The 58,841-nt window shown below is 37.9% G+C and overlaps 1 protein-coding gene across 1 annotated transcript; it reads left to right on the forward strand.

Annotated features, from left to right (window-relative positions):
• The first annotated feature begins 6,377 nt into the window (after positions 1-6,377).
• On the forward strand, positions 6,378-44,091 carry lonrf2.L (LON peptidase N-terminal domain and ring finger 2 L homeolog). Its single transcript, XM_018247095.2, has 12 exons — positions 6,378-8,352; positions 25,084-25,202; positions 26,328-26,450; positions 27,973-28,125; positions 31,554-31,770; positions 32,248-32,350; positions 33,123-33,237; positions 34,699-34,820; positions 36,233-36,391; positions 37,321-37,483; positions 38,170-38,319; positions 41,195-44,091. The coding sequence occupies exons 1-12, from the start codon at positions 7,584-7,586 to the stop codon at positions 41,351-41,353; spliced, it is 2,352 nt and encodes a 783-aa protein (XP_018102584.1). The 5' UTR covers positions 6,378-7,583; the 3' UTR covers positions 41,354-44,091.
• Positions 44,092-58,841: the final 14,750 nt, after the last annotated feature.

Raw genomic sequence — 58,841 nt, forward strand, 5'->3', positions numbered from 1 at the left:
ACATGACATAATTTCTAGTTCTTTGCTGCAATGGGCCGTGTGCCCCTCACCCCCCCCCCCAGCTGGAAGTAGGGTTGCCAACTTTCCCCACTGTGAGCTCTTGGCGGGGGACGGGCCAATGCATCGCAGGGGTAGGACGATGACATTGTGGGCGGGACAGTGGCGGCGCATGGGTAGGTCGGTGGTCGGAGCTATGACATGGCGGTTGGCGACAATGAAAACACTAGCCCACTCATTAATAATGCCCTGCTTAGACTAATGTAAATTCTTCCTTATTGACCTACCACTTATCCTCTTTGGAATCCATCTGGAAGACAGCAGCAAGATTTATCCACCTCACCCACAAAAATACCGCACCTCTCTGCAAATCCCTGTGCTGGCTACCTATACACTCTCTCACAATTCTCTTCACCAGGTCCGGACTGAGAATTAAAATAGGCCCTGGCATTTTAGGTACAAAGAGGCCCAATCAGTCAACATAGAGGCCCAAACATCTCCCACCAGCCCACTAAATACTGACTTTCTATGGGACCTTATAGCAGCCCCTCTGGCGTTTGCCAGAACCCACAGATTGCCAGTCCGGGCCTGCTTTTCACCCACCTTACATTTCAAGCTTCACCTCAGATAAAATGCATGCTTACAAGCTTGGGCCAGATTCAGTACAGTGAGAAAAAGTTATCTTGTGGTTTATCATGTGAAAAGTCATGGATGGAATTAAATTTGAGCAGAATTTTTTTTTCTCCCAATTCAGTTTTTCCCATAGACTTCAATAGAGTTTTCACGTGATAAACCGTGAGATAGGTTTTTCTGAATTGAATTGCACCTCAAATTGTATTTCGTCCATGAGGTTTTACGTGATAAACCTTTTTCTCACTGATTTGAATCTGGCCCACTGTTTGAAAAACAAGAATGTTGCAGTGCATTATACCCTTTTAAATACAGAAGGAATGTGCTTAAAGAGATACTGACAGCAGAAATTAAACTCTTTTTTTTACATGTATCATAAAATTGCCTTTGAAAGCTACTTATAACTTTGCCATAAAGTATTTGGACAATGTTTTTACATTACCTGTTTGATGCCCCATGTTCCTGTATGAGTGGGCTGCCATATTTGTGCAGCAGGAGTCCGTTAGCATTGAAAACTTTAACTAACAGGCTGAGATGGGACAGTCATGTTGGCAAAACAGTCAGGTTTAGAAACTTCAACTAACAATTGCTTACAAAAACAAACCCCTCAGCAAAAAATGATCAACATGACCTATAGGTAACTTTTAATGTACATCTAAAAAAAGTAGTTTTCTAGTGTCAGCATCACTTTAAGGCTCAAACTACACAATGCATCTTCATCAGATCCGACCCGATGAGAGGAAACGGATGCGATGAGAAGGTTGCAACGAAAATAAGGTAAGTAATAGTAATGTCGGACCTTGTCGCTGCGTGCATCCAACACAACATGACTGTCGAATGAAGATGCAACGTGCAGCATTCACATTCGACACTCGTGTCGTATGCACGCAGCGACGAGGTCCGACATTTCTATTACTTACCTTATTTTCATCGCATCCATCTCGTCACATCCGCTTCCTCTCATCGTGTCGGATCTCATGAAGACGCATTGTGTAGTTCCAGCCTCAAGCCTCAAAGAAAAATATTTCAGGCTGATTAATTGACAATTTCTGTAAAAACCCTACTAGTCCTGCTGCCACCTTTCCCAGGCTGTGCATGGGAGCTGGTAGCATTCAACACACTGCACTGCATTGTAGGATAGGAACCAATCAGCAACTAGGCTAATCTGTGACAAGATGATACAATAGAGAGAGAAGGGGCTGGATGGCTTCTTAGCAAGTGAGGAAATATAGGGCCATTAAAAACAGTTCTAAGTTCAAGTTGATCCAGGGACCAATAGCTATCTTGAAGTCAGGAAGGATGTTTTCCCCTCTGAGGCAAATTGGCTTAGGAAAGGGTGTTTTTGCCTTGCTCTGGACCAACTAGCAGTTAAGGTGGCCATACACAGGCCACTTATTGCCCAGTGTATGGGGCGATCCAAGGGGCTCCGATATTTGGCCGCAAATGGCCAGATGCCAATCAGGCAGGCTTAAAATTCCAGTTGGATCGAGAACCACGATTGTTCATTCATGAGGCCATCAGTCCGACTGCCTGCATCACCAGCATTGAGATTTGTACGCTGGCCCCCCCAGTCCGAACCTGTATACTGGTGCTATGTAAATAAAGTCTATTAATTATACTAAGTAAAGTATACTAAGTAAAACGATTGCCTAAATATTGCAGGCCTACACAGATGTTTTTATTTAAAAAGCACTGAACCTCACATTTATTTAATATTCAGTGAATTTATATTAGGAGGAAAATAGCAAACTGGAATATGCTGTTTGCAACAGCATTCAGCTTCAACATATTAATATTTTTAGAGCAACACTTTTGCACCAATTATAGCTTGTAGTAGAGAATTGCATGAAAATGTATATTCTCCCCACTTCCTACCTAATTCCCAGTCTTTTTTTCCAGTGCTTAATTGATAAATCCTATGATGCCCACAGATTTTCCAACAACCTGCTTTTTGTTTATTCAAGGTTCAGTTTTTGGGAAGTTGCTCCAACTTCCAAAGAAACAAGCCAATGCAGATAACCAGGGTTAAGTCTTGCGATAATTAGCATCAAGACAAAAATAAAAAAAGACTTTGGTTTGAGCAAAGTTTGTAAAGAGAGATGCCAGCAATTCATGATAACCATTGGACATGTAGATTACATACAAAAATAAAAAGGGTCCTGCCCAAAAGAGCTTACCATCTTGGCCGGATTTATGCAAGTAACGCCGAGGCCAGTGACGGACCCTTTGTGCACCCTCACGTGGCCGCACTGTCCTAGCACCATGCAGGCGAGTAGGCTCTTTAGTACCAGAGCACCCAGTGCTCCTCAGGATGCGGCAGGGCAGCATGCCAGCCCTAAATTTTTGCTGGCCTTTGTGGCCTCACCACAAATCCGGGCCTGCTTACAGCCTGAAAGACACAATGTCTGTTTGAAGGAGAAAATTCTGACAGAACTACATTACATCGCTGTTATGCCATTCTGTGCCCCAGGTAAGGCAGGATCTCAGTTGGTACCACCATGGTGTATTTTAATATCTTAATAAACATGCTGGTCATAATTGGGGTAGGTATTTGTTTCCCTTTCCTATGTCAAATTAGAGTCACTTGCAAACTGCACAGATTCCATAAACGTGTCAAAAATATGTATCTAAATGTGCTACAACTATCTATGCCTACTATAATTATATATCCAAAACTTAGCTTTTCACCAAAATTAATCCCTTTATTTGTATCAAGCTTGAATTTTAGGCTATGTTCAAGGTTCAATTGCTGTTCACCTCAAAAAAGCCGTGGCTTATTAATATATACTGTATAGTGTAGTACTTTTTTTTTTACTTTATGCGTTACACCCTTCGTGTTAACTTTTTAATTATAAGAAAGTGTTACCATTAGGTGAAAGTAATGTTAACCATCATAAACATACATTGTAAATATAAGTAAATATATAAAGAATATATAACAACAGTAATATTGTGAAGTGAAGGTTACTGTGAAAAATATAGTATAACTCACACTATAACTCGTGCCAATTTCTACAGTGCTGTAAGTGACTTTCCACTTAAATTGAGCGAGAGACTTTTAAAAACGCAGTACTCCCAGTGGTATATTATACTCACGAGACATGAGTTTGAGCAGGCATTAAATATGGTAAGCGATCCACTTCACTCTCAGTCATCTTTTCTCCTTACTCGGGCAAAAGATAAAGTGACATGTGCAGAAGCATTTTTAAAATTTTTTAATAAATATTTAAAATACACTCACAACTGTTCTCGATAAAAAGGCATATACAGTCAATGAAATCAATGTGTTTTGCTCCCGATTCCTCAGTGTTTTCTACAGTTCATTGCGCATATCCAAGAACACTTCCGCAATTCTCAGGTGTCAGAGGGCCTTTCAACTCCCAGCCGGGAGTAGTCTGGACCAAGGAGGAACCTTTAGGGTTAAAAGTCCAAGATCGCGGTACAGGAGGGTTCAGGCAAAGAAGAAATCCAAATTCAGGCAAAAGTTCAAAGGCAGGCAGAATGAATGCAGAATCCAGGTCCAGGCAAAGGTCAAAGTTCAATAATCAATAAATCCGGAATAATAGCACCCAGGAACGCTAAACAAACAAGTCTTATACTTGGGCATTGAACCAGCATCATGCGTGTCCTTTTATTTGTCGCCGGTTCGTGACGTCATTGCGCTGGCGCAGATTCATGACGTCATTGCGCCGGCGACAAAACGCCGGCGCCCCTACCCACATGGCGGCCATGGACGCCGCCATCTTGGATGCGACGGAGGTCCCATCGAATGGGCCACTATGTAAGTCTTAAAACTGTAATGCACTTTGTGAGTCCGACACTGCAGGGTTGCCAGGTCTAATTTTCAAAACCAGTCAAAATCAGTTTAAAAAAAAAACACCCAGCTCCAAACTAGCCAAGAGTCACTTCAAAAGTAGCCCAAAAATAGCACAATATGTGCAGTGGAAAAAAAAAAATTAAAAAATAAATATATGTGAAAATACGTCTTTTTCAAATTTTCACCGATTTGCAAATTTTCCCATAAAGTGAAATGGGACAGATTCGCCTGTCACAAGGGGTATAACTACAAAGGGGGCCCAGGAGGTATAGGGACCCGATGAGGCCCTAATTCATATAAAATGTCAATAAATATTGGTAAAACAGGTCAACCTATAGACATTTTGGTCGCCACAAGATTTTTGCCCCAAAATTGTATGCAATAGAGAAAAGTCACCAGAAAACGTGAGAATGCTTAAGATGGACGGGAGACTGGGGTACAGGGCCCAAAATGAGGTAACTTAAGACTTCTACACAAGTCAGTCCCATTGCATGCTGCGTATTGTAGTCTTACATTAAACTTGGCAGTCGGCAAATTGTTAAACAAAAACTGCATTAAACAACATGCATTGGGAGAGGCAGGCTTAGCATATTAGGGCAACAAAAAACTTTGGCTGGTTTCCAAAGTACAAACTAGCCAAAGGCTCAAAAAGTAGCCCAAATCCGTACCTTGGCTAGTTTGTACTTTCAAAACCCTCCTGGGCTTAATAGCCCAATTTGGCTGGAAACCTGCCAACCCTGCGATGCTGGTATTCCAATCGGGGAAAAGGAAGTGTTTTTGTTAAATAGGTGTGGTATTTGGGGGAGTGGTCACAAAGTAGGTGTGGCACAAATTCCCTTTTCTCTATCCGTCTATGATTTTCGAAATGTTAGAACAATGATCCTCAACCAGTAGCTTGTGAACAACATGTTGCTCTCCCACCCCTTGGATGTTGCTCCCAGTATCCTCAAAGCAGGTGCTTGTTTTTGAATTCCAGGCTTGGAAACAAGTTTTAATTGCATAAAACCTAAGTATAGTGCAAAGAAAAGCCTCCTGTAGGCTGCCAGTCCACATAGGGGCTACCAAATAGCCAATCACAGCCCTTATTTGCTAAGGTGGCCATAGATGAAAAGATCCCCTCGTTTGGCGACATTGCCAAACAAGCCGAACTTTCCCCGATATGCGGGCATGGCTATATCGGGGGTAATCTGAACGATCGGCCCTATGGCTGAACGATCAGATTACGATGAGAGCACAATGGGCTCCAGGATCGGTCGGGACAAAATCAAACCTGTCCGATCGACCAAACGACTGATCTCCGCCGGACGAAAAATGTTGGGACTCTCCACACGGTCTGAAAAACGTACGAATCCTCGATTCGTACGATAGGATCTTTGCGTCTATGGCCACCTTTACCCTAAGGGACTTTTTCATGCTTGTGTTGTCATCCAAACCTTTTTACATTTGAATGTGGCTCACGGTAAAAAAGGTTGGGGAACCCTGTGTTAGAAGGTATGTGGATGTACAAAAGGAGTGACTGATAGGAAAGCGGGATTTGCGTTTATTTTTATAATGTTACCTATTATTGCCCAGTGGGCAACTACCTTGCTTGCTCTGTGCAGTACTAATGTTTGAAACGCTATAAATATTTCATGCACTGGACCAAATATTTTACTGCATATATCTACATATTAATTGGTCACTTAATGGGAAAGCTGGGCTCCATAAAAAGACTGTTGACACCTAGTGTGCTGAGTAATCTCTCCAATGAACCTTTTATTTATTGCCAGGACAGTCACAACTCCCCCAGAGTCCAAGATGCCCATTTAGGCGGATCTTTGGCTGCCCTTGTAATAACACGGCTTCAGGCTGCACAAACAGAAGCTCAGTGGGATTAGATGCAAGCCAGTATTCGTAACACGTGCCACACCGGTTATATAAAGAAGAGCGCGCTCAGTGGGCGGGGAAATGCTCTTTCATCACGTGGCCTTACAGTGTAAATGCCCAGGGAAGTGCGTAGTGATACACTATAACAATCACAATGCTGCACATACCGAACTCACACACACACAGCCCTACCACCCTGTGCATGGATCTCCTTGCGCCAAACAAAAGGTCCTAGACCCTTTGAGGAGCTCCGAGAACACAGAACGTCGCAGAACGATAACTCTCACCCTATGACCGCTTCCGTTTTCATCTTTCAAAAGCCACGACTACAAAACCAATACTCATTCGATATACATTTTTAATTGGCACTGTTAGCGGTGGCCTTTCTCTCAAAGTAGTCGGCTGACTGGTAAAGCTAAACACATATCGATTCAACGACGAACAGAGATTTTAGTATTCGCATTATTGTATGGCCATTCTTAAAGACACCATTTTGCAATAATGTTAACTACATTGTGCACTCGCTAGGAATATCATCGCATCCCTGGATTTCCCTGTTTGGAACGCTACAAACCCTTTAAGAGGCCTGGCAGATTTGAGGACGTCACCGACCACGCCCCGTTTTCTTACGTCACCAGCGCAGACTCCAGACCTGATGTGAGGGAAGGCAGGAACTCGGGCAGAGGCTGGCAGGCAGTGAGGGGAGGGGTTGGCCCCATTGGGGTGTTGGTGAACTCTCTAGCCCCCCTCCCTCTCTAGAGTTACTTACCTTGCACCAGTGAACGTGGAGATTCCTTACTTGCTCCGTCCAATAACCCGTAGGAGTGGCATAGGCGAAGCTCATTGCTGCCTTGAATATTTCCATGTGACTGAACTGGTCGGGTTCCTCCGGTTGCCAAGAACATTATGGAGAGCAAGAAGGGTCCCTTATTCCCGTCATAAAGAAGAGCCAGGGGAGTATGTGGCAGAAGTGAAGGCAGAAATGCAGTGGCAACAGGAGCAGAGTGCTTGGTGTCATGCCCGTGCCTGGTCTGGTCAGTGTCCTACAAGGAATAGCTGCAATTCCTAGCGACTGCTGAGCGTGCAAAGAACAAAGGAGAGTGTCGAGCGCCCCTCACACCGGGGCTATAGCTGCTCCCTGTCACACGTTTCCTCCCAGTAACTCCTTCAGTGTTCCCGTGTCTGTCCCGGAGACGCACTATCTCTCTGCCTTCTGTTGTTTCCCAATGTGAAGAGCGGCGGGAGCATGTAGAGAGCCCCGGGCTTGTACAACATGGAGGTGGGGCCCGTGCAGCAGCAGCAGCAACAACATCCCCCAGAGCCTTTGCCAGCGGCCCCCCCAGGACTTGGCTCGGAGATGCTGGGGGAGATGCTGGGGGTGGCGGAGGAGGCTTATAGGGCGGGTAATTTTGAACTGGCAGCGGAGATTTATGGCTCTGAGCTGGAAGAGCAGCCCCATAGATTTCTGTGGCTGCGCAAAGGAGACGCATTGGCACTAGCTGGCAGGGTGACAGATGCCCTGGACTCTTACACAAGAGCGGCCATGCTGAGCCAGCTTCATCCCGACGAACTGAGGGTGCTAGTGGGGAGCATTGCACGGCACATACGAGAAAAAGAGCTTGGGCTCCCCTATGCCCAAAGACAGGCTGGCACCGCTCCTCCGCAGCTCTCTGCCACCCCTCATTCACCGCCGCCTACTGAAGCCACCCCCATTGCTGATATCTTCTCGTGCCCCATGTGCCGGCTCTTGCTGCTCGACCCTGTCACCCTCCTGTGTGGGCACACATTGTGCAAGAGATGCCTGAGTGCCAGCGAGCCGCTGCAGTGTAGCCAGTGTGGTGGCGACAAGCTGAAGGGCAAAGCGGAACGGCCCCTGGCACCTGTTATGGATTCCAAGGTGAATGTGGTACTGGGCAGCCTGCTGGAGAAGTGGCTGAAGGAAGAGACTAAGGTGCGAAGGCTGTCTCTGGAAGGGCAACTTCTGAGGGAGAGCAGCGACCTGATGGGAGCCATGGAAAAGTACAGCGCTGCACTGGAGCTCGGTAAGTGTCAGGTACAAGTAACAGCTGCCACTTTACCTATTTGCCTATTTTCAAGATGACCTATAATTAATTGGTTATCTATACTTTTTCTTTCGTGTAGCACGGAAGAGGGGCTGCCTGATGGACTCCAAGGGATGTGTGGGGTGGTGGGCTAATTCAGATTCCCCAGTCATTTAACTTCTGCATTCTATTTGCCATTTTTTGCCTCTGAAAGAACAAGCTTGTAGCAGTTTCTTTTCATATGTTTTGTTTCCTTGTTGTGAATACGTGTTGATATAGTCTGCATAGTAGACCATAAACTAATAGATCTGCTTGTTTGGCAAGTTCACCAAACAAGTGGCTCGTCCCCTGATTTGGTCAGTCACTGGGACAAATCAGGCTGATGTGATTGTTTGGTTTTCAGGCCTATTTAAAACCTTGTGGGAGAGGACCACATCATCAACATTTATTTATATCATCAGTAGTTACACAGCACTTTACTTTAATTTAGAACACACACGAGTCTTCTAATAATTTGACAAACAAACAATGTTTACAGAATACAAATGGGATCAGAGGGCCCTACTCGCAAGACCTTACAATCTAAAGGATTAATTAATGTGCCAAGGCAATCTTTCGCCCCAACGGTATTTGTACCTTTCCTCATAGATATTAATGGCAATAGAATTAATGGCAATTATGGTCAAATCATATCTTTTGTGAACTGTCAAAATGTACTTCCAACATAAACACAAATAATAGTTGCTTATCATTTATATAAGACCACTAATGGTCCTAAGGTCCTTATAGCAAGTTGTTCAACAGTTCCAAAACTAAGTTGATTAAGAGGGTGATATTTACAATAAGTAGAGGCTATTGTGGACACACTGGGTAGTGTTGATAGATCCAGGATATACAGTAGAAGACATAAATAAACTCTCTTCAACTTTGGCCTTCCTTGCAATACTGTTCTCTGACAAGGTCGAAGCATTATATTTTTATTCCACTTGTATTTCCTTACCAACTATGCAGCTGCAAAACATTGACTTCTCTGATTTAAAAGAAAGCTGAACCATTTAGCAGACAGGGTAACTAGTCATATCTTTTGTAAACTGGCAAAATGTATTTTATAAGGTGAACATTTTTAAATCACATTTTACAGAAGTTTGTGTCCCACCAATTTCTCTATCAAGACATTTGAAAAATGTTTTTGAGCATTATTCGAGCATATTTATGAGTACAATTTTGTTGTATATAAAGGATAACTAAAGACTGGATGAATTTGAAGTAACTTTGATTGCAGAGGGCTGCTAAGTTATTTCTAATTTACAGCACCCAAAGCTATTAAAATTGTGTCTCTTCTCTGTCTCTGACTACTCAAATTTCTTATTATCCTAGGGAATTGTATTAGCAGTTCAATACAGACTCAAAGTTGTATAGCAGAGGTGAAAGTGCACAATGTACTTTGCTAAATGCTTAATTAGACACATGCATAGTTGTACTGCAGGAGTATAGAAAGTAACCTGTGTAAGTAGTGTCCCAAACCTTCTTTACTAAATAGACCTTGCTTCCATATATATATATATATATAACAGCTTTTGAAACACTGACACAGTTCTGAAGGCTGATATTCTGTTTTTGATATACAGTATAGTGATTACAATATTCATATACAAGTTGTTTTGATATATACAGTCGTAATATGCAAGATATTTGTTGCTTTGCTTACCCAAGGTTGAAATGTCATTGACAGTTTCATTGCATAAAGCTTGCTTTATATTTCACTCACTTAAGAGAAAGATCTACAGCCTACATTTATTGCGGATATCTCCCTCCCATATGCTAGTTGAAGAAGTGGGCATGCACTCCAGCAGCCATTACAAATTGTAGAAAAAAAAAATACTTTATTTCATTTTGTTAAAAACCGGCATTAGCCTGACGAGTTGAAATGTGTCAGGCTAAAGGCTTTTTTTAACAATATGAAATAAAGTATTTTTTTATCTACTATTTGTATTGGCTGCTGAAGTGCTTGCCCACTTCTTCTACAAGGATTGTTACCTCACCCCAAGCTACAGGTCTGGGGCAATGGACCTGGGCCACTGAGTCGTTTATGATTTGAGGTTTCTATTGTTAATTCACATTTATGCGACGGCCTGGGGTTTTTACACCTGGGCCTGTGATCAGTTTTGGTTGGTTTAGGATTAAGTAGAGCTTTTTTCTGTTTTCCTACCATATGCTATCCTTGATAGCATTCTGTTATTGAAATAGTAAGTGCCTTTTGCTATTTCTCCCAAACTGTACATACCAAGTTTTAATTCTATCGCTACAGTTGATCAGATTGCTTGGTAATTTATTGCAAGCAGTATGAAATGTGTCTATCCTTTGGCTTGGGCTTTGCCATTAATTCTTTCTTCCCTTTGTTGGCGCCCTCGTTTAATGCCTATTGAATGACTGAGTGGGACCTACTGGAGCAATTCATTTAATAAAATTGCTTTCTGAGTTATATAATGACCTGCCTGGCATAAATTGAAAAAGGCATGCATTATATAGTGAATAAAGTACCCCCTCTTGTAAAATATAAGGATATTATAAGTTACCGAGGAGTTTCATGACCATGTTTTTATACAGGTCATGGAACTCCAAGGTAACTTATAATATCCTCATATTTTACAACTGGGGGTACTTTATTAATTATAATACACAAATTTTAGTGAGTCATGTGACAGAAATTACATCACTACTCACCGTTTATAACCGATGACATCCCTACTCACCGTTTATAAGGATATAATTTACAAGATATTCATGGCTTTTGTGTATTATACAGAATTATAGGAGAACTCACTGAGGTGGAGAAATTAATTATTCAGCTGTAAACAAGCCAATAGGGGTTTGAGTATTTTGTTATCTCACTTTATTAAAAGCAAATCAATCTTGTAACTCCTACCCCAGTGGGCTCTTCACATCTTTATTACTTTTCTCTTTCATTCTCCATCTGTCTCTTAATGGTTTACATGCTGCACATTTTGTTTTCAAAATGTATGACATGCGTAACTGTTGTTTCCGTGTTCATTGTGTAAAGTTAAAAAAAGACTGACATTATTCCAGCAGAGGCATCGCAGAGAAGATAGTTTTGAGTCAAAAGTACAGTGAATATAATGTATTAGAATCTTCAGATGATGGCAGTAATATCTGTTAGAAAAGGGTTTCTCTCTTGCGGCTGTAAAAACATTACAAAAAATAATTGATGAATGCCCTGTATAATTCATTGCCTATCTGACAATATCAATGGAAGAGTGTCACTTCTATTTGTCAGACCTAACATATATATAATTACTGCCTGTAAATGAATTACCTGAGCACTGTGTGATTTGTTCTCTTTACTTCTTTATATTAATCTATATTAGTTGCAGGTAAGAAGATTGGCACGGACTATCGTTCATCTGACATAGGCTATAATCTACCAGCTTCGTTCTTTACAAGTTTCTAGAAAGATTTTCATTCATCCGGGTCATGATATACTTTAACCCCTCCAAAACAGGCACAATTTTTAATGCATAAGAAACCCAGTTAACGTATGGGGGGGTGCTACAACCACATAAAAGTTTGGCCTACCTTTTATAGACCTCTGCAGACCCTCTGAAATCTGCTACTCTGACCATGCTTTATCTGCAGCCTAACTCTGTTTATAGTTACACGTTTGCTTTCATTATTTTTGTAATTCTGCCAAAATGTGCACTCTCTCTTTATTTACATTTCTCTGTGTTTGTCTAAAGGAAATGTAGCTGTTTTAGCCTTGCTTTAGCTTCAGACTGGCTTTCTCTCGCTGGTGGTAAAAAAAAAAAAACTTGATCTGCCAAATGCTGGACATGGCATAGGGCAAAGATCCATCTTGTGTATGCAATGACTGGCAAAGTAACCTCATTTAAACAGTGTAGGACATCATGGCAGTAGGGGAGACATTATCTGTAACGTTGGTTAATTATTTTAATTTGTTTTTAAATTAGTTTTTTTTAATGAAAAGGCCACACTAACTTTACATAAATTGTCTTATTCATGCATATTGACTTGCTTGTTTATACTCATTCTATCTATCATTAACATGAAATATGTTATGGTTATATGTTTTAAGTGCATTCAGATATTTTAGCTCATAATATACCTGCTTTTGCAAAATATAAGAAAGTTACTGAGTATTTTTGCAACCATGTTAGGGGGGTACATCATCTCACCCTCCCATACAACCGATTCAGCTAAGCATCATTTATGTTGGAAACTATGTCCCCACCAATACAAAACATAAGGATATTAGAAGTCAATAGGTAGTTACAGGACTATATTAAAGATAATTGAACTCTATGGTTCAAATAAAGCTTTCTAGGTTTTACTTTGTAATGACCTCAATAATCAAACAATTATACGGAAGCTTAAGCAAGTTAAATTGCAACCTTCTTTCCTCTTAATGTACAGTGCGTCATAGACTGCACAGTAATCCCGTTGTGCTACTTTAGCCGGATTAGCAACCGCTAAAATGTGTGTCAGGAGCAGCTGCTTCCAGTCTGTATTGACTGTGCACCAAGTACTGAAGTTAGCTCCTTGCCTCCAGTCATTTAGATCATATTTCACACGGGTTAGGTATGTTAAGGTTATATTTAAAAGCTGCTTTTCATATAGATTATATAAATAGAAAGGTTTCTATATAACAAAATTTCTGTCTTTTTAATGAGTTTACAAACTACATGATGCCTGTCCTCTGTCTGTAAATTTCCATAAACTGAAATTATAATATGAACATATATAGGGAAAATACAGGTCCCCAAATCTAAATTAATTTAAGGCTATAGTCACCAGATACTGGTTACATACAGGGCTGATACATATTAAGAAGCCAATCATTCACAACTACCTGCATTGTTTTGTCTGGAATTATCCAATACTTCCTGAGTAGTGCGGGTTGACTCGATACCCATAGGTCGGGCGGGTTTGGGCTGCACTCATTTGCAGGTCGCGGGTGACCTTACACTGTCCGCTTCCGGCTTCTGTTTTTATAGGACGGTGCTCACTCCGCCCCTTTTGTGACATCGGCAGGCCGTCGTGGACCTAAAATAGAGGGTGGAGGCGGTTGCGGGCGGGCTTAGGTTGCGTTGGGTGCATATCGAGAAAAACTCGACCCGTACATCAATATTCCCGAGTGTTAAGGGAAAACTATGCCCCCAAAATGAATGCTTAAGCAACAGATTGTTTATATCAAATTAAGTGACATATTAAATAATCTTACCAAACTGGAATATATATTCAAGTAAATATTGTCATTTTACATCTCTTGGTTCATGTGACCTAACATGTCTGGTTTGTTAGAAAATTGAGCAGGAAACAGTGCGCTGTTGGAATGATTCACTTAAATACCTAAAAGTAGGAAGAGAAGAAATCCCGATAGTGTATTAACCTTGTAATAAGGGTAACTTTCACTACACGATCTACTCACATATAGTGGTCAGGTTTTGCGCATTGAATGTTCTAGTGGCTCTATCCTTGGCTTAGTCGGTCGGATTTCAGTAGCGGTACCTAACGGGAAAAATCAGGGATAGTGCAGAATCGCCGGCAAGTGAGTAGGGGAGGGTGAGAGTTCTGCTTACCGGAATGGTTTTGGTGCGGCTGCCTTCTTCTATCGTTATGCCGGTCGGGTAGTGAGAAATCCACCAGTTCTTGATGTAAGAGTAGAAGGCTCCTGTTGCAGACAGTCGTTGCAATTTCTGCCGTACACCGGAAGTGCGGCTCTTTTCCTCATGGTGAATGCTGAGGAATTCAGTGTTTATTCTTTAATTCAGCGTTTATTCAGCGTTTATTCTTTAATAGTTTTCCTTTAATAGGAAGATTTAGTGATTAACGGGCCTATAACATGTGTTGACTTTCTGCTCGTTGAATTGTTGAATTTTGTTAAAAAAATCTGTATTTTCATTTGCCAGAGCCCTTGGGAAGCACATTATGAATATGTAATATTGAAAGCTTAGTTTTACACAATAGGGCATTTGAGGACTAGACTGATTAAAATAAGCTGCCTGACATTTCTGTTGGATATTTCATTCAAAAGCTATTGCAGATGATAAAATGGCTGATAATTATATAACCGACTCCCACATGGTACTAGGAAAAAACTGGAGTGCCAGCACAGTATTTTGCTGGTGGAGCAGGCAGTGGTCAGGCATGCAGAATGTGATACCCGTCTTGACATCAGCAGTAATGTCACTGAGAGATCGACTGCAATAGGCTACATCAAGAACAGTGCTGCTTTTGTCAACAATGACAAGTCCCCTCTCTCTGTCAGTCACTATTCTCTGTACTTTCCTGTAACTTTTAAATGCTGCAAGAAAGTAGCTTATACAGTACCCAGCCAAGATGTTGATGAGCCACTTATTTAGCTTGAGGGACTATCGGACACTTTCGTGCTAACTGTGCATAATATTAATGTCTGATCAGCCTGTTGCTTACACAATCAGAACAACTGCATGATTCTCTGTGTTTAAAGTTAAATCTTCTGAAAGGTTAGGTTCTGTTTCACTTGCTTTTCATTTACAAAATTTCTGGATAATTTTTTTTCCGATAACTGTATTATGCATTCCAACAAGTTCTAATATAATGTGCTTCCAAAGGCAGTCTATGTACGGTTATCTAAAAAAGAATAGAAGTATGCCTGTTACTGTTAGAGATAATGGCCACCACACAATGCCCAAACTTCTTACACTGGATACTTGTAATAGTCGCACATATCATAAATAAGCATGTTTGGGATAGGGAGTATAACTTCCCACTCGTGACCACACCTGAAAACATAGCCTTTGATAAATAAAATATCTGGTGCGTGATGCAGCGCATAGCATCGCCTGTCACTGCTCCCTTACCTGAGCATCATTAGGAGATGGGTAGGGGGGATGAGAGCGGACTCCTATACAGGCAAACAAAGGCAGGGCTGTATTATTGAGGGTGGCCGCTGGTACTGTGCTGTGAAACATAGCGAGGGACCTCAAGCAATTCATTTATGCTGAAACGCATTGTGCAAAGTACAAAAAAAATTCACTTTGCTCCATACCTTCTTGTTTGCAAATTACCTTAAATAGTTTATTTATTTTTTTGCACATTGAAAGAAATTACAGTTATAAGCAACTTTCATATATATCTATCTATCTACCTTAAGAAAATGTTCAGCCAATTGTAAATATGTATGCAATTGAAAGCAGTGCCTGACTGACTGTACGGTCTCTGCACTCTGACTCCTGAAAGACTTGACTCCTAACTAAAGAAGTAGGCTAGAAATGTTGTACATTTATGTTTTGGGCTTCTATACCAGCCCAAGACAACCACAGCCCTTTAACAGCGAAGATCTGTGCCAGTGAAGATGCCCAAGTAGCCCTCCATCTTCTTTTCTGCTAATTCACTGCACATGCTCTGTGCTGCTGTCAGTTACTGAGCTTAGGGACCCACTCAAAATATACAGTACACATAGAATATAAATGTCACAATATAAGGTTGAATAGTAATTAATACATGGCAGCACTGAAACCAGTGCAACTAGCATCAGAATTTAATAATCCGCCTTGTAGCATCAGCTTATGTTACAGGCCAACCTCATTTTCTGCTTGTAAATTTATGAAGACCCCTAAACTTTGCTTTTCAACAGCCACTCAGAGCCCACTGAGCATGTCGCAGACACTTTCCAAAATGGTGACCCCCCCCCTTGTGAAAAAATTGAAATCCTAGATCATTGCTGAGAAACAGAAACTTTAGGCTGGTGCAATAAGTTAAGTATATAAAATATGGCATTTTTAGCCACATTCATTTTTCGGGTTTACCTTTACCGTACAAAACTCAATAAATTGATATCGTTCATTATAAATCGTAAGTTTGATCCCAGTTGGGGCATATTTAGAATTTGATGATGATGCACAGTTAATCTAAGTAATAAACCTGTGGTTGTCTTTAATATATAACCCTGCTCTAAATAATTTTGTAATGATGTAGTTTCTGTCTGAATGGATTGACCTATTTCTAAACAATTTCACATGCTATTTATGCTCAGCTTAGCGTGGGAAGAAATGACCAGAGTTAAAATTATTAGCTGCGGGGCTAATACGTTGGATATGTTTGTGTTCCTGACACCAAAGACTAAGCTTTTGCCAATGTTCAGCCATGTGTATTTTGATGCCAGGGTACAGATTATAGTGCTTGCATCTATATGCTCTCCTTGTAAAGCTGGAAAGTACAGATGTATGCACACCTACATCAACTCTTCTGCAAAATGCACCTGATTTATCAAACGGGTGCACATTTTGTACCTGTATTTAAAAATTAGTAGCTAGCTGCATTGTACGACAGTTTTTATAGCAATTGTAATTACAATGGAATACTAGGTAAGAATGTAGAAGACATGGCAAATTGTACCAATATTTTGTACTTTGAATGCTACCCAGCTTACATTAGTCCTTTTATGTTTCAATACATGCACTTGTACTTGCTTTATAGCCTCACAGTTTATAGTTAAGTATTATTATCCCACATTGTAGTTGTGTCGGGATTATTCAGGCTCCTCATTTCATGAATTTTTGAAACATGCCAAAATAACAAAACAAAGAACAAAATGTGTGTTTGCTGTTAAGTGTTAGTAAATTCTATACACACACACACACTGACATATTTACTATCGATCTGCATCTAGTGGGCTAAATGCAATTTCAAATGCAGCATTTATCTACAGTGTAGTGCATTCCCTATGATTCCAGAATAAATGTGGTCACCAGTAGGAGATGTGCCTAACACAATTCCTGGAGTACATCAACATAGAGGCAGTTGCTCTTGCACTTCAATGCTAATTATACACAATTGAACTGAAATAAGTCCAGTTGGTGTTATTTCCAACACAAGAGTGATGTGTGTGCCCCTGCATCAGTAGGTGAAACATTTTGAACAGGAGACTGGAGGAAGGCAGCACTTTCTAGCATGAAGGCCACAGTTGAGCATAGAGGGTAAGACTTGAAAATACCATTTATGTATTTTGAAATGATATGTTAAAAAAAAATAGCTAACAGTTTTTTCCTTCATAAATGTATACCTTTGCCATAGCCGCTGGATACAGTAAATGAGTCGCTGTATATAGATGCTTTTATCTTAAAACAAATACATTGAAAAATAAGTCATTCAAAATCATCATAGGAATGAGAGTGCCAACATTTTACTCTGGTGGACTGTGGTGACCTCTTATGTTATAACTACCCCTATAAACTGCTTTTGGTAGAAATTACATTTCTTTGGGTAGATACCTAATTTACTGGCGATAAGAGTAGTTTACGAATTAGCTCATAGAATGTTTGTTTATTTTTGGTTGCTGAGTTAATTAAATTGTTGTTAAGTATAGCACAAAAGACATTTCTGCATTGGAAGAAAGCCAGCTTGAAACTCAATTGACTTTGGAAAAAAGATCAGGTAGGTGTAATTGCTGATGTACAGACTAAAAATTAAAACAAGACGGAAACGACCACATGGTAATATTGAATAGGAAGATAATATTAAATACAAAACAGCTAATTTGTAAGTTATTTGCAGTAGACCAATAATTTCTGGACAAACCTTAATTATGTGAAAGGCATCATTATGTGAAAAGTAAATCTTAGTTCCCATCCTTCAATGCGGGCAGTGCCCCTTCTTGTATAAGGAAAGGTGAATTTTTTTTCTTTTTTTGTAATTATGGTTTTTGGTCTGAAGGCACAATTAAGCTCGTTCACTAGAGACCTTACTAAGATGGCATGGGGCACAGAAGAGCATCTGTGTGCTGGAGGTGATGAGATCGCTACACGTAGCTGAAGGAGTTTTAAAGGGGTTGTTAACCTTCAAAACATTTTTTCTGTTGCTATTCAGTTGCTGTTTAGGTTTTTTTTAACCATATTTCCAAAATTGAAGTTTAAAGTTTAATGTTCATGTCTGGTCTTTCAGTCTGTCAGCTCAGTAATTCATGTGCAGATTCTGAACTGTTACAATTTGTTAAATTAGTTGATACATTTCTCAGTTGATACATTTCTCAGCAGCATCTGTGGAATATTAGCAACTACTGTATCAATTATAACAGCTGCCTTTAATAATTTTGTTCAGCAGGGTTAAAGACAGAATGTATTAACTTGGGGGAGTTATTTATTAAAGGTCCGATTTTAGAGCTCTGTGAGCTTTTGTAGCCCTCGAATGAACTCACAACTGGAATAGTTTCTAATTTAAGAAAAAACTCAAATGTAAAAAACTCAAATCAGTGAAGTTGGGGTGAAAAACTGGAATACTCAAATTGATGGAGTTTTCGGTGAAACAAAATTCGAATCCCTTGAGTTTTCTGGCGAAACTCACTGAAAATCTGGAACATCATGAAGGCTACAAATATCTTCAAATGGTTTAAGATACCTCTGCCATTGACTTCTACATGACCTTGACAGGTTTTAGATGGTGTATTTTTGGATTTGAGCTATTTCCAGCTTTGGGGTATAATAAATCTCAAGAATTAGAGTTTTTTTCTTTTTAAAAAAGACACAGTTTAAGGTAATCCTGGAGTATCTTTAACTGCGCATGCTCCGTGTCTACAAACTGATCGGAAAAGATTCAGAAGATGGCACCTGCTAGCTCCCCTGAGCATTTCTGCTTGTAGAGGTTGGCTTTACAATGAGAGACACTGTTCATTGAAAAAGACTCTGTGGGGAGGGAGCAGAGAGGTGGCTCATTTGATGGCTGTGGATGGGGACTTTTGTCTGGGGGAGGGGGTTAGTTGTCCTTTAAAGGAATTGTTCAGTGTAAAAATTAAAACTGGATAAATGGATAGGCTGTGTAAAATAAAAAATGTTTTTAATATAGTTAATAAATAAAGCCAAAAATGTAATGTATAAAGGCTGGAGTGACTGGATGTGGAACATAACAGAACACTACTTCCTGCTTTGCAGCTATCTTGGTTTACACTGACTGGTTACCAGTCCTTAACCAATCAGAGACTTGAGGAGGGCCACATGGGCCATAACTGTCGCCATTGAATCTGAGCTGAATGCTGAGGATCAGTTGCAAACTCAATGAATAGATATGTACCATGTGCCCCCCTTCAAGTCGCTGACTAGCTCAGAGTTATAGAGCTGAAAAGCAGAAAGTTGTATTCTGGCTATTATGTTACACATCAAGTCACTTCAGCATTTATACATTAAATATTTGGCTAACTAACTATAATAGAAACATTTTTTATTTTGCACAGGCTATCTATTTACCCAGTTTTTATTTTCACACTGAACTGTTCCTTTAAGGGTGTTATTCAGTTTCCATATTTACTCTGTGACACAAATGAAAGCAGTTTCACTGTTATTTTGTGACTTGTTGGAAAATTGTCTGAATTAGGTGAGAGGTGGCTATGTGTGTAATAAGATCTAAACTATTTTCAGTTGTAATAACTTGTGTTATTGCTTTTTATTGCAAAGTCTAAAGCTGCCTGTTTGTCCGGTACATGGAAAGTGAATTACTAATCAATTTAGCTGCATGTACTGGTAGTCAGACTGGCTGTTATAAGCCCAGGTCCATGTATATGGGGAAACATACACATGGTGGGAGAGTCATTTATGCATTCAGCTGATAAATACATGTACACTCAATGTGATCTTTAGCTGAATGGATTCACCAGTATTTCTGACCAGAATCTGCAATTTGTTCACAAATGTATTTGCTGGGGCCTGAATGTACGGGTCAGTGTTGCTGAACTGATCATCTTCATCTGCTCATGTGTATCAAACTCTATAGTTTTATACTGTAGATGGCCCATTGTTTGTTAGACCATTGACTGCATTTTTTTTCCAAGCAGAAACAGCATAGTGCATCTGATATTTTCAAAATTAATACATTATGGAGCCATTAATAGTAAACAAGGTGTATTGGCATATTGCCTGCTTTGAGACAAAAAACATGTGATTTAAAATAAATACACTTTCACCTCACAATAGGCTTGCTTTCCTTCTGCAGGAGAGGATTTTGTATTCACGTTTTACATGGAAACGTGATTCTCCCCCTGCTGGTCCATCTGCCACACGTGTCCTTGGAAAGTAAATGCAGGCTTCATAAGGTTACCTAGAGACAGGATTGTAAGAGTCTTATAGGCATTGAAAAAGGATTTGCATGAACTGCTGGTGTTTTTATGTAATTTCTAATCTGCCATTGCCTTTGCACATGCTCAGAGCATCATTGGAGAAGATTAAAAGGGGAGTGAGTCTGTTTATCTTTAATAGCTGCTTTGCTGAACCAAGCTTCATCTGGGGGAAGAGGCAGCATGATCACATGCTTCTATAATCTTCAGTCATCTGCTCTCCAGTTACAAAATACATGCGGCACAGTATTTGTTTTTCATGCTTTTTTTTTAAGGTGAAGGTCACTGTCCTAACAATATATTTCTTTTAAGTGGCAGATTTATTAAGGTTTGAGTTGTGTTTTCCATGGTAATTCGAGTTTTCAAGTTTTTTTTGTCAAAACATTTTTGGGTAAAAAAAACTAGATTTTTTTCCGCATTTATTATTCCCTGACCCTGGAAATAGCTCAAATCTGAAAATACAGCATCTGAAACCTGTTAAGGTCATGTAGGAATTAATGGAAGAGGACCCTTAAACCATTTGAAGATGTTAATAGCCTGTGTGATTTTCCAGTTTTTTTTCAGAGGGTTTTGCCCGAAAACGTAAATGATTCGAGTGATTCGAGTTTTTTTCACCAAAGACTCGATCAATTTAAGTTTCCGAACACCATTCGAGTTGTGAGTTCATTCAAGGTATAAAAACTCTAACATTCAACCTTTGATAAATAACCCCCTAAATGTCTGTTGCTAGGGTTCAATACAAAATTCCTCAGCACACCACTTACTTGATTTTCAAGGGTGCATACACTTCCTGGCTGCTTCAGAAACCAAATGGTATCCAGTAACTTTGTATGGAAGGAACACACTTATGGCCAATGCCTTTTCAATCCACTTATTGCAGCAGAAAAAAACAGCACTTTTTCTGCTGCAATAAATGGATTGAAAAGGCATTGGCCATAAGTGTACTTATGTTTTTTCTTGGGAAAATTAGAACTATAATGCCCTTTGCAGTGTTTTTCAGATTGTAAAATGAATACAAAATAACCTTGCTGGTTTCTGGGTTGGTATTTTCTCGGTTGTCAGTCACGCTGTTCTGCACATGAAATTACTTGTGAAATCTTAAAGCAAATACAGTATGTCCTCCCTTTTGTTGTATCTCTCAAGGCCTGAAGGCCTGCCTGCCACACCCACTATATTTAGGACATGATAGCATGTTGGTTTTCCAGTTCCTTCAAAAATAGCTTACACTGGTTCATAAGAAAAAGCATACTTACCGTAAAAGGAATTGAGGTGAAAATTAAAAAAATAGTATTGACAACATTCCTATTCAAATGAATTCCCAGCTGTGGGCGAACTTGTATTTGTAAGATGCAATAAACTACTATACTAAAAGTTACATATACCGTATATACTCGAGTATAAGCCGAGTTTTTCAGCATCCAAAATGTGCTGAAAAAGTCTACCTCGGCTTATACTCGGGTCAGCGGGCAGTAGCTGAGATTGCAGTCACTTTCAATCATTCCTATACCAACAGTTCACTTGGGGAGAGACTGCAATATCCCACAATGCCCTCTGTTGGTTTTATGAAAGAATAACAGTGCGCCCTCTGTTGGTTATATCAAAGAATAACAGTGACTGCAATATCACACAGCACCATCTGTTGGTTGTATCAAAGAATAACAGTGACTGCAATATCACACAGCGCCATCTGTTGGTTGTATCAAAGAATAACAGTAACTGCAATATCACACAGCGCCATCTGTTGGTTGTATCAAAGAATAACAGTGACTGCAATATCACACAGCACCATCTGTTGGTTATATCAAAGAATAACAGTAACTGCAATATCACACAGCGCCATCTGTTGGTTGAATAAAGGATTAACAGTGATGGCAATATCACACAGCGCCATCTGTTGGTTATACGAAAGATCAGTGATGGTTTTATGACACACAGCACTCTCTGCACAATTCTCTGTCACCATCAACTTTGCAAAGAAGTCCGGTCGATCGCTGGGGGAGTCTCTTTGGCGGAAGGTGCGCTGCTGGGAGACAGGGCTGTAGTTGTGTCTAGGCTTATACTAGAGTCAATAAGTTTTCCCAGTTTTCGGAGGTAAAATTAGGTACCTCGGCTTATACTCGGAACGGCTTATACTCGAGTATATACGGTACTATTTAAGCGTTCTCTGTTCTGCTTTGCTAATTTAGTTATAACATCCTTTTTCATGTCGGTTGTGAGTTGTTGGCAGTCCTGTCACAATACCTTTCTATTATGTCATGCAGGAGTCTGTACAGCTAAGTTTTGAAATCATTTTTAACATTTGGGCTTTCTGCGTAGGTACCAAAGTATATTTTACTACCACATGATAGTGATGAGTTTCCATTAATGAAAAAATGTGTTAAAGGAGAAGGAAAGGCTTTATCAGAAAGGTCTACTGTATATAAATACAACAGTAAACCCTCAAAGTAATGCTGCTCTGAGTCCTCTGTCAAAAGAATCACTGCATTTCTTTCCTTCTGTTGTGTACACATGGGCTTCTGTATCAGACTTGTTTTCAGCTTAAACCTCCAGGGTTAGGGCTTGAGCATGCTCAGTTTGCTTCTCTCCCCCTCCTTCCTCCTGCTGTAATCTGAGGCCTGAGCTATGACTGAGCAGGGAAACTCAGGCCGTATGTGATGTCACACCAAGTGAATATGGCAGCTGCTATCCTAAACAAACAGAGAGCTTCTAGAGCTGTTTCTACAGAATAAATAGTGTTATAGCTTGCACTATTGTGGCTAATCTATTGACAATAAACTGCTTTGATACCCTTCCTTCTCCTTTAAAGAGGGGACATTTACTTTTTTTGATGGGGGGGGATCATCCCTTTTACTTTTGAAAATGAAACCTGTATTGGAGCACCGTAAATGTCATATAGTCATACGTGCTTACAATTATATTTTATTTAATAAACCAATTTTTTGTATTATTAGAAGTAGTGCTTTACTATTGTAAACTGATCTGAAGGTGGGCAGCCCGTTGTAATTGCACTGCATAGTCTATCATTTGGTTTTTCACTGTTAACAAAAAATAAGGAACTTTATTTGCAGTTTGCTTTCAATGCCAATAAGGTGTTATGTTTAATACTTTCCTGTATCCTTATGCTGCATTCACAAATAAAGTCACGACTTGTGTTAAGTATTAATGTATGATGTAGCTTAATAGCTGCTAGCTTTCTAAATATAGAATGACTCGCTTTGGAAAAATAATATTGATTGAAAAGAACAGTATTGTCTTCCTTTAGAAACATAAAATGTGCTTGGTGTACTTAAAATGGCCTTATATTTTTAAAGGGGTAGTTTGCCTTCAAGTTAACTTTTAGTATGTGATAAAAAGGCCTGTTCTAGCAACTTTTCAATTGGTCTTAATTTTGTATTTTTTTGGAATTATTTGCCTTCATCTCCTGCTTACTTAAGGCTGTCAAATATGGGTTACTGTCCCCAGCAGACGAACATTTATTTTTCTTCGAGGCTACAGTTTTATTGTTATTGCTTTTTAATTGCTTATCTTTATATTTAGTCCCTTACTACTATCATATTCCAGTCTCTCTTTCAAGCCACTGCTCGGTTGCTAGGGTAAATAGGATCCTAACAGCCAGATAGCCGCTAAAATTCCAAACTGGAATTGGAAACTCAGAATTGGCTATGCCTGTCTACATTATACTAAAAGTTAAGTTAAGGTAGTGAACTCCTTTAGAGGGGTTGTTCACCTTCCAAACTTTTTTTCAGTTTATTTCAGATTGTTCATCAGAAATAAATACTTTTTGTAGTTTAAAGGCACACTGGCTATCGTCAGGCTGTGCAGATCTGCTCAGTGCCCAGCTTCATTGATTGGAATCTGATTTGAATCTGATCAGCCTGTGTGCAGTCAGACACAGGCTGAGCTCAGCCCAAATATGCTTGCTGAAAACAGCCGCTGACAATAGCCAAAGCGTTTAATGACCCTCAGGGATTCTGCTCAGCAGAGACAAAGATAAGAAATGTATCAACTAAATGTATCCATTTAGAACACTTTATAGAGTCGGTGGGGTGGCCCTCCCAAAGTTGCTTCAGAAAGACATAAGAAGTTGAAAAATAAAACTTTTCAGTTTTACCCTTTAACGGCAACAGAAACATAGCAGCAACATTTCAAGTGGATCCCCATCCTTCATCAAGCCTAATTATTACCAGCAACACATGAGTATTATACATTTAAAGAATGCTGCAATCTAGTGATATATCTCCATACTCCATTCTCACTACACATTTCACCCTATATAGTAAAAGCAGGGTATATATTTTCCCTCTAAATCTATTTTTAACATGAGTTCATTCAGCTGGGGCTTTGTTAAAAAAAAAAAAAATGAATAAATACTATACCCTATTCGACAGATTGAAAGGAAACCAGGTCTTTCTTAGCTTGCTGATATATATATATATATATATATATATATGCTTGCTGATGTGGGTAAGATGGATGGATTTTACAATCTGTTGCATCAGTGTCCAGTCATAGAAATTACAAAGCTATGTTAAGTTATCTAATGCTTTGGAAGTGGGGAGGTAGTTTCTAGTACTGGCTGAAGTAAAAGTGATTTTATTTCCCCTTTTCTCCAGCTCCCTGTGACTCCTGGTTAGCAGCTGAAAGAGCAGAGCTGTATTTAGCCATAAAGAACTTTAAACAAGCCTTCAGTGATGCTGACACTGTCTGCAAGAAGAAACCTCTCTCGCACAAGGTGAGGCAAAAGTAACATAAAAACTTTTATTCTTGATGTTGATCCATAAACAACATGGGAAAACATAGCTGCAGTTGTGGCAGTTTTTCTGAATTAGCACCTTTTGTATTCACACACAAAATTGTGCAAGCAAGCTGTGTTTTGTGTCACAATAAACATCCAGAGCAGGCACAGTAGCACCCTTGTATTTAATATCTTCTTTGAGTTAGGAGGTTAGTACAGGGTTCCCTTTTGTAAACAGATGGTTCCTTCCCCACTTAGCAAATACAAATTCACACAGAATTTAAATGTACTTAGTCTTTGCCACGCTTTCCTAAATTAAGTATCAAATGTTATACAAAAGGGTCAGCTTGTTCATTTCTATGAGCACAGAAACAGACAAAAGTCCAAAAATGGAAAGAATGATTATCTATCCTTTAGCTTCTCAAGGCACCCCTACTCGTGTTGCAATTTGTTAATAAATGGAAAAATAAAGAAACAGGACAAACTGCAGAAGTAGCTGCTAGTGCTTTTTTTTCGAGCTAAACACTCTTTGTCAAGAGATAAGAGTTAGTCCAATGTTCTCCAGTGTTTTCAGGGACTGGATCTTTGAAAGTCCCTGAAGCTATTTTAAATTGGCATCAGTGAAGAACCATATCTGACCTGACATCAGTCTGCCAAAAGGAAATATCAAAGCAGAACATTAAATCAGACCAGACACAAGAAGAAATGAACACAGGATACTGCACAATAGAGAAATTCAGTGATGGACACTCTTTACTAAACCTGCTTGTTGGAGATCATTGGCTTTTTACCTAATTATAAATAAAAACATTACAAGTGTATATATAATGTATATATAAGAATAAAGGATCCCTACTTTTAGAACATTAAAATAGACCCAAATATTTATTTAAATATCAATCTGTAGATCTCAAATGGACATGAGCGTGCAGTAATGTTTTTGTCAATATGCACATATTGTACTAACTTCCAGGCAAGTTATATTTCTCTTTGAGAAGATCATGAACTTTTTGGTAAATGTAACCTTGTGTGCTTGCTAACATTAGAATTATTTTTTAGAAATCTTGGTACAAGATGGTTTGTTGATGCCTTTTAAAGCATGTCATGTTGCTCTGTGTACAGGGACATTATGTGAAGGCGCAGGCCCTTTCTGGGCTAGGAAGGACAGAGGAAGCTTTGAAGGAATTTCTCTATTGTGTTGCCTTAAACCCTGAGTGGAGTTCAATGAAGATTGAAGCTCAAAAGGTATTTATTTAAAAAATGTTCCTGAATTAGGTCACTGCCTGTTTGATGGCGCACACAAGCGTTTCTTTCGGGAATGTATAAATGTATAAATGCAGGTCTCTAAAGAATGGTGAGATGCTGTATCCATTTTGTGTATCCAACTGTAAAAACTAAAGCAACAATACAGTACTTGCAAAACAGGCAGTACATAAATGCCCTAAATGAATACAATGTGAAGATTGTCATGGCACTTAAGGGTCAGTAAAGAAGGATTATGGGTCGAACCGAATATATCCCCCTGACAAATGCACACATGTTTAATTGGTTTTTAATTTTTATTTATAGTTTTTTAAATTATTTGCTGTCTCCTTCTCACTCCTTCAAGCTTTCAAATGGGGGTAACTAACAGCCCACAAACTATTGCTCTAGTAGACTGGAGAATGTTATTTTCATTTTGTGTTACTTATCCTTCTATTCAGGCCTTCTTATATTCATATCCTTTTTAATGAAAATACTGCCTGGTAGCTAGGGTAATTTTGTCAAATGTACAAACAATGAACAATTGGATTTGCTAAAACTACCAGTCCTTTTCCTTCTGCCAATCTCAATTTAGTCAATTTGCGTTGGTTAGGTAGCCAGCAGTCCTTTGTGTCCCTTAACCAGTCGATCCTGGTTAATAATTATCTATGGGTTGAGCGTTCCTAGGAATTTTCAGCACTTTCCACAGCTATCTTTTGCTGCCCAATATTTGTATAGGGGTCAGTTTCAGGAAGTGGAAGTTGCAGACAAGCCAGTCAGTTGTGACGGGGGCATGGCTATATTAGTGATGTTTTCATTATCTGCTAGCATCAGTTTTGATGCATTGGACACAATAGCATTAGGTGCAACCCACCCCCAGCAACAATGTTGGAATTCTGAGAGAAATACACTGCATTGTGGTTAAAAAAAATAGGCAGTTTCATTTACTGGTGTACTTTATAGCCCTGTATATGATACAGGAGTTACTGCTGTACTGCACATGTGTGTTTTTTTGGCATCACAGTAATTGTGACCAAGTTGTGTAAAGGTGGCCATACACGGGCAGATAAAGCTGCCGATATCGGTCGTTTGGACCGATTTGACAGCTTATCTGCCTGTGTATGGGGGCTTCCGACGGGTCTTCCTGATCGATATCTGGCCACGATATCGATCGGGATGGTTGGATTTTTAACCGACCGACCCGTCGGAGCCCCATGGCGCATCGTAATTCGATCGTTCGGCCATGCGGCCGAACGTTCGAATTACCCCCGATATAGCCATGCTGTTTAGTGGCATATCGGGGAAAGATCCGCTCGTTTGGCGATGTCGCCAAACGAGCGGATCTTTGAGTTCATAATGTTCATACCCCATTCACGGGTCACATAATGATGTAGATACAGCATTTCTAAAAAGGTGCAACAATAATTATATAAATTATGACATTTCACTGTACTTATTCAGTGGCAGCCATAGAGAATGTGAATATGAATGTCATACTTTTTATTTTTACATTTTTTTTTTCCAGATAATATGTGACATGCTTCTTCCAGTATTTGAAAATGTCCAGGCCAGTCTGGGAACACCGTTTCGTGCCCTGACATCCTATACAAGGTTGAAACCGTCCATAACTAATAGCAACACTTGTACAGAAGACTTATCCCTACCAGGAGGTTCCAAGGTACAGTGTGACAAGCAGCTTACCTGTTTTAGTAATAATTAAAGAAGACACTTTGATGTTTCTTCCACATGCAGCCGTATGTTGGTTAATTATGTGTATGGGTCCTATTTATCCAAAAAAATAAAATAATTTTTTCCAGTTTTCTGTTTTTACCCCCTGGCCTTCTTTTTAAGCATTTTTTTGGGGTGAATTTATAATACTCCTTTTTGATAAAACCATAAAAAAGTATCATTCCCAATGCATTTCTATTTCAAACATTTCTCATCCTTTCAGCCTATCTAACCAGTGTTTTCAATGAAAATTTCTATGAAAATCTTCTCTACTCCACACCTGGCGAAAACCATTATTTCGTATAAGAAGTCATCAAAATGGTATAAAAATAATGAGATTTCAGTGACATTTTACTATTTCAGTATTCCAATATTTCCAGCTATTTTATGAAACAAACAACACTCTAGTATGAAAGCCAGTGATACTCATTTTATTTCATATGCTTCTAAAACAATTAAGATCCTAACTCCCAGAAGGATCACTTATGTATTATGCTTGTTTTGACAAGTGTTGATCAAGAATTGCCACAAAGTTTTATCCAGAGGCCTTTTGTGCCCTTTGAGAAAGAAACAACCTGCTGTGATGTTGTTTCAAGAACCTTACTAGAGACATCTCTTTCACTTAACTTGCTAGCCTTGATCCTAACTAGAAGGATATATTCAGAAAGGCTTGTACCAGACCTTAGATATTAGTTTGGAGTCACACAATTACCCACTATTGACTGAAGGCAGATGTTGTGAATTTGTTTGCATACTATACATATATACGCATCCTGTTAACAAAAAGAGCCAAATGATACTGAAAATATAGGTATGGGATCCATTATCCGGAAACCCATTACTCAGAAAGCTCAGAAAAGGAAATCTCCCATAGACTCTATTTTATCCAAATAATCCACATTTTTCAACATGATTTCCTTTTTCTCTGTAATAAAAAAAACTGTTCCTTGTACTTGATCCCAACCAAGATATAATTAATCCTTATTGGAAGCAAAAACAGCTTATTGGGATATTTAATGTTTACATGATTTTCCAGTAGAATTAGGGCAGAGACACATGGTCAGATTCGAACTGCCTTCCCCTGCCTTCTCGCCGGCTAGAATTTAAATCGACTCGGAACGCTTCGTTTTCCAAACGAATCTGCTTCGTTTTCCCCGAATCTGACCGTGTGTCTCTGCCCTTAAGGTTTGAATATCCAAATTATGGAAAGAACCGTTATTCGGAAAACCACAGCTCCCGAGCATTCTGGATAACAGGTCCCATACCTATAATAAAACAGTACCTTGAACTTGATCCAAACTAAAATATAATTAATCCTTATTGGAAGCAAAACTGACCTATTGGGTTTATTTAATGTTTACAGGATTTTCCTGTAGATTTAAGGTATAAAGATCCAAATTACAGAAAGATCCATTATCAGGAAAACCCATTGTCCAGAGAATTCTGGATAACAGGTTGCATACCTGTACCTTCTATTACAACTCCCTTTTTATTCTTAGGCTTTCCTTAGATTAATCTGTCAGAATTTGCAACTATTGAAGGCACATTCTTTTAACTTTGGGAGGCTCATTTATCAAAACTCGAATTTCGAATTCATTTTTTTACTCTAAAAATTTGAATATACTCGAACGAATATTACCAACTCGAATACTCGAATCAAATTCGACTAAACTCGAATCGAGTTTTTCCCCACGAAAAAAACTTGAATGTCAGGAAGGCTTGACATGTTCAAATGGGTTACTGGATCTTTCCCATTGATTTATGCATGAACTCTGCAGGTTATAGGTAGCAAATAGTCTAATTCGAGTTATTCCCAGGGAAAAGGTTTGATAAATTTCGAATTAGAATTGAATTTGGATCATTCACAAATTAAATTTGTGCGTTTTGGCCAATAAAACAATTGGAAAATTTGAATTTACTATTCGAACCCTTGATAAATCTGCCCCTTATTCCTGCTCTGAGACGAAGGGAGTTTAGAGCTTAATAAATAAATCTGACCCACTCACCCCTATGGGATTTTTAGAATTGTATTTATCAATGGGTTAAAGTTAGAACTCATCATTTGATAAACCTATAGACAATATTAGTGAATCAGCGCACAGCCTCCCACCACACGTAGCGAATGCGTCAATCCTTTACCTATGGATGCACCGCCATCCCAAATATCAGCTTATCGATGAGAAAAAGGAGAGCACTCTGATGCAGATTAACTTCTTGTGATTTTCATTTATTGCAAACTGCCATACATCATTGATAAATATGGTTCTAAAAATCCCATAGGAATGAATAAAATGTGCATGAGTCTTTAATTTTTAGAGTAAGGTCACACTAGGCATTTCGGGGAGATATAGTCGCCTGGCTACTAATCACCTCGTCTTTGCGGCGACCAATCTCCCTGAACGCCTTCCCTCACTCTGCGCTGGCAAAACTGAAAAATCACACGCGGCGATTCGTTTTCCGAAGTTGCTTCACGAGGAATCTCCCCGAAGCGCCTAGTGTGTGACCTTACCCTTAAGCTCTAAAGTTACATTTTGATAAATCTGCCCCTTAGTGTCTTTAGGGAAATGGCACACCAGGAGGTTAATCACCAGAGATAAATCTCTGCTTTTGCAGGCGACTAATTTCTTGTAAAAGGTTTTACCGCCAGCAATTCACATTATTGCCTATGCGAAAGCTTTTACAGGAGATTAGTCACCCACATACGCAGAGATTTATCACTGGCGATTAATCTCCTGGTGTGCCATTGCCTTTATAATAGCAAATAGTAATACGTTACTGTAGTAAATTTAAAACCCGTCCAAAATGTTTTTTTGTATGTAAATATTACAAAGGCAGCAGTGGCGAGTATTTCCAAATGTACAGAATAACATAAGCATGAATGCAGGGGTGCAGTAGGTGTGCAGGGGGAAAATACCTTTTAGAGGCCCACTTCTAAATGTGGAAATGTTTAAGCTTTCAATTTCAACTCACCCAGTTGTTAAAATAGACTCCAGTTGGAAAGATTTTTCTGAAATAACATGTCGCTGATTACACATCAACAAATGAAAGCATTGGGCTTACTACGTAGGAAAAGGTGCAAAGTCTGCTACAGTTCTTGTCACTTATAGTAGCCAATCAACAGGAAACATTTACTGGTCACTCGCATAAAAGCAAACATCTTATTGCTTGCTATGGGTTACTGCACCTGGGCAAATTTAGTGCTTTTCATCACATATGCGAGAATGGGGGTAATGTAACATTTTAACATAGTTGGAGATCTCTGCTCCAGATGAATCAATTTAGAAATACTGACAATGGATGTTACTTGAATGTCTATGAGACCTGTCAATTTTTGCTGTTACTGGCCGTGTAATTGTTACTGGTGTGCCTTATCTGCAGGACTCAAGATTTCAAATAACCAAATCCTTCCGGGAGTCTGACGTCTTTGTAATAAAAGATTCCCCAGAAGAGCCTGTTTCATGTATGTTACCTCATATCAAGGCAGAAGAGTCTATAGGAAATGTCCTTGCCTCTCTTCCTGGTGCAAGCTTGAAGAGGAAACTTACTAACTCCTCAGAAGTTTATCCTAGTGCTACTGCCAAAGTTATAAAAACAGGTGGGAGCAAAAACCATTGTCTGTTGCATATGATGATCAAAGTGTCACGTAATACCGAGGTTGTGGTTGGGGAATGTTTTTACTAATATATTTAGGATAACGGTTGTGTATATTGCTGGATTTCCACTATAGCCTCTTTGACAGCATTACAAATTCAACTGATGAATTTGTAGACAGCTTGTTTTCAGAATGTCCTGTCTGCCTGAATTCCAGCACCAAGAATAACCCTTTTATTCCAGGATTGGACACCTTTTTTACTTCAGATTTCTAGGATTTACAAGGAAGCAGGGCAGAACTACAAGAGTACTAAGGACCCCATATTGCTCATTCACACAGTACTTCTGCCTTTGGTCTTGCCACAGTCTGCACCTTGCTCCACATGCATGTGCATATTGTGTGTACATCTAACTCTAGGTTATGTATTCTTCTTTTATATAAAAGTATGTCTGTTAATATTATAAATTACTATGCTTTCAGATGCTGAATCCAAATGTGAGCAGTCTACTACAAAGCCTGCATTGTGTGATATCCCATTGGCTCTTGTGGATGCTTGTGATTTTGAGTGCTCTCTCTGCATGAGGTATATTCCACTTTAAATGTTACAATTTCATAGCAAGTTATCTCGGAACAATGTTTATACCATTATGCCCTGGAATTTTTATAGCATTGCACACATTTAGCATGCAGTTTACATCCAGAAGCGCTTGGAAGTTAATTTATTCTTGTTGATTCACTGTACTGTTGTCTGCTGTTTGAAGCTCTACTGCCACCTTTTGACCTAAATCAGTATTACCCTAAATATAGGTAACCTTATAAAAAAACAAACAAAAATAACCTCTTTATGTTAGTAGGGGTTGAAGAATAAGAATACTTTAGTGGAATGCATGGATTAAAGCAGCATTTAATTAATGTATTTCTTGTTTTATATATGAACACCTATATTAGAGCTTTAAACAAGTCCGTGTCTCAGACACCTGCAGGTTAATATATATGTATCAAAATAATTACAATTGAAGTGCTGGAAAGTTGGATACAACATTTGTTTCACATCTCCTTTGTGCACTTCTAGTTAACTAGTTCAGATGCCAGACACAGTGTGATAAAACCTAGCTTTTTTTTTTTTGACAATTACTAAAAACCAGTTGCCAAATGCAAAAGACTCACTACTATAATGCCTCATAAGTAGTGCTGGACCGGTTCCATAAAACAACAATTAATAAAAATACATAGAGTGGAAACTTATGGTTGCAAACTCTGTAATGGAGTTGTTTGTAAATTTAAATATATTGACAGGTTAAAAGCTTCTAATATATACTTGACAAAGTGCATACAAGTCTCCTTTATTTCTGTAGGTTGTTTTATGAGCCCGTAGCCACGCCGTGTGGACACACATTCTGCCTAAAATGCCTTGAGCGATGCCTGGACCATAACCCACATTGTCCTCTCTGTAAAGAAGATCTATCACAGGTGAGCTAGTTAATATTGCATATAAAATCATTAAACTTTCAATACTAATAAGGTTCAGGATTTTTATGTTCATAAAATTGTTAGTTATTAGTTTCTATATTGATAAAATAACCCTAAGCTACTGTTAGATATTTCTTCTGACTGATCTTACCAACAGTCCACTGAACTACACTGTTTGCATGTTGAATGTTTGGAAGAGAGAGAGATTTATAATAGAGGAGATTTCACTTTCTGCTCAGCCTGATATTTTGAACCCCTCTTACGTAAGAGGCATAAACAGTCAAACTGTTAGGTATACTCCCTTGTTTAAAATTAGTTCAGTAATTATGGCCTGTGCTAAACATATTTTTTGCCTAAAAGGGCAACTGAAGCTACTCCATGTTTGGTTCTTGCAATGTTAGATTACCAGTGCAAGGATAATTTACCTGCATAATATACATTGGCAAAAAATTATGGGGGTTGTATACTAATAATTTACAGTGAAACCTCGATTTTAATTACCCTGATTTTAAGTTTTCCCGCATTTTACATTTATGGTCCCACCAATGTATAGTGCATTTCAATGGGTGCATTTCCCTGATTTTAAGTAATGTTTTCCCAGATTTTACGTTAAAATTTAATCCGATTTAGCCAAAATCTGTTTTTTCCCCCTCTATGAATGTTATTATTTGTGACATAAAGAGTTTTATAATACTAACCAGATATATATTTTGCAATGGTTCTGCCTGTAAATGGTCAATTTTAATTAGTCTGCCCCTTATACAGTCCTGTACCAATCACTTATTGCTTTAGGTTGTGTATGTGACTGACAGAGAGGCCTTGCACATGCGCCCCATAGTGTAACATTAATGCTGCAATGCTTAACCCTCGTTATTAACACAGTAAATATTGTATCTCAGACTTCTGTGCTTATATCCTTTCAGTACTAATTATCTTATCTCAAGGGAAAAACATGGAGTCGCTTCAGTCTCTTGGCTTGCTCTGTTACTCAAGAAATAATAAAAACAATAGATTTTCATTTCATGATAAAAGGGACAAAATGTATGCGCAGCACAAGCCTTCTTCATTGAACTCACGTTGATCAAGGTGTATACTGCCCTTTTAAAATGAGGGATCTGATGTTTTAGTAGATAAAAGGTGGGCCTTGGGCAAATGCACCTTTAGCCCCTTTATGACAGCAACCCTGAGTGGGATCAACTAAAATATATAACTGGAAGTTGTTTGTTTTGAGGCTACATCAGTTGTTCTGATAATTTTTCTTATAAAGTTTTATAGCTGCTTTTTGGAGTAGTTATTGTAGTATAGTAGTTTTTGTCTGTCATGGTATGAAACTGTTCTGATATGCCTAATGTTCATATAGGAGCAAACTGGAATTTTGGACAATCGTCTATGCTGTAACATGAGATCTGATTGAGAACAATCCATTTTTGTTTGATTCCTATTCTGTTTTTTCCTCTTTAGTACCTAGCATACAGAGTTTATAAAAAGACGCTTTTGACAGAAGAACTAATAACAAGATACTTGCCAGAGGAGCTGAGTGAAAGAAAAAAAATATACGATGAGGAAATGAAGGAGTTATCAAAGTAAGACGATCATCAGAGAGTGAATATTTGTAATCATTTTGAATTGAGTGCTGAATCTCATTGTTATTCTGTAGAGTTAATACATTGTAGACTTGGGAAGCACTCACAGAAACAGAATAACTGCAATTAAGCTTTTATTGTGCGTCCACACTTGGTGCCCAAAACATATTGCGTGGGCGCACAATAAAAGCTTAATTGCAGTTATTCTGCTTCTGTGAGTGCTTCCCAAGTCTACAATGTATTGATACCACAAATAGGATGTCAGCGACGTAGCATCCAGGGAACCACCACTAACACTACTTCTTACTAAAACAGAGGCTAATCTGTGTATCTTCATGGATACTATATTCTGTAGAGTTCCTTCCTTCATCATTACTGTACACTATAAGGCATGATACCCAGCCTATAAAATATGCGCATTCCCTTACAAGTGAGCTATACACTACAGTGGAAATGTACTGCATAATTGCAGTGTGTTTAGCCCTGCAAAGGTTGTCAGATACACCTGGAAGAATAGTTTTGTGGCATATTATGAATATAGTCCAATTTCTGCTAATCCCTAATATACTATGTATTTTCAATCTTGATTGAAAGAACACAACATGCCAGGCATTTCATCAATGCCAAAGCTCAGTAACTTTAAAGCTATATGAAGATGGCGTCTGCTTTTTGAACAAACAAAACAACTACTGCAGGTCCGGACTGAGAATTAAAATAGGCCCTGTCATTTCAGGTACACAGAGGCCCAATCAGCCCACAGAAAGGCCCAAACAGCCCCCACCATCTTACTAAATACTGACTTTCTATGACACCTTATAGCAGCCACTCTGGCATTTGCCAGAGCCCACAGATTGCCAGTCTGGGCCTGAACTACTGGCTAGGAAGCTGACGTACTCCCTTATTGGCCATCCAACCTGTCACTGCCAACATGAATAAGGATACTGTTCAAGTTTGTCTAAATCTATATCTAAGCTTATGTCTTTGTGGCTCTTTATTTTATTTATTAAGAAACTACAAACATTGCTTAAACCTAAAGTTTAAACAAAAGACAAAAAAATTAAAACAATAAGGTTATAATAGCTCAGCTGGACTTCACACTAGTGAAAGTGCTACACGTTGGTCTTTGCTCTTAAAGCAGGGAAGTACTTAATTATGACTTATCTGTGAAATAGGACATTGTAACACATTTCTTTTTTTCACTACAATGTAAATTTATTCAGACTTGGTACATTTTTGCAGACTCCTACTCCAGATACCCAAAACTATTTAGAATCTGAATCTTGACAGCTATGGGTTACTGGAACAACATATGCTGTAGAGTGGCCATGTATGTGCAATGGGCTTTTATAAAGTAGCAAATAAATGTTGCAGCTCTTAACTAACACGCCATTATTTCTTTTCTTTAAAAATAGCCTGCATAAAGATGTTCCTATATTTGTATGCACCATGGCTTTTCCTACTATTCCCTGTCCCCTTCATGTGTTTGAGCCTCGGTATCGACTGATGATTAGAAGATGTATGGAGACAGGTACTAAACAGTTTGGCATGTGCGTAGCTGATGATTTAAAGAGGTATGTTGTTCAATATTCTCTCTAAACCTATCACTATATCAAATGCTCCTGAAATAATAATTAAGATTACTTTTAGGGGGCCATTTATTAAACCTTAATTTTTTTTTCTGGTCGAGGTTTTAGGAGGAAAATTCTAATTTTTCATGGAACAAAAATAATTTTTTATAGCTTTATCATACCCCTAAGCTGCTAAAAATCAGAATCTGAAAATCTAACATCTAAAACATCAATGGCAGATGTCCCTGAAGTCTCTTGATCTGTACTGGATAATCTGAAAAAGTCTGGGGTTTGTCTGACAATCTTAAAATATGATACATTTGAGTTTTCAGGGCGTCAATTGTACAATATGAATTGATGCTCAACTTTGTCACTGATTTTTTTTTTTGGTCCACTTTGTTTTCATAAAAACTTGAGATTAATTAGAGTTTTAGTAAATCAGCCCCTTAATATTTGTCAATATGTTTTTAGATTCTCCAATGTGTGCTTATTTTTCTGTATACTTCCACTTGTCACTCTGAATTCAGCACACCAAAGGATAATATTTTGTAGGTTATGTGTGTTGTATGCATGTCTGCATTTTCCATTCAGTTTCTGGGACAGTCAGTGTTTTATTGGAAAATCTGTAGATTGATTGCTGCGTAACATAAATGTCAGGGATCCCTGTTTTCTGGAACCTTCTTTCTAAATTGCTTTTTGTTTCTCTTGTCTAACACAAAGGGACAGAAACTAATTTTGAGGCACAGTTAGCATAATTGCTAGCATTTGATCATATCTATTTGATATACCATAGCATGTGTGTCCTTTATGATTGACATCCAGGAGAACTGGTTGCTTAACCTGGTTAACTATTGGGATTCTGCAAGAGTTCTGTCATTTGGCACTTGATGTACTGTCCTAGTGTAAATCTTTTTGTTTTTTTTTTATATTAGTTTTGCAGATTATGGCTGTATGTTGCAAGTGAGGGATGTGAAGTTTTTTCCTGATGGACGCTCGGTAGTGGACACGATTGGTTTAAACCGCTTCAAAGTTTTAAGCCATGGACAAAGGGATGGCTACAACACTGCAAACATAGAATATCTGGAGGACACAAAGGTTATTAACTGTTGTCATATATAAATGCTGAACGTACATTTTATTTGGTTTGTTTAAATAATGTGCTTTCTTTTTTGTTTAATAAAACAGACTATTATTTTGTTTGCTCACTACATGGTGCCTTAGGAAATGCTCATGATATGCTGGTTTTCAGCAACTTTATTATGCTCAGGACTTGTGTGTCCTTTTTATCAGAACAGAAATATCCTGCACAAGAGTGTTACGTAGGATTTAAAGATGTATAAATGTTAATTTGAACAGCAATCTGTCTAGAGACATCTTAGAAACTAGGCATAATGAAGTAAAGCCTACTGGTCTAGTCTAATCCCTAATCCTAATAACAATCTCTGATCTAAACCACTATGCATCAGATTTATGATTACAGATAAGTATTACAAATAAGAAATATTAGTGAAAACACAAAGGTATATGCAATACCCTGTATCAAACACTATAATACTATAAAACCTTGCATATATTTCATGATTAGAATACATAGTACAGTACTAGTAAAACCAGACCATGCCACCAGGAGGGGAGCTAGTCGCATTTCAATTGGCTACAACTGTTTAATGCTGTGCTGAAGCTGTTAGGTGTATTGTTTATAATAGAATTAGAAATACTGTATGTACAAAGTGCACTTGACAGCTGTTATTTTACAGGAATACAATGTTCTCTACTCATAGGTGGAGGGACAGGAATATGAAGAACTCCTTGTGCTGCATAATTCAGTTTATGACCAAGCCTTGGGCTGGTTTACTTCCTTGAAGGACAATATGAAATCACAAATTCTCAGTCACTTTGGGCCAATGCCAAGCAAAGAATCTGAGCCACAGGTAAATGAAGATTGCAAGGCCTTTCATTCATCTATTGTCTGCATCCTGTGCATAATAATAATGAATAATTCCCAAAAAAATGTGGACCTTAACATTTGTAAATTATAATAATTTTGTTTTTGTCATGTATCCACTTTTTCATTAAAAAGGTTGTTTAAAATAACTTCTGGTATGATGTAAAGGGTTCAATTGTTTTTCATTTTTTATTTGCAGTTTTTGAGTTACTTAGCTTTTTATTGAGCAGCTCTCTAATATGCAATTTCAGCAATCTGGTTGCTAGGGTCCAAATTACCCAAGCATTCATGCATTGATTTGCATTGAAAACTGGAATATGAATAGGAGAATCAAAAGAAAAACTATAGATTTTGTTTTTAGATGGGATCTGAGATCCCCATTTGAAAGATGGATAGAGTCACAAAAAAAGAGAGCAAATAATTCAAAAACTATAAAAAAAGAGAAAATTAAGGCTAATTGAAGAGCTGCTTAGAATTAGCAATTCTATAACATAAGGTTAACTTAAAGATAAACCACCCCTTTAAAGGTGTCTGCACATGGGAAATGATCATTCCAGTGCATTTGTGAGGTAGATGTGAACCCTCTGGTGGCTGTGTACCCACAGCGGTGTATATAATTATTGCTGTAGGAAGGTGACCCTGGAACTGCTGAGTGTTCCAGGAGGATATAGGGAATGATGGTTCACTGTCCAATAATCAACTCCAAATATATGTTTTTGAAAAAGGTAATTTCCCTTGCATTTTCAGCTCCTCAAATAATTTTGTGTGGTCCGGTATCATTTATTTACCATTTAGAACTTCAACATGCCCAAAGGCTACCATTAACTTAATTCAAATCTCCCAACTGTTCTGTTTTTAGAGGGTCAGTCCCTCTTTTGACAGCTCAACCTGCAGTCCCTCGTTTGTACTGGAAAGTTCCGTTTTTTTCTGCACTGCCATAAAAAGAAACAATTTTTCTAACTTAATTGGCTTTTGGCAGAGAGCCCAGAACAGCCACCAGGTGCACTTGGAAACTTTTGTAACAATTTCAGATAAGCAAATAAGTAATTGTAACAATATAAGATAACAGTTCACTTGGAAAACGTTAGACTCACAGCTTAAAGGGCAATTCACCTTCATTAGCAAAACTAATAACTGGAAAAAAAACACAGAAATGTGTTCAAACTTTCATAACCTGCCAAATTTAGTAAAATGAACATGGTAATTAGGGGGTGTGGCCACAAAAATGGGTGTGGTCAAAGATTTTTGCTGCGCTACACATGCCAACTTTTTTGTCCCTCTTTTTATTTCCAAAATGTTGGGAGGTATGAAATTGCTTGATCTGCACACATGTCAAACACAAGCCTAGGACATTACCAGTAGATTTACTATAATGCTCATTAGAATATTTTTCCCATATGATTCTGACTGGAATGTTGGATAGACTTGGTCCTTCATGTGTCTTCTTAAAGGAAACCTATAATATACGTGCTATGCTGTTTCTGACATATTTCCATAAGGGTATGGCTTATTATTATTTATGCAGAACATTTCTACTGTGCATATTTGCATTTTCTCTTTTGAATGCTATCTGCCATGTTGCTCGCCATAGCAGAAAATATCTTTGTAGACTGCAGTGGTTAACCTAAAGTGTTATATGGTTTATTTTGAGTTCAAAGCAGGAACAAGCTTTGTGAGAGCACCCATCCCTTGATAACATCCCTGTATAAACAGAAATGTGCAGAGAATTAGTATTCTGTATTGTCGTTTAATAGAGTGCATTCACAATGCCACATATAGTGTGCAAAGTGCATAAATCATTTTTCTTTTGCACCCACTGCAAGGTGCATTGTACAAATAGCCGCAGACCAAAGGAAATGCAGTGCACCCCTGGGCTCTTAAAGTGGACCCGTCACCCAGACACATGAATCTTTATAATAAAAGATTAAACATGAAATCCAATTTCTATTTTTTTTTAAAGCATTCATAGCTGTTGTAAGCTCATTTAAAAATCTGGGCTGTCAATCAAATATTGTCTACCCTTCCTCTATGCCAGGGATCCCCAACCTTTTGATCCCGTAAGCAACATTCAGAAGTAAAAGGAGTTGGGGAGCAACGCTAGCATGAAAAATGTTCTTGGGGAGCCAAATAAGTGCTGTGATTGGCTATTTTGTAGCCCCTATGTGGATTGTCAGCCTACATTGAGACTCTGTTTGGCAGTACACCTGGTTTTTATACAACTAAAACTTGCCTCCAAGCCTGGAATTCAAAAATAATCATCTGCTTTGAGGCCACTGGGAGCAACATCCAGGGGGTTGGAGAGCAACATGCTGCTCACGAGCTACTGGTTGGGATCACTGCTCTATGCCCTGGGCATAGAGGTGGGGCAGACAATTGCTTTCACTTTCCATTTAGCACTTACTAGATGTCTCTGATCTCCCCACATTTCCTCCGCTTTTCTCTTCACAGTTAAATTGTATAGCCAGGGCATGGGAATGGACATCGGGTCTCCCATTCTGGTGCACAAACAAGATTCTAAGATGAGCCAAGGCTTGCCTTAATAACAGTGTCCACAAAATGGCTCCTGTCTGCTTGCTATAATTATGAGTTCCCAGACTGATGGAAACCAGATTCAAATACTTTATATACTGTAATTAAAGTTTATTTTGCTTGACTAATGTGATAAAATAGGATTTTGAATAATTTTTTTGGGTGACGGGTCCCCTTTCAAAATGAGCACTAAAGGGCACACTCTTGCGCCCATGGCTTTTAGAATGACTTCTACTGGTTGTAAATGACTATAAATGAAAGAAAAACCGTACCTTAGAAAAAAAAAATTTAAAAAAATTTACAAATGTTTTTTTTTTTTTGTTTTTTTTCAGAATGGTGTAAATGGCCCAGCTTGGTGTTGGTGGATGTTGGCTGTGTTACCACTGGAAAGCAAGGCACAACTTACAATACTGGCAATGACATTCCTCAAAGATCGTCTGCAGGCAATCAAGCGCATTTTAATATTTGTAACACGCAAGAGACCCAGATGACAGAGGTTTTCTGTTTGTGTTAATTCTTGTATACATTTCTTTCATTTTTTAAAGAAAAGACTACATCCTCTGCACTAAAAAAACACTTTTAAACATTTTTTAAAGTTGATTTTGTTTGCATATAAATGCCATGCAGTATCAATGAATGATCAACATTTCTACCTGTTTTCTCTTATGCCTTGCCTCCAGGCGCTCTCCAGAAGCTTGATTAACAACAGATTAATCAGATGATCTGCTGGTAACCATGCCCCTGTAGTGCCTTATTACATGCAACAGGAAACATACATCTCAGTTGATTGTTTACTCCAGTGTGTACATGAACAAAGGCTCAACCATTAAATTAAAATGCGAGCGGTCAAGTAGGTAGAAACAAATAGCAACAAAACATTATTAATTGTGAAATGTAGGAAATGTGGACAATCATTGTTTTCAAACTCTAAACTCAGGTATTTATATTGAATCATGTAGTTGTTTTATACATCATATGAAATACTGATTGAAATATTCCGCAGTGCTGATCTGCGCCAAGACTTGTCAAGAAGTGTCATCACATGATCAATATCTAATAGCTGCAATGGGCTTAGCTTGGTTTATGATCTATTGTGGGAAAATGATGGAGCCAGTTTTAATTAAATGCATTTTATCTAAAGCATACCTGAGCCCGCCTAGTGAAAGGTTTTATTAATCACTGCTTCTTGTGAAACTCCATATAGCACTAAGACAGTTGCACCTTATTTAAGGGGCACTTTAATAATTTCCCATTTTTATATATCCTTGTTTTATGCATGCCTAACTATTAGTTCCACACTTTTCACAATATTATAAATTTTAAATTGTGTTTTCTTTTTTTACTTTGCATTCTTTATCTCTGTTAGTATACTGAATAAGCCCCTCTATAAAAGCTGTATGGAGTATGATATGTGGAATTTATTGAAATACAAGGTTACTTGGCACAGTAATGCTGTGTAATATTTGGCTGGCAAGTTTTACCTGAAAATTTGAACCAGTGTATGCTTGTATGATAATCGCAAACAGAGGGATGCAGTCACTGTCATCTATTCCTGACAAAGTGGCATATTTACTAAAGGGTGAAAAACCAAAAATTTAAATTTGCCACGATATCGGCAATTTACTAAAAGACAAGTACTATAAGTTTTGCCAAATTTACTTCATGTTGGTGAGGCAAACTTTGGTGAATTTAGACATGGAGATATAAGTTATTGCATATTAAGTACTGCCTTTCAATTTTGAAGAAAAGCTTCATGGCGACGTGGGGTAGTCACTCTAAAACAAAGGTGGATGGTAAGCCTAGAAACAGGGCCCCCCCGTAAGGGTCTTAATTACACCACTAGTGAATGAAGAAGTGTATTTATCAGTGGGTGAAAGCTATAGTTCACCATTTGATAAATACTCTTCAAAAAGTCCCATAGGGATGAAATGAAAGTAGATGAGTTTTTCTGTGTTAACCTCTAATCTCACATTTTGTTAAACATATTGTTGTCGGGTATCAGTACTGAATTTTGTGGCAATTCCTAATCATGGTATGCGTGGCACCCCCTCTCTCTCCTACTCTTGTAGTTGGGCCTTTGTGTAAAAATAAAACAAAAACCTTTGCTTTATAGTTTTGGATCTCTTCTAAAAGAAGCAAATTATGGTGTCAACTGATATATTGATATTCATTTCAACTATTCAATTAACTTTTTTAGAACTCTTTCCATACCAGCATTTTACCACACTCTGTGCCTCCAGTGATGATCTATCCGTCATAGCCATAATTTCCTAAAGAGGATTTCTTATTCATGAATCATTGTATTCATTATCCCTGGATTTACTTCCATACCTATTCCATTTCCCTTTTTCCATGCCCCTGCATTAATTGTCCCTGGATTTATAACACGGTTCCAAGAGAATCCTTTTGTATACTGGTAAAACTTAAGTCACCTGTTGATATGTTGTTCTGTGTACATGTGCCATGTGTGCAATCCTGTTTTGGATTACAATATATGGACAGAAGAAAGTAAAGTCTGCAGAATCTTTAATTTCCCTGTGGATTTTGCCTGATGGAAACATTCAAAGACAAAGGACTGACTTTTACAGTATTGGTCATCACATGAATTTCTATATGAACATTTTTTTTATTCTTAAAATAATGTTTGAATGTACATTTCTGTTGGATAATCGATAATGAATTATGCGGCTTTACTTGCAAAACGATAGTGAACGTCATGGAGTCTCAAAATGTACGTTAGAGTGTGTTTTTCAGGCTTCACTTTGGGGAAAAAAAAGGAAGAAAATAGAGGGATGAAATCTGAACTTGTCTATAAGCCAGTATGTAGGGCAGTCAAGAGAAAGCAGAACGAAGAAAACACAATGCTTGTAGGGGAACATAGAAGAAAAATACCAATTCATTATAAACATGGGAAGATCAGATGGCAGGTTTAAAGTGACAATATGGTTATGGCTCTTAAGTGCTTAGGGAATAGAAAGATAGTAGAGTTGTATACTCCCACATGCTGCATGTACATTCTGCCAAGCTTACATAGGTTTCCTATGGGTACTCCAGTTTCCTTCCATGCTCCATATACAGGCGGGTTCTTATACAGGCAATTGCTTCCGGAAGAAATCTGAGACACCCTTCCAGGTTCCATTGTGTCAATGACTGATGTGAATAATGTATACTATTTGTAAACCAATGTTGAATATGTTGGCGGAATATAAATAAATAATAACAAGAAACACATATATGTCAGAAAAATTGGTGCCAAAGAAGACAACCCTTACCCTCTTCAGGGTTAGACATACCTGAGGGAGAATGGATGTGAAACACAATATCTGAAAATACATCAAAATCCATACCTAAAAGCTAGAGCAATTGGCTATCTTATGGAAGGCTTGGAGAAGATGAAAAAACCTATGAGTGCTTGAGTGAAGAGCAAGTCAGGCAGAAACCAGTCTTAAGTTTAAGAATAGAGTGTATGTTCATATTGAAAATGTAAGAGATACACACAATAGGGAAGAGTGCAGATATTTTAAGTGAGCAAAAACAAAACTGTGACAACATAGAAGCTTCCAAAGACTGTAACAGTGACTTGTACATACTTGATATCATTGCAACTTTTTCAAGATGTGGAAGGACCCTTTATATTAGTTAGAAATTAAAGGGATTGAAAATAGAATGCCACATTTTTAATATACAGTATAAGTTGCTTTTAAGGGCAGAGACACATGTGGAGATTCGGGGAGTTTTAGTCGCCCGGGCGACAAATCAACTCCCGAGGAAACTTCGGGCGACTTCGGAAAAAAATTGCTCCGAATGCCATCCCACCGGCGATTTACATTCTAGCCGGCGGGAAGGCAGTTCGGGGAGATTGGTCACCCGTAGAAGAGGCGATATTTCGCTGGGCGACTAATCTCCCTAATCTCCACATGTGTCTCTGCCCTAAAAGTTGGACTTGCGGCACTACAACTAGAGCAAAGCAGGCATATTATTCTGAAATCATGGGTTATGTATAAAGAGTACATTGGAAAATCAGTAGCTACTGTACAGATATGTGATTTCCCTATCACTAGAGCACTGCCAATTGATGTATGAATATTCATGAAACCGTGTATATATTAAAATCCATAGTCCTTTGTTTAATGTACAGTATACATTTGATAGGGGTGAGCAGAATGCAGGATTTGGTTTTGGGTTTGTCTGAATCTTCGTACACCTCCGTAATACCTGTTAATTTAAGTGTACACCATTGTTACATGCATTGAACATTTTTGATTTTATTTCCTCTTTAAGGGTGAAGAATATTTATTTTCCCCCTGGTTCTAGGAAAAAAATGTGATGCATGGATCATAAACCTCTTGATGAAAATATAGGCAGCAAAAACATGCATGGAAATCTGTACAATATAAATATTTTGTACAGATTCCCATGCAAGTTTTAAAATACAACCATTTTATTTTTTGGGTGGGAATGGCATGTTTATTGTTCATCGAATACTCTTTATATTCTCTGTGAAGTACCTGCACCTCCTGGCATGTATGGTGAAAGTGAAGTTCCCTGAACCTCAGCTGTATATGTAGCTCACACGTATAAACGCTGCTCTAGGGGGTTGCCAATATGTAATGCAAATATGGCTGGGCATATTTCTACATCACTTAAATATTTTCACTCAAGCTACATGAATGCCAATAAGTCTTGCAAAACGTATGAAAGTGGTTTACTTTTGCTTTTTGGTGGGATGCATTGAATCCATAATTTCCGGATTCTGGTGAATATCAAATCTTTTAATTTGCATATTCAGATTAGAGGAAAATGAGGAAAAATCAAAAATGTCATTGATTCCTAATGAGAATTTGCCACAGTCAGTCCTCCAGCTCTTAAATGTTACATGTCAAACCAGATCCTGGATTAGCTGCATCCCTAGTCATCTGTAACTTGAAATAATATGTACAGTCTAGTTTTACTATATATTTTTGAAATCTCATTTTACTGGATGTTTTTAAAATGATCAGTATGGGGGGGGTTGTCTTGTACTTTAGTAAATGGTGCTAAACCTTAGCTACACTTTGGGGGTTATTTATTAAAGTTCAATTTTTTCTGGTCAGGCTTTTAAAGGGGAAAACTAAATTTTCAAGAAAAAAAACTAGAATTTTTCAAGATTTATTATATCCAGAAGCTGCTAAAAGTCAGAATCCAAAAATACTCAAACCTGTTGAGGTCCTGTAGAAATCAATGGCAGATGTCCCTTTTCCAATTTGAAGATATTGTGGTCTGCGCTGGGTTTCGTGCAATAATCCGAACAATTCGGGGTTTTCGGAAGGTAACTCGAGAAAATTAAATGATTTGGCGGTCAAATCCGAAAAATTTGTACGATTTGAATTTTCACTTGATTTTATTGAGACTTTTCCCGTATCTAATTTTTCAAGTTATTTTATTAATAAATAAGGTAAGGTAAATTGTGGATGGGAGTTTGGTCGAGTTTTATTGAAATTATGAGAAAAATTGGAGTTTTCGTAAATAACCCCCTTAATGTTCAGCTGAAGTTCAAAAGAACTGGATTCATTCCAAATCTCTCTTGAGTGTCTTGTGAAAGAAGGACACATTTAAAAACATGAAAAAAAGATATCCGGAATAAAAATTTTATTTGAAATGTGTATTAATTCATTTTCTCTTACATTTTATTGCTGTCTCTCCATAATGTCTTTGTAAATTATAAAAATTATTGTATATAGCTCAGGACCAGAAAAAAACAAACTGTATGAAAACAAGAGAATAAGAGCACCCAAGAAAGCAAAGTATAAAAAAATGATGTGTGTAAAAGCAGTGTCCAGTCTCTATCATTTAACAACAACTTATGGTATGGGATGTATTATGTGGATACCCGTTATAGCGAAAGCTCAGAAATACAGCAAAAGAAGAATCCAGCCATTTTTTTTTTTTTTGCATGCTGCATTGTGTACGAGACCAGTAATGTGCAGTTATTTGGAGCTTTTTTTATTCTTTACATTTTTATATGAAAAACACCCAGCATTCCAGATAATAGATCCCATAGCATTGGCTAGAGGAACAAAAAAGCAAAAGGGTGCAGACGGAATATTAAATTAAAGGATCATCCTAAATTATAAACGGGTATTCAAAGGCAATTTTCAGGTCTTTGTTGTTCTATGTGGTTGTGAAATTATTTATATTTTGTTATGTTACTATACAGATACATTTAAACCTTTAACTTGTTCCTATTACCCTTATCAGCCAGGCATTACTTTGAATTGCTTAAAGGGATTCTGTCATGATTTTTATGATGATGTTTTTATTTCTAAATTACAATCTTTACACTGCAAATAATTCACTCTACAATATAAAATTTCATTCCTGAACCAGTATGTGTATTTTTTTAGTTGTAATATTGATGTGTAGGCAGCCATCTCAGGTCATTTTGCCTGGTCATGTTCTTTCAGAAAGAGCCAGCACTGATGGATGGATGCTAGGATGGAACTGCTTTCTGGCAGGCTGTTGTTTCTCCTGCTCAATGTAACTGAATGTGTCGCAGTGGGACCTGGATTTTACTATTGAGTGCTGTTCTTAGATCTACCAGGTTATCTTGTGTTAGGGAGCTGCTATCTAGTTACCTTCCCATTGTTCTGCTGAATGGCTGCTGGGGGTGAAAGGGAGGGGGGTGATATCACTTCAACTTGCAGTACAGCAGTAAAGAGTGATTGAAGTTTATCAGAGCACAAGTCACATGGCTGGGGGCAGCTGGGAAAATGACAATATGTCTATCCCCATGTCATATTTCGAAATGAAATATAAAAAAATCTGTTTGCTCTTTTGAGAAATGGATTCAATGCAGATCCAATTAACTGATGCATTTGGAAAAAACAACAACTTTTTTTTCCATGACAGTATCCCTTTAAAGGAAAACTATACCCCCCCAGACTTAACCAACTGATCAAAGACAGATAAAAGTCTATTTGCAAGGAGTCTCAGGATATCACCGTTTACTTCATGCTAAAAGTTAATTTAAAGTTGAAGTGTACCCTTAAGGCAATGAGTTGTTTTTATTCTGCCACTGTCAGTTTTCCAGATGGGACCATGCTTTCAGCAAGGGAAGTAGGATGGCAGAGGTTGAAATAAAGTGGATAAGCTCGACTTATTGTAATTGGCAATGGCTACACAGCAGATGGGAAAACAATGTGCAATAGGGTCAGGCAATTTTCTTGAAAAATACAAGACTGTCAGTGTTTGTGGCTAAAAAAAGAGCTGATTCCGGTCTCCAGTTGGCACATGAATATGGTATGGTTTGCACATCTATGTTGGTGATCAGTTCACAGAAAATGTTACTTTAGCTTGCAGAAGCTTATACAGTATCTCAGAAGGACGGGGACAGGGTTCCTTTGCCTGTTGTTAAGATGTCTGTGTGTAGGCTGCAAAAAGGTTGAATCCTAAAATATTCTACCTAAAACCTTTCAAGGTCATGTAGAAGTCAATGACAGAGGTCTCTTAAACCATATGAAGATGTTTTTAAGCTTCATGATTTTCTGGGGGGTTGCGCTCAAAAAACTAATTTGAAATATGAGGGTTTTTTTGCCGATAAGTTCAGCAAACCCTAACATACAATGAACAATTACATTCATTCAAATAAATGCTGCCTGGAATGTGGTGACAGCTTAGTCAATGCACCTCCCTGTTTCAGTATAACAATATAACAATGCCTCCATGTACAAAGACGGCTCTATAGAGAGGTTTGTTGAGTTTTGGCGTTATTGACCAAGCTGATGTCCATGTACAGTACTTTTGTGTTGTGTAAGTTGCAGGATCACAGTACTTTTGTGTTGTGTAAGTTGCAGGATCATTGGGCTTGGAAGCCCTTGGCCACAAGGGGGAGCTTGAATATTTTAAAAGGATTTATTTAGAAAACAATGGTTTTAGTACTGTCTTATGGAGAGAAATTATGTCATCACATCTTCAGAAACCAAAGACTGAAAATGAGCAGCTGTCAATGTAATTACAGCTGAACAGTATTTTTCTCCACTGCTGGTTCTGTCTCTTGAAACAAAGTAGCAGAAGTCAGCTCTGTATACTTCTTTACAGGTCTGGTAATCAGCTGGCTTCTGTTTTAAAAGTCGGAACCACTCGAGCAGAGAATAGAAAGGGGCAGATACTGCTATTAATAGCAGTTGTAACTTAAATACATGAACAATGGCAATTAGTAATTTGTGTATTTTGCTGACAAATTGGTCAAACAGGGTAGCACACAGGAAAGCTCCTTTTGTGAGTGGTCATGGCTTCAGGTTTTTTATCAATAGCTTTGTTTCTATGACAAAGGAAGGGGAATGCAGTCCATTTTATACCCTGTGCCAAATGTGGAGTATAAAGTATGATATTAAGCACAATCCATGACATATTATATGTATTGTTGACGTGCCAGCTATATCATCTGCCATCCAAATTTCAATAGCCGGATGACTGCGAGTCATAGAAGATTTAATTACAATGCAATCCATTCTCAGTCTGCCATGTTTGTAAAAACAAAATCCTCTATATCAAAATGAGTACATAGATCACTTGTTACAAAAGCTAGTGAGAGATTTTGTGCTGAATAGCTGTCTTTTCCCCCCAGCAAGCACTCCGCACTAGGGAGAGCATCCAAGCTGCTTCTGGTCTTGCACTTGCTGCTTCTTAAAGGGGTACTGTCATTATGATTATAAATCAAATTGAGGAAAGTTGATACTGTATATTCTTCTCTAAATTATTCCTTGCTGCTAACTATATACTGATGGACTGCTACCATCAGATTTCCCAGATATCACTCTAGCATGGGAATTTTGAAAAGGTTCCAAACAACATGAGTTTTGTATTGGGAAAAATGTTAGATGGGTCTCACAAACAAAATTATACCTCAAAAAGGTAAGAAAACATTTCTAAAAGTGGAAAAATGTATTTATAAAACATCCATTACAGAGTGCAGAGTTTATTTTAACAGAATGCCAACCACAGCACCCAGTGTTCAGGTATCCCACTCTTTTTTTGCTCCATCAATGTGTTTTTGGAGACAGAACTGCCTGGAAATACAGCTTTGACACTTCACTGACAAGCAGGCCCGGAAAAGGGACAGAGGTGATGAACGGCAGTGGGCCTAGGGGTGTCTGCTATATAAATCTGGCCCTGCTGACAAGGGGGCAACTAGGCTAAATTTTTGGGCATAAGGTGCCGGGAATGGCACTTTCTGTATTGTATTTTTTAAAAATTTTCAATCAGGGATGTCAGTTTTGCTTTAAATTGAAGGTTCCACTACATAGGATAGATTTCTAGTGTAGTCTGAACTGTCAAATGTTTCCCAGCATCACATTTGTCCCCTTTGTACATTCGCAATAAATCCAAATTTGGATACCCAATTTGTAAAAAAACAACAAAATGGAGTGATGGATGTACTGAACTCAGAAACTGCAGAAGGACCCACATCCATTTTGATGGATGGCACCTGCCTTCATACCAGATAAGCAGTCAAGTCATGGGTTTTCTCTAAAAGATAAACAAGTGAGCTATTGAACTTAACTAAGGGTATTGCATTCCTTAATATGATGGCCCTCTATTACTTTGAGTACCTAATTTTCTGAAAGGTTTATATCTGGTGTTCTTAATTTGTGTAATTATTATATCTAACAGGTAAACATTTTGCCTTGTATGTGTTCTTTGTTTGTTTGGATAGTTGTGGTTTAGCAATCAATTTTGTCAGTTTCGGTTCTATATCAAATGGTACAATTATTATGCACCTCAGTATCCCCTAATGGCAAAACTAGGTTGGGAAAACATGCATCATTGGTGGGAATAATCATCTTATGCATGTTGTGAAGTACTATGTGACGGCAGCTACTGTATCTCCATAGCTGAAGCCAAGCACATCTCCTCAGTCTCCTTGCACACAAGCATATACTGTATAGATATACACAGGTTATTTCTATTAATGCAAAGGGCAGGCTGAGCAATCTGCCCTTAGGCGCTTCTCAGCTGGTGTTTTTCAATCATCAGAGAATTGCTGTGCAGCCTGTTTTTGTTTTCTTTCAATTCTCCTATCACTGCTGGTAAAAGATAAATTTCATTCAAACCATTAATGAACAGAAGAATAAAAAAAAGAAACTCAAATACACATGGGTGCTTCTCTGCTGCTGAAAACAAAATAGGGGAGAATATGCCTCATGTGCCATGAGCATAAAGTTACATATGCCCTACAAACTCACTGGTAATGTGTTATTAATACTTTCAACTTGAAACTCTTCCTGACAATCAGGAAGGTGTTTAACAAATTGAAACCTTTGTAAAAGCAGGTCAATATGTTATTCCATTAGGGCGAATTCAGGCATCACGTTTTTTTACTTTTCGTTCTTAAAAACGCATGGTCGAGTGTAAATATGCCAATGAAACCACACACGCATGATAATATACGTTTTTCAGCCTGTAGTTTTATTTTCCCAACATTCATTTCTGTTTTTTCTCTTTCCCCACAATTCCACTTGTAAGAATTAAAAAACTTTTGTGAAAAAAGCAATTTACATGCAAAATGTACCATCAATATCCAACAAAATTACATCACTAGCATACAATGGCTCAAATACGTAAATGTACAGAATAAAGAGAGAAGGCGCACATCCTTAAATCAAGCTACGGGGTGCTAATCCAAAATTGACTCCCCATAATGGTCTCCATATCGAATTGCAAATATTAAAAATAATGGATAGCACACCCGATTTGAAAAGCAAAATAAATTTATTACAAAAAGAAGAAAAAAATAAGCAAAAATAATATACAAAACAATTAAAAATAAAAAGGTGAGCCCAACGCGTTTCGACCTTAAGGGTCTTCCTCAGGGGCACAAAGTAAACAAAAAATCAATTGATTATTTTGTGCCCCTGAGGAAGACCTTTAGGCTGGTGCAATAAGCTCAGTCCATCTAGCAAAAGTTAGGCCACCATATTGAAAATAAGCAGCGTATATAATATAAGCGGCGATTCATTTTCCGAAGTTGCTCGAAGTTTCCTCGTGAGACTTCGGAAAACTAATCGCCGCATGTGATTAGCGATTTTTCATTTGAGTGAGAAAAGGCGTTCGGGGAGATTGGTCGCCGCAAAGACAAGGCGATTAGTCGCCAGGCGACTAAATCTCCCCGAAACGCTCAGTGTGACCTTACCCTAAAGATAAGCATAAAGCCTCATTTCCTACCCATTCCTCTCAACACTTTGTGTAACTTACAGGCAAGAGAGGTTTTACAGTAGTTCTTTCAATTAACCCAGTACTAATCTGTAAGTATACAAATGTGTTTAGGAAATCCTTGAAAAAAGAAAAGTTCCCAATATCCCAGAGAAGGAAAACGTAGCTGGTTTCACCAAGCTCCACGTCTGGAGCATTAATCTGATCTTATTTACATGATTTATCCACCCGAGGGTTCTGAGCTGTGCATGCTTCTCGTAAGATATATGAATGTAATAAAAGAGTAGCAGGCTTTTTAACAGAAGGTATGAATTCCTGCATGGTTAATACGCGAGTGTTGGAAAGCTCATTGTAATTCAGAGGTGAACTTGTCACCCTGAGGAAACCCACAAACCTGATCTCCAGGGGCGCACATTCCATTTGTTTCCTTCTGATGTTGGAGGTGTTTTTGTGGAGTTCTTCATTTATAACACTGTGTCTGGCTATCTGCACATGCTTATATCTTAACAAATCCAAAATCTCAGTAATGAATATAAAAATAGCCAACCTCTCTTACATTTTGCATTCTTTTAATGGCTGCAGTTAATGATATCTGCAGTAAAGATCATTGGCTTGGATGGAACTAGGCATGTGGGTAAAAAAATATCAAGTATATGCCTAAATGAAGCATGGTTAGCATTAGCCCATTATTACTGCATTTATTTGAATTTATTTGGCTACAAATAAATTGACTTTCTTCTAAAATGTTGCTGGGGGTGCAACATAATTTGTAGTGTCTAGGTGGGGCGGTGTCTTGTTAATTACGGAAGGCTGGGACAAAACTGGGAGTTGTAGTTCCACAACAACATCCCTTATGTAGATACTCAAAGACCCTAATGCAAAGTACAAATTCGTCTGCATCTGGCATCTGTGTTTCTGAATGGCATTGTAATGTTCATTTGCTTATTCCACCTTCCATCTGTGATGTAGAAAACAAATCAGGGAATCTGAAGAATTAAAATGTTTGTGGTAATTAGGGATGCAACGAATCCACTATTTTGGATGCGGCCGAACCCCCAAATCCTTCATGAAAGATTTGGCCGAATACCGAACCAAATCCTAACTCTAATTTGCATATTCAAATCAGGGGAGGGGAAAAAATAAACTGAGTGCATGCATGAGTCACATGATTTTTCTGATTCGGTTTGGCCAGGCACGAGGATTCGGCCAAATCCAAATCCTGCTGAAAAAGGCTGAATCCTGGCTGAATTCCCAAATGAATCCTGGATTCAGTGCATCCCTATTGGTAATTGAAACAACAATATATTTCATTAACTTTTTTGGAATAGGTTTGAATTGCCGCAACAGAAAAAAAAAGTTGCAGAATTAACAATTATGTATATATTTAGTACACGCAGCAGTGCATTGTCTTAACAGGGCCTTTTTCCTAACACGCTTGGCTGTTAAAGGCAAGAAACCTTTGGAAGGCAATAGAAAAACTGACTTGTGCTTTGCAAAAATTTACAGCACATCACTGCCTTTGATAAATTGTCCCTACTGTGGTGCTTGGCAGCTCGAGTCAAAGAAAAAATAAACAACTATAATCAACCACAAGAAACAAAAAAGAAGCCAAGCAACCTTTAAGGTTCTCACCTAAATGAGTTATATTTGCCCTTTTAAGTGTACCTTAGCATAGAACTGTTTTGGTACAGTGTGTATTAGTTCTGTTTTCACTTTGCAGTGTACAAAAAAGCCCAGCCAAAAGGCTAAGAAATAACAGAGAGAGAATTGAAATGGAAAGACCTGTGATGTTACCAGCGTACAAATCAGTGTCTGTGCTTAAAAAGAAAATACTGTAACGGCAAATTTTTTTTTCCATTTTCCAAGAAGTGTCATGATGAGAAAAATGATACAGATAAAGCTTCAGCAGAGATGTGGGTAAAGAATGTCCTGTCTGCACTGTTGTAGCGTTAGCCTGAGGATATTTTTAATTAGGATGAGATTGCAATTCTTTTTCGGGCACCTCTAGACGACATGCTGACTTTGAGAGCATAAACAGTGCCAGTTCAGGTCCATTGCAAAGGTTGGAGGAATGGAGGGAGGTGGTAGTTTATATGAAAAATGGCAGATGTATTCAAAGTAGAGGGTCTTAATTACTTAGATGTCACAGATATACAATTGAAAGCAAGGATTACCTAACCCTTAAAATACTGACTATATATATATATATATATATATATATATATATATATATATATATATATATATATATATATATAAAATCCCTCCAATGACGGCACTCCAGAATCAGTCACGCTTGAGTCAGTAGTTATCGATCATAAAGGTTTATTAAAGTGGACCAACATTTTGATTCCACACAGGAATCTTCGTCAGGCCCTTGGATCGTTTATGGTCGTGCGTTCCTGCTCGTTCAGGTATATATATATATATATATATATATACATATATATATATATATATATACATATATATATATATATATATACACATATATATATACATATATATATATATATATACACATATATATATACATATATATATATATATATACATATATATACATATATATACATATATATATATATATATATATATATATATATATATATATATATATATATATATATATATATATATAGGTATAACAGAGGCTCACACACACAGGTCTAAGGAAACATTAAAGGTGTTGGCAAAACGGCCAATTGTACGATCTAAGGAATATCGCCTTTGATCTACTTCAATTTGAAGTTTTTTTTAACCTCGACCTTCGAACTCCCAAACTCCCCCAATTGCCTCCATACAGGTTCTAGGAGGTCCCCCATAGGCTAAAACAGCACTTCGGCAGCTTTTAGGTGGCGAATGGTCGAAGTCAAAGTTTTAAAGAGAGAGTTCATGATAAATATCGATGTTTTTTTCAACTTCGAATTGAAGTTGGACTATTCGATGGTTGAAGTACCCAAAAATTCGACGTTCTTAACTTCGAACCTTCACTTCGACCTTTGATAAATCTGCCCCTAAATGTCACTTAGTAGTACAAAGTAGAGAAGATATATATGTAACAATTTGTAGCAAAACAGTCAGAGAGATGTTTCACAAAATCCGTGAACGCAACAAACTTATCCCTTATCGCAATGTACATTTGTTATAATATTCAGCTCATTTATACTGTTAAAGGAATTTGGAGTGCCATCACCCAAAGTCTATGATAAATATGAATTAAAAGGTGTTTAATTAATTAATGCAGCACAGGCACTTTATAATTTAAATTGATCTACTATAATTCATTAACTAATTGATATAACATTAGGAATTTGTATAAATCAATTGTTTTTTGTTTTAACCCTAGGGGGCCCATTCACTAAGCTCGAGTGAAGGAATAGAGGAAAAACAAATTTGATTTTCGAATGTTTTTGCTACTTCAACCATCGAATTGGCTACTTCGACCTTCGACTACGACCTTCGACTTCAAATCGAACGATTCAAACTAAAAAAACGTTAGAATATTCGACCATTTGATAATCTAAGTACTGTCTCTTTAAATAAAATTTCGACCCCCTAGTTCGCCACCTAAAACCTACCGAGGCCAATGTTAGCCTATAGGGAAGGGATTATTCCTTCGATCGTTCGACCGAACGAATTGCGCAAAATCCTTCGACTTCGATATTCGAAGTCAAAGGATTTTAATTCTGCAGTCGAATATCGAGGGTTAATTAACCCTCGATATTCGACCCTTGATACATCTGCCCCTAGAATTATCAATTGATAAAAAACACACAGAGCCGGTGTTGCGACAATCAATATTTTATTGGTTGTATTAAATCAAGCACAATCACTTTATATTTATTGTCACAAGGTGTGAATCCAATATATAGGTGTTAACTAAGTGGTGAATGAATTGAGTGGAAGAAGCTAATTATTCAAGTTAATTGATACACTATCCATAGAAGTGAGGGTTATTTTTAACCATTGAAAGCACTTTACACTTTACAAACAAGGCTCTCTCTCTCTTTTCTCTTTTTTTAAAATAAATCAAACTTTTTATCCTTGTGTGTTCTGTAGTTTTAGGAGACACTTTAATAAAGAAAGCTAGTGAAACCCTATTATCACCCAAAGTCGTGACGTACGCATGCTTGGTATATATCCCGAAAGTTCAATTGGGAACTTTCGGTATATACCGAATGTGCGTACGTCACGATTTTGGATTCTGGCACTCCAAATGCATTTAACAGTATAAATGAGCTGAATATTATAACAAATAGCACTCATAATTGAAACAATAATAAAGTTTCTTTATTGCACTGTGTTACTGTGATTTCAATGTTTTGGTCCTACATTAGGTCCTTTTACCAAGGAAAAAACACATGAACACACTGTTATTAACTAAGTGTAAGTGAAAAAAGGAGGTGCCAAAATTACATCAAATAGCTCATTATAAATAAGCATAAATAGCAATAATATTAATAATAATAAAAAACTTTTTTCCCACCTTTTTAAGAATGATATATCTTCACCAATAAGTGTCAGTATTATCTTGCTTAAAATCCATAGTGATTACAAGTTACTTATCATAAAAATGATCTAAAACCCATTGGCCATTATCGCTGAGAATAGTCTTGTGACAAAATTAACGCTGCTCGCATGTTTACTAAAGTGCGATGAGGCAAATCTTGCGATATGTCTTGCGATAAGTGTCGTTAATTAAGCAAGCGTAACAGTTCGTTTAAGCATTTTTTTCTGATGAATTGCAAGTTTTTTGGAGCTCATTAAGGTTAACTGCATAATCTGCTCAAAATCTTGCAGGTTTTTTGGCACCACTGTCAATGGCTACACTAATGAATATATATATGAATGAGTTTATATAAAATAGTATTTATTACCAGTTTATAATGTGTTATTAAATATACATATGGCAAATTAAGTACAATCAGGAATAAATTATTTTCCTATTATATTAATTTTTCTTAATAAATTCACTAAAAAATACATTTATAAGTATCATTCTTCCCCAATGCAATCACTAATATGAGTTACTTATGTTTAAAAAGAATATTCGCAATGACAGACGTGCTCGCACTTTATTAACAAGTTATTTTTTCTGGTGCAGGCTATTACACTACTTACTGCAGCTTAGTAAACTGACGCCTAAAGCTGGCCATACATGGGCTGATAAAAACTGCCAACAGACCAAGTCGGCAGCTTATTGGCCCATGTGTGGGGCCCTCCGAGGGGCTTCCCAGATTGATATCTAGCCGAAAGTCAGCCAGATGTCGATCAGGCAGGGATAAAAATGCCGTCGGATCACGATACGATACGCATCTGTTCGTTGATGCGATCCTGCGATCCGATCTCAAAGTGGGCATATCGAGGAGAGATCCGCTCGTTTGGTGACCTTTTGTAGGTAACATCCACCCTGTAAAGTAAAAGATACAATCATGACCTTTGTTATTTACTCTAATCGGTCAAGAATTACAGCTTCAGTGAATCAGTATATACTGTATATCATAATCAGACTGAGGAAATCTGGCCAACATTCTGTTAAAAAAAACAACTGATGACCAATTGGCCATTGAGGCCCCTAGGGGCCACACATTCTAATTCATGTATCCAGAATGCATCACGTCTCAATAATTCTCTATCCCTATCATCCCCTCTCGATCATACTGGTATATGGTCTATGGGCATGCATCTGAATGGGACAGGGTCATGGTTAGCTGCTAACCAATGTGTGTGTGTGTGTGTTCTAGTCCTTCCATTGTTCTTTTAATAGCGTGTTTATCTCTTTGTCAATATGTGTAATCTGAATGTGTCTTTTTTTGTACTACTTTATGTACAACATATAGGTACAAAACAATGTTGAATATAAATGAATACAGATGTCAGTATAGCCTTGGGGTTGTTCATTCTGCCACTCTATACAGTGGGAACAGCATCAGGATCTGACAGTGCAGCACTACATCCAATATGTTATCCCAGTGGCAAAACAGCACATTTTTGTCACCTGACGAAGTATTTAGGTCACACTTACATGGTCCGAACATGCTGGGGGTATAATTTAAGTAGAGGGATGTCCCACACCTATTAAAGAGATTCTGTTATGGGAAAACATGTTTTTTACAAAATGCATCAGTTAATAGCTCTCCTTCAGAATAATCCTGCATTGAAAATTTGTTTTCAAAAGAGCAAACAGATTTTTTAAAATTTCTAATTTGGAAATCTGACATTGGGATATACATATTCTTAGTTCCCAGGTGCCCTCAGTCATGTGACTTGTGCTTTGATAAATTTAAATCACTCTTTACTGCTGAGCTGCATATTGGAGTGATATCATCTCCCTCCCATCACCCCTCCACAGGAGTCCATTAGCAGAACAATGGGAAGGTAACCAAATAACAGCTTCCTGACACATGTATAAAAATGCTCCCATGTGTTTTCTGAGAGCACAAGGCAAAATGACCTGAGATGGCTGCCTACACACCAGTATTAATACAGGAATGGGAACTGTTAGCCAGAATACTTGTGAACTGGGGTTTTCCTGATAATGGATCTTTCTGTAATTTGGATCTCCATAACTTAAGTCTACTAAAAAATCATTTTAACATTAATTAAACCTAATAGAATTGTTTTTCATCCAATAAGGATTAATTATTTCTTAGTTGGGATCAAGTACAAAGTACTGTTTCATTATTACAGAGAAAAAGAAAATCATTTTAAAAAATTGAATCTATTTGATTATAATAGAGTCTATGGGAGACAGCCTTTCCATAATTCAGAGCTTTCTGGATAATG

Source organism: Xenopus laevis, chromosome 2L (genome assembly GCF_017654675.1).
Source record: "Xenopus laevis strain J_2021 chromosome 2L, Xenopus_laevis_v10.1, whole genome shotgun sequence".
Classification (NCBI taxonomy): Eukaryota; Metazoa; Chordata; class Amphibia; order Anura; family Pipidae; genus Xenopus; species Xenopus laevis.

Excerpts from the sequence above, each read along its gene's own strand:
- lonrf2.L (XM_018247095.2), top strand. The coding sequence starts at position 7,584 with ATGGAGGTGGGGCCCGTGCAGCAGCAGCAGCAACAACATCCCCCAGAG. Across the intron at positions 34,821-36,232 it reads GAAATGAAGGAGTTATCAAA|CCTGCATAAAGATGTTCCTA; the intron begins GTAAGACGATCA and ends CTTTAAAAATAG. Across the intron at positions 36,392-37,320 it reads GTAGCTGATGATTTAAAGAG|TTTTGCAGATTATGGCTGTA; the intron begins GTATGTTGTTCA and ends TTTTTATATTAG.